Here is a 72,089-nt window from a genome sequence, read left to right as displayed (position 1 = left end):
GGTTATAATTTTTATATTTTCTATAGAATTTCAATGGTATGTCTCTGGGATTTCTCGTAAAAATTTAACTGGTTATAATTTTTATATTTTCTATAGAATTTCAATGGTATGTCTCTGGGATTTCTCGTAAAAATTTAACTGGTTATAATTTTTATATTTTCTATAGAATTTCAATGGTATGTCTCTGGGATTTCTCGTCAAAATTTAACTGGTTATAATTTTTGTATTTTCTATAGAATTTCAATGGTATGTCTCTGGGATTTCTCGTAAAAATTTAACTGGTTATAATTTTCATATTTTCTATAGAATTTCAATGGTATGTCTCTTGGATTTCTCGTCAAAATTTAACTGGTTATAATTTTCATATTTTCTATAGAATTTCAATGGTATGTCTCTGGGATTTCTCGTCAAAATTTAACTGGTTATAATTTTTGTATTTTCTATAGAATTTCAATGGTATGTCTCTGGGATTTCTCGTAAAAATTTAACTGGTTATAATTTTCATATTTTCTATAGAATTTCAATGGTATGTCTCTTGGATTTCTCGTCAAAATTTAACTGGTTATAATTTTTATATTTTCTATAGAATTTCAATGGTATGTCTTTGGGATTTCTCGTCAAAATTTAACTGGTTATAATTTTCATATTTTCTATAGAATTTCAATGGTATGTCTCTGGGATTTCTCGTCAAAATTTAACTGGTTATAATTTTTATATTTTCTATAGAATTTCAATGGTATGTCTCTGGGATTTCTCGTAAAAATTTAACTGGTTATAATTTTTATATTTTCTATAGAATTTCAATGGTATGTCTCTGGGATTTCTCGTAAAAATTTAACTGGTTATAATTTTTGTATTTTCTATAGAATTTCAATGGTATGTCTCTGGGATTTCTCGTAAAAATTTAACTGGTTATAATTTTCATATTTTCTATAGAATTTCAATGGTATGTCTCTTGGATTTCTCGTCAAAATTTAACTGGTTATAATTTTTATATTTTCTATAGAATTTCAATGGTATGTCTCTGGGATTTCTCGTAAAAATTTAACTGGTTATAATTTTTATATTTTCTATAGAATTTCAATGGTATGTCTCTGGGATTTCTCGTCAAAATTTAACTGGTTATAATTTTCATATTTTCTATAGAATTTCAATGGTATGTCTCTGGGATTTCTCGTAAAAATTTAACTGGTTATAATTTTTGTATTTTCTATAGAATTTCAATGGTATGTCTCTGGGATTTCTCGTCAAAATTTAACTGGTTATAATTTTCATATTTTCTATAGAATTTCAATGGTATGTCTCTTGGATTTCTCGTCAAAATTTAACTGGTTATAATTTTTATATTTTCTATAGAATTTCAATGGTATGTCTCTGGGATTTCTCGTAAAAATTTAACTGGTTATAATTTTTATATTTTCTATAGAATTTCAATGGTATGTCTCTGGGATTTCTCGTCAAAATTTAACTGGTTATAATTTTCATATTTTCTATAGAATTTCAATGGTATGTCTCTGGGATTTCTCGTCAAAATTTAACTGGTTATAATTTTCATATTTTCTATAGAATTTCAATGGTATGTCTCTGGGATTTCTCGTAAAAATTTAACTGGTTATAATTTTTGTATTTTCTATAGAATTTCAATGGTATGTCTCTGGGATTTCTCGTCAAAATTTAACTGGTTATAATTTTTATATTTTCTATAGAATTTCAATGGTATGTCTCTGGGATTTCTCGTAAAAATTTAACTGGTTATAATTTTTATATTTTCTATAGAATTTCAATGGTATGTCTCTGGGATTTCTCGTAAAAATTTAACTGGTTATAATTTTTATATTTTCTATAGAATTTCAATGGTATGTCTCTGGGATTTCTCGTCAAAATTTAACTGGTTATAATTTTTATATTTTCTATAGAATTTCAATGGTATGTCTCTGGGATTTCTCGTAAAAATTTAACTGGTTATAATTTTTATATTTTCTATAGAATTTCAATGGTATGTCTCTGGGATTTCTCGTCAAAATTTAACTGGTTATAATTTTTATATTTTCTATAGAATTTCAATGGTATGTCTCTGGGATTTCTCGTCAAAATTTAACTGGTTATAATTTTCATATTTTCTATAGAATTTCAATGGTATGTCTCTGGGATTTCTCGTCAAAATTTAACTGGTTATAATTTTTGTATTTTCTATAGAATTTCAATGGTATGTCTCTGGGATTTCTCGTAAAAATTTAACTGGTTATAATTTTCATATTTTCTATAGAATTTCAATGGTGTGTCTCTTGGATTTCTCGTCAAAATTTAACTGGTTATAATTTTTATATTTTCTATAGAATTTCAATGGTATGTCTCTGGGATTTCTCGTCAAAATTTAACTGGTTATAATTTTCATATTTTCTATAGAATTTCAATGGTATGTCTCTGGGATTTCTCGTCAAAATTTAACTGGTTATAATTTTTATATTTTCTATAGAATTTCAATGGTATGTCTCTGGGATTTCTCGTAAAAATTTAACTGGTTATAATTTTTATATTTTCTATAGAATTTCAATGGTATGTCTCTGGGATTTCTCGTAAAAATTTAACTGGTTATAATTTTTGTATTTTCTATAGAATTTCAATGGTATGTCTCTGGGATTTCTCGTAAAAATTTAACTGGTTATAATTTTCATATTTTCTATAGAATTTCAATGGTATGTCTCTTGGATTTCTCGTCAAAATTTAACTGGTTATAATTTTTATATTTTCTATAGAATTTCAATGGTATGTCTCTGGGATTTCTCGTCAAAATTTAACTGGTTATAATTTTCATATTTTCTATAGAATTTCAATGGTATGTCTCTGGGATTTCTCGTAAAAATTTAACTGGTTATAATTTTTGTATTTTCTATAGAATTTCAATGGTATGTCTCTGGGATTTCTCGTAAAAATTTAACTGGTTATAATTTTTATATTTTTTATAGAATTTCAATGGTATGTCTCTGGGATTTCTCGTCAAAATTTAACTGGTTATAATTTTTATATTTTCTATAGAATTTCAATGGTATGTCTCTGGGATTTCTCGTAAAAATTTAACTGGTTATAATTTTTATATTTTCTATAGAATTTCAATGGTATGTCTCTGGGATTTCTCGTCAAAATTTAACTGGTTATAATTTTCATATTTTCTATAGAATTTCAATGGTATGTCTCTGGGATTTCTCGTATAAATTTAACTGGTTATAATTTTTGTATTTTCTATAGAATTTCAATGGTATGTCTCTGGGATTTCTCGTAAAAATTTAACTGGTCATAATATTTGTATTTTCTATAGAATTTCAATGGTATGTCTCTGGGATTTCTCGTAAAAATTTAACTGGTCATAATATTTGTATTTTCTATAGAATTTCAATGGTATGTCTCTGGGATTTCTCGTAAAAATTTAACTGGTTATAATTTTTGTATTTTCTATAGAATTTCAATGGTATGTCTCTGGGATTTCTCGTAAAAATTTAACTGGTTATAATTTTTATATTTTCTATAGAATTTCAATGGTATGTCTCTGGGATTTCTCGTCAAAATTTAACTGGTTATAATTTTTATATTTTCTATAGAATTTCAATGGTATGTCTCTGGGATTTCTCGTAAAAATTTAACTGGTTATAATTTTTGTATTTTCTATAGAATTTCAATGGTATGTCTCTGGGATTTCTCGTCAAAATTTAACTGGTCATAATATTTGTATTTTCTATAGAATTTCAATGGTATGTCTCTGGGATTTCTCGTCAAAATTTAACTGGTTATAATTTTTATATTTTCTATAGAATTTCAATGGTATGTCTCTGGGATTTCTCGTAAAAATTTAACTGGTTATAATTTTTGTATTTTCTATAGAATTTCAATGGTATGTCTCTGGGATTTCTCGTAAAAATTTAACTGGTTATAATTTTTATATTTTCTATAGAATTTCAATGGTATGTCTCTGGGATTTCTCGTAAAAATTTAACTGGTTATAATTTTTGTATTTTCTATAGAATTTCAATGGTATGTCTCTGGGATTTCTCGTAAAAATTTAACTGGTCATAATATTTGTATTTTCTATAGAATTTCAATGGTATGTCTCTGGGATTTCTCGTCAAAATTTAACTGGTTATAATTTTTATATTTTCTATAGAATTTCAATGGTATGTCTCTGGGATTTCTCGTCAAAATTTAACTGGTTATAATTTTTATATTTTCTATAGAATTTCAATGGTATGTCTCTGGGATTTCTCGTCAAAATTTAACTGGTTATAATTTTTGTATTTTCTATAGAATTTCAATGGTATGTCTCTGGGATTTCTCGTAAAAATTTAACTGGTTATAATTTTTATATTTTCTATAGAATTTCAATGGTATGTCTCTGGGATTTCTCGTAAAAATTTAACTGGTTATAATTTTCATATTTTCTATAGAATTTCAATGGTATGTCTCTGGGATTTCTCGTCAAAATTTAACTGGTTATAATTTTTATATTTTCTATAGAATTTCAATGGTATGTCTCTGGGATTTCTCGTAAAAATTTAACTGGTTATAATTTTTATATTTTCTATAGAATTTCAATGGTATGTCTCTGGGATTTCTCGTAAAAATTTAACTGGTTATAATTTTTATATTTTCTATAGAATTTCAATGGTATGTCTCTGGGATTTCTCGTCAAAATTTAACTGGTTATAATTTTTATATTTTCTATAGAATTTCAATGGTATGTCTCTGGGATTTCTCGTAAAAATTTAACTGGTTATAATTTTTATATTTTCTATAGAATTTCAATGGTATGTCTCTGGGATTTCTCGTCAAAATTTAACTGGTTATAATTTTTATATTTTCTATAGAATTTCAATGGTATGTCTCTGGGATTTCTCGTCAAAATTTAACTGGTTATAATTTTTATATTTTCTATAGAATTTCAATGGTATGTCTCTGGGATTTCTCGTAAAAATTTAACTGGTTATAATTTTTATATTTTCTATAGAATTTCAATGGTATGTCTCTGGGATTTCTCGTCAAAATTTAACTGGTTATAATTTTTATATTTTCTATAGAATTTCAATGGTATGTCTCTGGGATTTCTCGTAAAAATTTAACTGGTTATAATTTTTATATTTTCTATAGAATTTCAATGGTATGTCTCTGGGATTTCTCGTCAAAATTTAACTGGTTATAATTTTTATATTTTCTATAGAATTTCAATGGTATGTCTCTGGGATTTCTCGTCAAAATTTAACTGGTTATAATTTTTATATTTTCTATAGAATTTCAATGGTATGTCTCTGGGATTTCTCGTCAAAATTTAACTGGTTATAATTTTTATATTTTCTATAGAATTTCAATGGTATGTCTCTGGGATTTCTCGTAAAAATTTAACTGGTTATAATTTTTATATTTTCTATAGAATTTCAATGGTATGTCTCTGGGATTTCTCGTAAAAATTTAACTGGTTATAATTTTTATATTTTCTATAGAATTTCAATGGTATGTCTCTGGGATTTCTCGTAAAAATTTAACTGGTTATAATTTTCATATTTTCTATAGAATTTCAATGGTATGTCTCTGGGATTTCTCGTCAAAATTTAACTGGTTATAATTTTTATATTTTCTATAGAATTTCAATGGTATGTCTCTGGGATTTCTCGTAAAAATTTAACTGGTTATAATTTTTATATTTTCTATAGAATTTCAATGGTATGTCTCTGGGATTTCTCGTAAAAATTTAACTGGTTATAATTTTTATATTTTCTATAGAATTTCAATGGTATGTCTCTGGGATTTCTCGTCAAAATTTAACTGGTTATAATTTTTATATTTTCTATAGAATTTCAATGGTATGTCTCTGGGATATCTCGTAAAAATTTAACTGGTTATAATTTTTATATTTTCTATAGAATTTCAATGGTATGTCTCTGGGATTTCTCGTCAAAATTTAACTGGTTATAATTTTTATATTTTCTATAGAATTTCAATGGTATGTCTCTGGGATTTCTCGTAAAAATTTAACTGGTTATAATTTTTATATTTTCTATAGAATTTCAATGGTATGTCTCTGGGATTTCTCGTCAAAATTTAACTGGTTATAATTTTTATATTTTCTATAGAATTTCAATGGTATGTCTCTGGGATTTCTCGTCAAAATTTAACTGGTTATAATTTTTATATTTTCTATAGAATTTCAATGGTATGTCTCTGGGATTTCTCGTCAAAATTTAACTGGTTATAATTTTTATATTTTCTATAGAATTTCAATGGTATGTCTCTGGGATTTCTCGTAAAAATTTAACTGGTTATAATTTTTATATTTTCTATAGAATTTCAATGGTATGTCTCTGGGATTTCTCGTAAAAATTTAACTGGTTATAATTTTTATATTTTCTATAGAATTTCAATGGTATGTCTCTGGGATTTCTCGTCAAAATTTAACTGGTTATAATTTTTATATTTTCTATAGAATTTCAATGGTATGTCTCTGGGATTTCTCGTCAAAATTTAACTGGTTATAATTTTTATATTTTCTATAGAATTTCAATGGTATGTCTCTGGGATTTCTCGTCAAAATTTAACTGGTTATAATTTTTATATTTTCTATAGAATTTCAATGGTATGTCTCTGGGATTTCTCGTCAAAATTTAACTGGTTATAATTTTTATATTTTCTATAGAATTTCAATGGTATGTCTCTGGGATTTCTCGTCAAAATTTAACTGGTTATAATTTTTATATTTTCTATAGAATTTCAATGGTATGTCTCTGGGATTTCTCGTCAAAATTTAACTGGTTATAATTTTTATATTTTCTATAGAATTTCAATGGTATGTCTCTGGGATTTCTCGTAAAAATTTAACTGGTTATAATTTTTATATTTTCTATAGAATTTCAATGGTATGTCTCTGGGATTTCTCGTAAAAATTTAACTGGTTATAATTTTTATATTTTCTATAGAATTTCAATGGTATGTCTCTGGGATTTCTCGTAAAAATTTAACTGGTTATAATTTTTATATTTTCTATAGAATTTCAATGGTATGTCTCTGGGATTTCTCGTAAAAATTTAACTGGTTATAATTTTTATATTTTCTATAGAATTTCAATGGTATGTCTCTGGGATTTCTCGTAAAAATTTAACTGGTTATAATTTTTATATTTTCTATAGAATTTCAATGGTATGTCTCTGGGATTTCTCGCAAAAATTTAACTGGTTATAATTTTTATATTTTCTATAGAATTTCAATGGTATGTCTCTGGGATTTCTCGTAAAAATTTAACTGGTTATAATTTTTATATTTTCTATAGAATTTCAATGGTATGTCTCTGGGATTTCTCGTCAAAATTTAACTGGTTATAATTTTTATATTTTCTATAGAATTTCAATGGTATGTCTCTGGGATTTCTCGTCAAAATTTAACTGGTTATAATTTTTGTATTTTCTATAGAATTTCAATGGTATGTCTCTGGGATTTCTCGTCAAAATTTAACTGGTTATAATTTTTGTATTTTCTATAGAATTTCAATGGTATGTCTCTGGGATTTCTCGTAAAAATTTAACTGGTTATAATTTTTATATTTTCTATAGAATTTCAATGGTATGTCTCTGGGATTTCGCGTAAAAATTTAACTGGTTATAATTTTTGTATTTTCTATAGAATTTCAATGGTATGTCTCTGGGATTTCTCGTAAAAATTTAACTGGTTATAATTTTTATATTTTCTATAGAATTTCAATGGTATGTCTCTGGGATTTCTCGTCAAAATTTAACTGGTTATAATTTTTATATTTTCTATAGAATTTCAATGGTATGTCTCTGGGATTTCTCGTAAAAATTTAACTGGTTATAATTTTTATATTTTCTATAGAATTTCAATGGTATGTCTCTGGGATTTCTCGTCAAAATTTAACTGGTTATAATTTTTATATTTTCTATAGAATTTCAATGGTATGTCTCTGGGATTTCTCGTCAAAATTTAACTGGTTATAATTTTTGTATTTTCTATAGAATTTCAATGGTATGTCTCTGGGATTTCTCGTCAAAATTTAACTGGTTATAATTTTTGTATTTTCTATAGAATTTCAATGGTATGTCTCTGGGATTTCTCGTAAAAATTTAACTGGTTATAATTTTTATATTTTCTATAGAATTTCAATGGTATGTCTCTGGGATTTCTCGTCAAAATTTAACTGGTTATAATTTTTGTATTTTCTATAGAATTTCAATGGTATGTTTCTGGGATTTCTCGTCAAAATTTAACTGGTTATAATTTTTATATTTTCTATAGAATTTCAATGGTATGTCTCTGGGATTTCTCGTCAAAATTTAACTGGTTATAATTTTTGTATTTTCTATAGAATTTCAATGGTATGTTTCTGGGATTTCTCGTAAAAATTTAACTGGTTATAATTTTTATATTTTCTATAGAATTTCAATGGTATGTCTCTGGGATTTCTCGTAAAAATTTAACTGGTTATAATTTTTATATTTTCTATAGAATTTCAATGGTATGTCTCTGGGATTTCTCGTCAAAATTTAACTGGTTATAATTTTTGTATTTTCTATAGAATTTCAATGGTATGTCTCTGGGATTTCTCGTCAAAATTTAACTGGTTATAATTTTTGTATTTTCTATAGAATTTCAATGGTATGTTTCTGGGATTTCTCGTAAAAATTTAACTGGTTATAATTTTTATATTTTCTATAGAATTTCAATGGTATGTCTCTGGGATTTCTCGTAAAAATTTAACTGGTTATAATTTTTATATTTTCTATAGAATTTCAATGGTATATCTCTGGGATTTCTCGTAAAAATTGAACTGGTTATAATTTTTATATTTTCTATTGAATTTCAATGGTATGTCTCTGGGATTTCTCGTAAAAATTTAACTGGTTATAATTTTTGTATTTTCTATAGAATTTCAATGGTATGTCTCTGGGATTTCTCGTAAAAATTTAACTGGTTATAATTTTTATATTTTCTATAGAATTTCAATGGTATGTCTCTGGGATTTCTCGTAAAAATTTAACTGGTTATAATTTTTATATTTTCTATAGAATTTCAATGGTATGTCTCTGGGATTTCTCGTAAAAATTTAACTGGTTATAATTTTTATATTTTCTATAGAATTTCAATGGTATGTCTCTGGGATTTCTCGTAAAAATTTAACTGGTTATAATTTTTGTATTTTCTATAGAATTTCAATGGTATGTCTCTGGGATTTCTCGTAAAAATTTAACTGGTTATAATTTTTATATTTTCTATAGAATTTCAATGGTATGTCTCTGGGATTTCTCGTAAAAATTTAACTGGTTATAATTTTTATATTTTCTATAGAATTTCAATGGTATGTCTCTGGGATTTCTCGTAAAAATTTAACTGGTTATAATTTTTGTATTTTCTATAGAATTTCAATGGTATGTCTCTGGGATTTCTCGTAAAAATTTAACTGGTTATAATTTTTATATTTTCTATAGAATTTCAATGGTATGTCTCTGGGATTTCTCGTAAAAATTTAACTGGTTATAATTTTTGTATTTTCTATAGAATTTCAATGGTATGTCTCTGGGATTTCTCGTAAAAATTTAACTGGTTATAATTTTTATATTTTCTATAGAATTTCAATGGTATGTCTCTGGGATTTCTCGTAAAAATTTAACTGGTTATAATTTTTGTATTTTCTATAGAATTTCAATGGTATGTCTCTGGGATTTCTCGTAAAAATTTAACTGGTTATAATTTTTGTATTTTCTATAGAATTTCAATGGTATGTCTCTGGGATTTCTCGTAAAAATTTAACTGGTTATAATTTTTATATTTTCTATAGAATTTCAATGGTATGTCTCTGGGATTTCTCGTAAAAATTTAACTGGTTATAATTTTTATATTTTCTATAGAATTTCAATGGTATGTCTCTGGGATTTCTCGTAAAAATTGAACTGGTTATAATTTTTATATTTTCTATTGAATTTCAATGGTATGTCTCTGGGATTTCTCGTAAAAATTTAACTGGTTATAATTTTTGTATTTTCTATAGAATTTCAATGGTATGTCTCTGGGATTTCTCGTCAAAATTTAACTGGTTATAATTTTTATATTTTCTATAGAATTTCAATGGTATGTCTCTGGGATTTCTCGTCAAAATTTAACTGGTTATAATTTTTATATTTTCTATAGAATTTCAATGGTATGTCTCTGGGATTTCTCGTAAAAATTTAACTGGTTATAATTTTTATATTTTCTATAGAATTTCAATGGTATGTCTCTGGGATTTCTCGTAAAAATTTAACTGGTTATAATTTTTATATTTTCTATAGAATTTCAATGGTATGTCTCTGGGATTTCTCGTCAAAATTTAACTGGTTATAATTTTTGTATTTTCTATAGAATTTCAATGGTATGTCTCTGGGATTTCTCGTCAAAATTTAACTGGTTATAATTTTCATATTTTCTATAGAATTTCAATGGTATGTCTCTGGGATTTCTCGTAAAAATTTAACTGGTTATAATTTTCATATTTTCTATAGAATTTCAATGGTATGTCTCTGGGATTTCTCGTCAAAATTTAACTGGTTATAATTTTTATATTTTCTATAGAATTTCAATGGTATGTCTCTGGGATTTCTCGTAAAAATTTAACTGGTTATAATTTTTATATTTTCTATAGAATTTCAATGGTATGTCTCTGGGATTTCTCGTAAAAATTTAACTGGTTATAATTTTTATATTTTCTATAGAATTTCAATGGTATGTCTCTGGGATTTCTCGTCAAAATTTAACTGGTTATAATTTTTGTATTTTCTATAGAATTTCAATGGTATGTCTCTGGGATTTCTCGTCAAAATTTAACTGGTTATAATTTTTATATTTTCTATAGAATTTCAATGGTATGTCTCTGGGATTTCTCGTCAAAATTTAACTGGTTATAATTTTTGTATTTTCTATAGAATTTCAATGGTATGTCTCTGGGATTTCTCGTCAAAATTTAACTGGTTATAATTTTCATATTTTCTATAGAATTTCAATGGTATGTCTCTGGGATTTCTCGTCAAAATTTAACTGGTTATAATTTTTGTATTTTCTATAGAATTTCAATGGTATGTCTCTGGGATTTCTCGTCAAAATTTAACTGGTTATAATTTTTGTATTTTCTATAGAATTTCAATGGTATGTCTCTGGGATTTCTCGTAAAAATTTAACTGGTTATAATTTTTGTATTTTCTATAGAATTTCAATGGTATGTCTCTGGGATTCCTCGTAAAAATTTAACTGGTTATAATTTTTATATTTTCTATAGAATTTCAATGGTATGTCTCTGGGATTTCTCGTCAAAATTTAACTGGTTATAATTTTTATATTTTCTATAGAATTTCAATGGTATGTCTCTGGGATTTCTCGTAAAAATTTAACTGGTTATAATTTTTATATTTTCTATAGAATTTCAATGGTATGTCTCTGGGATTTCTCGTCAAAATTTAACTGGTTATAATTTTCATATTTTCTATAGAATTTCAATGGTATGTCTCTGGGATTTCTCGTCAAAATTTAACTGGTTATAATTTTTATATTTTCTATAGAATTTCAATGGTATGTCTCTGGGATTTCTCGTAAAAATTTAACTGGTTATAATTTTTATATTTTCTATAGAATTTCAATGGTATGTCTCTGGGATTTCTCGTCAAAATTTAACTGGTTATAATTTTCATATTTTCTATAGAATTTCAATGGTATGTCTCTGGGATTTCTCGTCAAAATTTAACTGGTTATAATTTTTGTATTTTCTATAGAATTTCAATGGTATGTCTCTGGGATTTCTCGTAAAAATTTAACTGGTTATAATTTTCATATTTTCTATAGAATTTCAATGGTATGTCTCTTGGATTTCTCGTCAAAATTTAACTGGTTATAATTTTCATATTTTCTATAGAATTTCAATGGTATGTCTCTGGGATTTCTCGTCAAAATTTAACTGGTTATAATTTTTATATTTTCTATAGAATTTCAATGGTATGTCTCTGGGATTTCTCGTAAAAATTTAACTGGTTATAATTTTTATATTTTCTATAGAATTTCAATGGTATGTCTCTGGGATTTCTCGTAAAAATTTAACTGGTTATAATTTTTGTATTTTCTATAGAATTTCAATGGTATGTCTCTGGGATTTCTCGTAAAAATTTAACTGGTTATAATTTTCATATTTTCTATAGAATTTCAATGGTATGTCTCTTGGATTTCTCGTCAAAATTTAACTGGTTATAATTTTTATATTTTCTATAGAATTTCAATGGTATGTCTCTGGGATTTCTCGTAAAAATTTAACTGGTTATAATTTTTATATTTTCTATAGAATTTCAATGGTATGTCTCTGGGATTTCTCGTCAAAATTTAACTGGTTATAATTTTTATATTTTCTATAGAATTTCAATGGTATGTCTCTGGGATTTCTCGTCAAAATTTAACTGGTTATAATTTTTATATTTTCTATAGAATTTCAATGGTATGTCTCTGGGATTTCTCGTAAAAATTTAACTGGTTATAATTTTTATATTTTCTATAGAATTTCAATGGTATGTCTCTGGGATTTCTCGTAAAAATTTAACTGGTTCTAATTTTTATATTTTCTATAGAATTTCAATGGTATGTCTCTGGGATTTCTCGTAAAAATTTAACTGGTTATAATTTTCATATTTTCTATAGAATTTCAATGGTATGTCTCTTGGATTTCTCGTCAAAATTTAACTGGTTATAATTTTTATATTTTCTATAGAATTTCAATGGTATGTCTCTGGGATTTCTCGTAAAAATTTAACTGGTTATAATTTTTATATTTTCTATAGAATTTCAATGGTATGTCTCTGGGATTTCTCGTCAAAATTTAACTGGTTATAATTTTCATATTTTCTATAGAATTTCAATGGTATGTCTCTGGGATTTCTCGTAAAAATTTAACTGGTTATAATTTTTGTATTTTCTATAGAATTTCAATGGTATGTCTCTGGGATTTCTCGTAAAAATTTAACTGGTTATAATTTTTATATTTTTTATAGAATTTCAATGGTATGTCTCTGGGATTTCTCGTAAAAATTTAACTGGTTATAATTTTTATATTTTCTATAGAATTTCAATGGTATGTCTCTGGGATTTCTCGTAAAAATTTAACTGGTTATAATTTTTATATTTTCTATAGAATTTCAATGGTATGTCTCTGGGATTTCTCGTCAAAATTTAACTGGTTATAATTTTCATATTTTCTATAGAATTTCAATGGTATGTCTCTGGGATTTCTCGTCAAAATTTAACTGGTTATAATTTTTATATTTTCTATAGAATTTCAATGGTATGTCTCTGGGATTTCTCGTAAAAATTTAACTGGTTATAATTTTTATATTTTCTATAGAATTTCAATGGTATGTCTCTGGGATTTCTCGTAAAAATTTAACTGGTTATAATTTTTATATTTTCTATAGAATTTCAATGGTATGTCTCTGGGATTTCTCGTAAAAATTTAACTGGTTATAATTTTTATATTTTCTATAGAATTTCAATGGTATGTCTCTGGGATTTCTCGTAAAAATTTAACTGGTTATAATTTTTATATTTTCTATAGAATTTCAATGGTATGTCTCTGGGATTTCTCGTCAAAATTTAACTGGTTATAATTTTTATATTTTCTATAGAATTTCAATGGTATGTCTCTGGGATTTCTCGTCAAAATTTAACTGGTTATAATTTTTATATTTTCTATAGAATTTCAATGGTATGTCTCTGGGATTTCTCGTCAAAATTTAACTGGTTATAATTTTCATATTTTCTATAGAATTTCAATGGTATGTCTCTGGGATTTCTCGTCAAAATTTAACTGGTTATAATTTTTGTATTTTCTATAGAATTTCAATGGTATGTCTCTGGGATTTCTCGTAAAAATTTAACTGGTTATAATTTTCATATTTTCTATAGAATTTCAATGGTATGTCTCTTGGATTTCTCGTCAAAATTTAACTGGTTATAATTTTTATATTTTCTATAGAATTTCAATGGTATGTCTCTGGGATTTCTCGTAAAAATTTAACTGGTTATAATTTTCATATTTTCTATAGAATTTCAATGGTATGTCTCTGGGATTTCTCGTAAAAATTTAACTGGTTATAATTTTTGTATTTTCTATAGAATTTCAATGGTATGTCTCTGGGATTTCTCGTAAAAATTTAACTGGTTATAATTTTTATATTTTTTATAGAATTTCAATGGTATGTCTCTGGGATTTCTCGTCAAAATTTAACTGGTTATAATTTTTATATTTTCTATAGAATTTCAATGGTATGTCTCTGGGATTTCTCGTAAAAATTTAACTGGTTATAATTTTTATATTTTTTATAGAATTTCAATGGTATGTCTCTGGGATTTCTCGTCAAAATTTAACTGGTTATAATTTTCATATTTTCTATAGAATTTCAATGGTATGTCTCTTGGATTTCTCGTCAAAATTTAACTGGTTATAATTTTTATATTTTCTATAGAATTTCAATGGTATGTCTCTGGGATTTCTCGTAAAAATTTAACTGGTTATAATTTTCATATTTTCTATAGAATTTCAATGGTATGTCTCTGGGATTTCTCGTAAAAATTTAACTGGTTATAATTTTTGTATTTTCTATAGAATTTCAATGGTATGTCTCTGGGATTTCTCGTAAAAATTTAACTGGTTATAATTTTTATATTTTTTATAGAATTTCAATGGTATGTCTCTGGGATTTCTCGTCAAAATTTAACTGGTTATAATTTTTATATTTTCTATAGAATTTCAATGGTATGTCTCTGGGATTTCTCGTAAAAATTTAACTGGTTATAATTTTTATATTTTCTATAGAATTTCAATGGTATGTCTCTGGGATTTCTCGTCAAAATTTAACTGGTTATAATTTTCATATTTTCTATAGAATTTCAATGGTATGTCTCTGGGATTTCTCGTCAAAATTTAACTGGTTATAATTTTTATATTTTCTATAGAATTTCAATGGTATGTCTCTGGGATTTCTCGTAAAAATTTAACTGGTTATAATTTTTATATTTTCTATAGAATTTCAATGGTATGTCTCTGGGATTTCTCGTAAAAATTTAACTGGTTATAATTTTTATATTTTCTATAGAATTTCAATGGTATGTCTCTGGGATTTCTCGTCAAAATTTAACTGGTTATAATTTTTGTATTTTCTATAGAATTTCAATGGTATGTCTCTGGGATTTCTCGTAAAAATTTAACTGGTTATAATTTTCATATTTTCTATAGAATTTCAATGGTATGTCTCTTGGATTTCTCGTCAAAATTTAACTGGTTATAATTTTCATATTTTCTATAGAATTTCAATGGTATGTCTCTGGGATTTCTCGTCAAAATTTAACTGGTTATAATTTTTGTATTTTCTATAGAATTTCAATGGTATGTCTCTGGGATTTCTCGTAAAAATTTAACTGGTTATAATTTTCATATTTTCTATAGAATTTCAATGGTATGTCTCTTGGATTTCTCGTCAAAATTTAACTGGTTATAATTTTTATATTTTCTATAGAATTTCAATGGTATGTCTTTGGGATTTCTCGTCAAAATTTAACTGGTTATAATTTTCATATTTTCTATAGAATTTCAATGGTATGTCTCTGGGATTTCTCGTCAAAATTTAACTGGTTATAATTTTTATATTTTCTATAGAATTTCAATGGTATGTCTCTGGGATTTCTCGTAAAAATTTAACTGGTTATAATTTTTATATTTTCTATAGAATTTCAATGGTATGTCTCTGGGATTTCTCGTAAAAATTTAACTGGTTATAATTTTTGTATTTTCTATAGAATTTCAATGGTATGTCTCTGGGATTTCTCGTAAAAATTTAACTGGTTATAATTTTCATATTTTCTATAGAATTTCAATGGTATGTCTCTTGGATTTCTCGTCAAAATTTAACTGGTTATAATTTTTATATTTTCTATAGAATTTCAATGGTATGTCTCTGGGATTTCTCGTAAAAATTTAACTGGTTATAATTTTTATATTTTCTATAGAATTTCAATGGTATGTCTCTGGGATTTCTCGTCAAAATTTAACTGGTTATAATTTTCATATTTTCTATAGAATTTCAATGGTATGTCTCTGGGATTTCTCGTAAAAATTTAACTGGTTATAATTTTTGTATTTTCTATAGAATTTCAATGGTATGTCTCTGGGATTTCTCGTCAAAATTTAACTGGTTATAATTTTCATATTTTCTATAGAATTTCAATGGTATGTCTCTTGGATTTCTCGTCAAAATTTAACTGGTTATAATTTTTATATTTTCTATAGAATTTCAATGGTATGTCTCTGGGATTTCTCGTAAAAATTTAACTGGTTATAATTTTTATATTTTCTATAGAATTTCAATGGTATGTCTCTGGGATTTCTCGTCAAAATTTAACTGGTTATAATTTTCATATTTTCTATAGAATTTCAATGGTATGTCTCTGGGATTTCTCGTCAAAATTTAACTGGTTATAATTTTCATATTTTCTATAGAATTTCAATGGTATGTCTCTGGGATTTCTCGTAAAAATTTAACTGGTTATAATTTTTGTATTTTCTATAGAATTTCAATGGTATGTCTCTGGGATTTCTCGTCAAAATTTAACTGGTTATAATTTTTATATTTTCTATAGAATTTCAATGGTATGTCTCTGGGATTTCTCGTAAAAATTTAACTGGTTATAATTTTTATATTTTCTATAGAATTTCAATGGTATGTCTCTGGGATTTCTCGTCAAAATTTAACTGGTTATAATTTTCATATTTTCTATAGAATTTCAATGGTATGTCTCTGGGATTTCTCGTCAAAATTTAACTGGTTATAATTTTTATATTTTCTATAGAATTTCAATGGTATGTCTCTGGGATTTCTCGTAAAAATTTAACTGGTTATAATTTTTATATTTTCTATAGAATTTCAATGGTATGTCTCTGGGATTTCTCGTAAAAATTTAACTGGTTATAATTTTTATATTTTCTATAGAATTTCAATGGTATGTCTCTGGGATTTCTCGTCAAAATTTAACTGGTTATAATTTTTATATTTTCTATAGAATTTCAATGGTATGTCTCTGGGATTTCTCGTAAAAATTTAACTGGTTATAATTTTTATATTTTCTATAGAATTTCAATGGTATGTCTCTGGGATTTCTCGTCAAAATTTAACTGGTTATAATTTTTATATTTTCTATAGAATTTCAATGGTATGTCTCTGGGATTTCTCGTCAAAATTTAACTGGTTATAATTTTCATATTTTCTATAGAATTTCAATGGTATGTCTCTGGGATTTCTCGTCAAAATTTAACTGGTTATAATTTTTGTATTTTCTATAGAATTTCAATGGTATGTCTCTGGGATTTCTCGTAAAAATTTAACTGGTTATAATTTTCATATTTTCTATAGAATTTCAATGGTGTGTCTCTTGGATTTCTCGTCAAAATTTAACTGGTTATAATTTTTATATTTTCTATAGAATTTCAATGGTATGTCTCTGGGATTTCTCGTCAAAATTTAACTGGTTATAATTTTCATATTTTCTATAGAATTTCAATGGTATGTCTCTGGGATTTCTCGTCAAAATTTAACTGGTTATAATTTTTATATTTTCTATAGAATTTCAATGGTATGTCTCTGGGATTTCTCGTAAAAATTTAACTGGTTATAATTTTTATATTTTCTATAGAATTTCAATGGTATGTCTCTGGGATTTCTCGTAAAAATTTAACTGGTTATAATTTTTGTATTTTCTATAGAATTTCAATGGTATGTCTCTGGGATTTCTCGTAAAAATTTAACTGGTTATAATTTTCATATTTTCTATAGAATTTCAATGGTATGTCTCTTGGATTTCTCGTCAAAATTTAACTGGTTATAATTTTTATATTTTCTATAGAATTTCAATGGTATGTCTCTGGGATTTCTCGTCAAAATTTAACTGGTTATAATTTTCATATTTTCTATAGAATTTCAATGGTATGTCTCTGGGATTTCTCGTAAAAATTTAACTGGTTATAATTTTTGTATTTTCTATAGAATTTCAATGGTATGTCTCTGGGATTTCTCGTAAAAATTTAACTGGTTATAATTTTTATATTTTTTATAGAATTTCAATGGTATGTCTCTGGGATTTCTCGTCAAAATTTAACTGGTTATAATTTTTATATTTTCTATAGAATTTCAATGGTATGTCTCTGGGATTTCTCGTAAAAATTTAACTGGTTATAATTTTTATATTTTCTATAGAATTTCAATGGTATGTCTCTGGGATTTCTCGTCAAAATTTAACTGGTTATAATTTTCATATTTTCTATAGAATTTCAATGGTATGTCTCTGGGATTTCTCGTCAAAATTTAACTGGTTATAATTTTTGTATTTTCTATAGAATTTCAATGGTATGTCTCTGGGATTTCTCGTAAAAATTTAACTGGTTATAATTTTCATATTTTCTATAGAATTTCAATGGTGTGTCTCTTGGATTTCTCGTCAAAATTTAACTGGTTATAATTTTTATATTTTCTATAGAATTTCAATGGTATGTCTCTGGGATTTCTCGTCAAAATTTAACTGGTTATAATTTTCATATTTTCTATAGAATTTCAATGGTATGTCTCTGGGATTTCTCGTCAAAATTTAACTGGTTATAATTTTTATATTTTCTATAGAATTTCAATGGTATGTCTCTGGGATTTCTCGTAAAAATTTAACTGGTTATAATTTTTATATTTTCTATAGAATTTCAATGGTATGTCTCTGGGATTTCTCGTAAAAATTTAACTGGTTATAATTTTTGTATTTTCTATAGAATTTCAATGGTATGTCTCTGGGATTTCTCGTAAAAATTTAACTGGTTATAATTTTCATATTTTCTATAGAATTTCAATGGTATGTCTCTTGGATTTCTCGTCAAAATTTAACTGGTTATAATTTTTATATTTTCTATAGAATTTCAATGGTATGTCTCTGGGATTTCTCGTAAAAATTTAACTGGTTATAATTTTTATATTTTCTATAGAATTTCAATGGTATGTCTCTGGGATTTCTCGTCAAAATTTAACTGGTTATAATTTTCATATTTTCTATAGAATTTCAATGGTATGTCTCTGGGATTTCTCGTAAAAATTTAACTGGTTATAATTTTTGTATTTTCTATAGAATTTCAATGGTATGTCTCTGGGATTTCTCGTAAAAATTTAACTGGTTATAATTTTTATATTTTTTATAGAATTTCAATGGTATGTCTCTGGGATTTCTCGTCAAAATTTAACTGGTTATAATTTTTATATTTTCTATAGAATTTCAATGGTATGTCTCTGGGATTTCTCGTAAAAATTTAACTGGTTATAATTTTTATATTTTCTATAGAATTTCAATGGTATGTCTCTGGGATTTCTCGTCAAAATTTAACTGGTTATAATTTTCATATTTTCTATAGAATTTCAATGGTATGTCTCTGGGATTTCTCGTCAAAATTTAACTGGTTATAATTTTTATATTTTCTATAGAATTTCAATGGTATGTCTCTGGGATTTCTCGTAAAAATTTAACTGGTTATAATTTTTATATTTTCTATAGAATTTCAATGGTATGTCTCTGGGATTTCTCGTCAAAATTTAACTGGTTATAATTTTTATATTTTCTATAGAATTTCAATGGTATGTCTCTGGGATTTCTCGTAAAAATTTAACTGGTTATAATTTTTATATTTTCTATAGAATTTCAATGGTATGTCTCTGGGATTTCTCGTCAAAATTTAACTGGTTATAATTTTCATATTTTCTATAGAATTTCAATGGTATGTCTCTGGGATTTCTCGTCAAAATTTAACTGGTTATAATTTTTGTATTTTCTATAGAATTTCAATGGTATGTCTCTGGGATTTCTCGTAAAAATTTAACTGGTTATAATTTTCATATTTTCTATAGAATTTCAATGGTATGTCTCTTGGATTTCTCGTCAAAATTTAACTGGTTATAATTTTTATATTTTCTATAGCATTTCAATGGTATGTCTCTGGGATTTCTCGTCAAAATTTAACTGGTTATAATTTTCATATTTTCTATAGAATTTCAATGGTATGTCTCTGGGATTTCTCGTCAAAATTTAACTGGTTATAATTTTCATATTTTCTATAGAATTTCAATGGTATGTCTCTGGGATTTCTCGTCAAAATTTAACTGGTTATAATTTTTGTATTTTCTATAGAATTTCAATGGTATGTCTCTGGGATTTCTCGTAAAAATTTAACTGGTTATAATTTTTGTATTTTCTATAGAATTTCAATGGTATGTCTCTGGGATTTCTCGTCAAAATTTAACTGGTTATAATTTTCATATTTTCTATAGAATTTCAATGGTATGTCTCTGGGATTTCTCGTCAAAATTTAACTGGTTATAATTTTTGTATTTTCTATAGAATTTCAATGGTATGTCTCTGGGATTTCTCGTCAAAATTTAACTGGTTATAATTTTCATATTTTCTATAGAATTTCAATGGTATGTCTCTTGGATTTCTCGTCAAAATTTAACTGGTTATAATTTTTATATTTTCTATAGAATTTCAATGGTATGTCTCTGGGATTTCTCGTCAAAATTTAACTGGTTATAATTTTCATATTTTCTATAGAATTTCAATGGTATGTCTCTGGGATTTCTCGTCAAAATTTAACTGGTTATAATTTTCATATTTTCTATAGAATTTCAATGGTATGTCTCTGGGATTTCTCGTCAAAATTTAACTGGTTATAATTTTTGTATTTTCTATAGAATTTCAATGGTATGTCTCTGGGATTTCTCGTAAAAATTTAACTGGTTATAATTTTCATATTTTCTATAGAATTTCAATGGTATGTCTCTTGGATTTCTCGTCAAAATTTAACTGGTTATAATTTTTATATTTTCTATAGAATTTCAATGGTATGTCTCTGGGATTTCTCGTAAAAATTTAACTGGTTATAATTTTTGTATTTTCTATAGAATTTCAATGGTATGTCTCTGGGATTTCTCGTCAAAATTTAACTGGTTATAATTTTCATATTTTCTATAGAATTTCAATGGTATGTCTCTGGGATTTCTCGTCAAAATTTAACTGGTTATAATTTTCATATTTTCTATAGAATTTCAATGGTATGTCTCTGGGATTTCTCGTCAAAATTTAACTGGTTATAATTTTTGTATTTTCTATAGAATTTCAATGGTATGTCTCTGGGATTTCTCGTAAAAATTTAACTGGTTATAATTTTCATATTTTCTATAGAATTTCAATGGTATGTCTCTTGGATTTCTCGTCAAAATTTAACTGGTTATAATTTTTATATTTTCTATAGAATTTCAATGGTATGTCTCTGGGATTTCTCGTCAAAATTTAACTGGTTATAATTTTCATATTTTCTATAGAATTTCAATGGTATGTCTCTGGGATTTCTCGTCAAAATTTAACTGGTTATAATTTTTATATTTTCTATAGAATTTCAATGGTATGTCTCTGGGATTTCTCGTAAAAATTTAACTGGTTATAATTTTTATATTTTCTATAGAATTTCAATGGTATGTCTCTGGGATTTCTCGTAAAAATTTAACTGGTTATAATTTTCATATTTTCTATAGAATTTCAATGGTATGTCTCTTGGATTTCTCGTCAAAATTTAACTGGTTATAATTTTTATATTTTCTATAGAATTTCAATGGTATGTCTCTGGGATTTCTCGTCAAAATTTAACTGGTTATAATTTTCATATTTTCTATAGAATTTCAATGGTATGTCTCTGGGATTTCTCGTCAAAATTTAACTGGTTATAATTTTTATATTTTCTATAGAATTTCAATGGTATGTCTCTGGGATTTCTCGTAAAAATTTAACTGGTTATAATTTTTATATTTTCTATAGAATTTCAATGGTATGTCTCTGGGATTTCTCGTAAAAATTTATCTGGTGATAATTCTATTTTTTCTATTCAGATGAGATTATATTGTTTATTAGTATGTGTTAAAAAAATTATGTCACTAATTTTACGATTTTATGTTGAAGCTTAAATAACTATAACTCAACTATTCTTTCTAAACATGAATAAGTGAATATTCACTAATTCTGAGTGCCAACCGAACCACTTTTTGAAATTAGTGGTTCGGTTTGCACTTGGCATTAGTAAATCTTCACTTATTTTCACTTATTCATGATTAGAGAGTTATTAGAACTTAATTATTACTGGCCACAAATAGCACTTCTATCTTAATTCAGTACATTCAATATAATCGTTTCATACAAATTAAACTCGTAAAATTCATATATAATTATTACATTACGAGTCATACAAATTTTTTAAACCCAATCAATCCGCCAAAGCACTCACATGATAATGGTAAATTCATAGGGAAAGTCTGTAATACCGACTGTCAGCAAAGCTTAGAAAATTTTACTAAAATGGTCATTCGTATAAAATGTAATTCTGAAGAATTGGCGTTCGTAGTTTGAATATTTCGGAAGTATTGGATTTCTGAAATATTGTCATTCTAAATATTGTTAATTCTTTATTACGAAAGAATGAATATTGTAAATTCTGAGTATGTGTTGATATAAAGATTAGAGATTCGATGTTTTTGACAAGGTGATAATTTGTCATTCTGAATTATGAACCATCTTTATTTTTTACATTCCTAACTGTGAGTTTCTGAAGTTGGTATACTTCTGAAATTTTTACTTTTGACGGTGTGCCTGCAAGCCCATTTTTCATTAAATTTTCATTGCCGCGAAATTTAAAATTGGAATTGTGGGTTTTTAAAATTTTAAATATTTCGCGGGTATTTTTTTTAGGTACTTCTTTATATTTAATTAGTAATTTGAAAAAAATGATTTTATATCAGAACTTTTCAGTAAAAAAAAAAAAAAAAAAAAAAAATAATAAAAATTTTTCCAGCTTTGTGATGAAATTCCCTGACTTTTTCCTAATTCATCCAGACAAATATAGGAACTATATATAATAATAATAATAATAATAATCATCAATAAGTTCTTATGGATATTTATTTAAACAAATTTTTATTCTAATTTCATTGGCATTTAAATTTAAAATACAGACTTACTTACATTTATTTATTAATTTATTACTAGTTTTATTAATTAGTTGATAAAAAAAAATTCGTGGGCTCTGATAAATTACGAAAAAACATAATAGAAAATAGAGTAGAGAAGTTGATAAATAAAAATACGTATATAAATGTAAAATATATAGTATACATATATTTTATAGTCTTAATAACTAATTCGTTAACAATTAGAGGGCTAGTCTTATTATTACAAATTATGATGATGATGATAGAAAAATATTTTTCTGTACAGAATGAGGGTAAAAAATTAATCCCAGTATTTTATTTTGCCGTCAGAACCGGCGGTGGCGACGCGAGATCGCTCGTGGGGATGCCACAGAGTAGAAACGCAAACTCCGTCGTGAGCTTTCCACTTTTTGTACAGTTTGGTGGTCTTCCAGTCCCAGGCATAGCAGTTGCCGTCGCCGTCTCCTGACACCAAGTAGCTCATGTCCGGAGAAAAGTCTAGTCCGCAGGCGTAACCGGCTACCATGTGGCCGGTAAAAGTTTTCTTGCGGTTCATTTTGAATCTATCTAATGCCGAAAAAATGGTGATGTCATTGTTCATCGACTGGCAGGCGAGCCATTTTTTGTTGGGAGACATAGCAACCGCAGGCATTGAATACATCCCTGGATCCGCAATCATTTTTACATCTATTGGAATGTCCCACTCCCATAGACGAATGGTTTTGTCGTCTGACGTCGTTATAAATTGACGATTATCGTCGACAAATGTAATCGTATTGACTGTACCCAAATGACGATCATACTGCTGTGTAATTTCCCCCGATCTCGTGTCCCAGCAAATGATTTTCTTGTCGCCGGTTCCAGCAACAAACAGATGCTGCTTATCCTGCTCTGGATTAAATTTTACGCAGTAGGGAACTTTATTGTTGGTAAATCGACTGATGCATGCGCCAGTTTCAGTGTCCCAGAGTTTGACATAACGGTCGAATCCAGCAGACAAAAATCGCTTTCCGTCATTATCAAAACTTATGTCACGAACTGATTGCCGGTGTCCATAATAAGTACGTACGCATCTGCGGTCATTGTACACCTCCCAGAGTTTGACCCGACAGTCCATGCTGCAGGACAGCAAAAGATGAGCGGTCTTGGGAAACCATTTTATCTGGGACACTCCTTTAGTGTGACCTTCCCAAGTGTGGACTTGAGATTTAGGGAGGAAACATTTAGCTGGTGGTGAATCTGACCGTAGATTAACACCAACATCTCGAGGAGCATGAAGGAACGAGCGGCCTTGATAATCCACCGGGTCTTTGATGTGCAAAACAGTTTTTTCTTCCAATGGTTTCTCCTCCACCTGCTTGCCTCTCTTGTTTTTACTCTTTCTCTTGGCCAAGATCACTGCCAGCTCTGCCGCCTCTTCTTCCGTAGGTTTTGCGACCTTCTTTTTGTCGACGAACCGACCCCAGGATCCCAGGAAACCCCCAATGTCCTGCGGGTCGTCATTACGGTGTCGTTTCCTCTTGTTCGCTGGTCTCGATATTGTGCGCTCGGATACTGTCTTTGCTCCATTTTTTTCCGCGAGATCTGTTGATCCTATCATCGTTCTTCCTTCCTCTGCGCTGCCATTTATCGTTGGATCCACTGCATAACCTGATGCAATAAATAAATAAATAAATAAACAAATAAATAAATTAGAACAAATTTTTAAATGATCCTGAAGTTAGCGGATAATTAAAAATTTTCGGATTTTCGGTTTTTTTTTTCAACAAATTAATTACAAAAAAATATTAATTAAAAAATGCACTTGTAGAAAATTGTAAAAACTACAGGTGCGATTTTTAAAACTATTTAAACTATTTTGATGTTTTTTTCGGTTTTTATTAAACTAAATAAATTTTTGAAAAGTATGGAATTAATCTCCATTAAATTATCTCCAAAATAGTATGCAACAAATCGTAATTCCGTGAACTAACGAAGATATAATAATTTAAATAGTTGCCGAAGTGAGGCGAAAAAAAATTTTCGATCGTAATATAAAGCACTCTCTGATGCTTCGCATCATGAGTCGTGCAATATTTTAGAAAATTGCACCTACAGTCTTGCTAATTTTTATACGGATTCATATATTATTAGATTTTTTTTTTAGTATTAAATTGTTGAAAAAAAGAAATCCGAAAATTGTTAATTGTCTGCGAACTTCAAGATCATAATTGTTAAAATAATTTTTAATCACTTACCATAACTCGCAAAAGTCCTGCGTTGATTCTCGAACTCAAACTCGTTGATTTGTGCCGTCTCCACATACCCCGATAAAATATTCTTCGTGGCACGTTGCTGCTCCGTTTTGAAAGGATTGACTGGTCCGACTTCTGGTGCAAATAATTCCTCATACCTCGGATTGTAATGCAGAACACTCATCGTCGAATCTATATATCTGCCGCAGAGTCCAGTGTCCTGTAAATAAATAAAATATTTATAATTTTATAACATGAACTATTGGGTCAATAAAAATAATAAATTTAAAAAAAATACTTACAGTCGGCACAACTTCTGGGGCTGGATTGATTTTCATCATAGCCATTACAATTAACAATTAAAACTGATTAGCTACAAACACTAATTAATAATCTTTCTACAAAAATCTACAATGATTTAGTTCCAGTGACTGACCAAAAGTATACGTCGATAAACGTAGTACTTGTTCTCGTAAAAACTCGATGGCAAATAGTTTTGTACACAAAACGTGGTCAGGAAAAACTCACGTTAAAAATTCAACAAGAATTAAAAAGAGAATTAATAACTTCTGTATCTTGTAAAAGCGAAGCACGTGTTAAGAATGAGCGGAAATCACTGAACGTTCTAGTCACACAACAAGTCAGATTGCTGTTCGGCACGAAACTGATTCAAATTGAAACTGATTGTCGGCCTCTGGCACTCGTAGTATTGAGGCGGAACGAACTGCGCAGACGCAAAAGACCCAAGTTGATTGGTTCAACCCGAAGTAGTTGTGCCGGAGCTAATGTACCTGGGTCCTTAATGACTTCAGGTGCCTTCACCTGTTAATTAATTAGTGAGCTTGAAATACATAAATAGGCGCGCGTTTAACTTCCATTTGAAATTTATGAGTGTGAATGTTGCAGACATCAGACAAATTTAAAATTATAAATAAATAGAGGAGAGTTAAAAAAATAATATTTCGAAAAAATGTGCTTTTTAATTTAAAAATTTTTTAAACGCGCATTTTTTAAAATTTTATTTTAATAATTACTTACTCTATTTATTAATAAGTTTAAATTTGTCTGATGTCTGCTACATTCTCGGTCATTTGAAATTTACATATTAAGATCTTACTACATTTATTGTATCTATCTTATCAATAATTAGTCGATAATTTAAATAATAAATGAAAACTTTTTTTCGGGAATCGACATACTTGTTTTTTAAAAGTATAGTAGAAAAAAAAAAAAATTTTAGAAAGTTTAATTTTTTTCATATGTAAAAAAAAACTTTTTTAAGTTTGACAAGAAATGAAATTTGGAAAAAGTTTTTCTCTGGACTGATGATAAAAAAAATTGAATTTTTTAAAATAATTTAATAAATTCAAATATTTTATATCCTGATACCTTTATAGTATTAATAATAATTTGGTGAATAGAGACAGTCTCTATTCTCCATATATGATAAATCGTGAAATTTAAAAAATCATTTACATTATTCGAAAGAATCACAAATCATTAAAATATTATTGATTTTTAATGTGACGGTATTTTGTTGAATCAGGGCCATTAAGACTAATTGTGAATCCAGCATTTAAACAAATTCGGGTCTTTGAAATTATAATTATCTTACAGGGCTCCCAGTTCAAAATTCTCACCTTTTAAACGATAAGATCTAACTTAGTCATTAAGAAATACTTTCGACTACTTTTTGTAATGATACTTAAACGAAATTTAAATTGTAATTAAGTAAAATATTGTGACCAAGGGTAGGTAAAGTTTGTAAAGTTATAATATGTGAAAACAGAAAAGGGATTACGAAGAATGATGATAACTACTGGGTTTTTCCTAAGCAATTAGAGTTCACATTTGCACCTACTTTACAATACAATAAAATAAATCCTATTGTATCGTTGAAGGTCTAGACTTCGGGATAATTACCTTAGGTGCCAATGCGCCTAATGTTGTAACTTATTTTTATTGAAAAGGTTTACAAAAAAATGCTACCCTTTATTTTGCGATGTAAAGAGGCTGATTTTTTCCGACAAATATCATTACTAATGTCCAGCCAAAAGTTAACATTTTTTGTATTTTTAAAAGATAACTTTATGGTAACAACTTGTCAACATTTTGGTAACTTTTTGATAATACTTTGTCACATTTTGTTGACAAATAGCAATTAGATTTTTGATACCAAAAAGACAACTTTTTTCTGCTGACATAAGATTCAAAATGTTATCTTTATGTTAACATTTTAAATATTTTTATATTGATGTGATGCTATAGCAAATTGTTAAGAATTTTTGAGAAGTTATTGATAGAACGAATGGTGGTTAAATAAAAAGTACATATATAAACAAAAACAAAGTACTCAGCATATTTTATTGTAAACTTAAAAAAATTACTTCTTTGGTTTAATTTTTTTTAATAAATCAAACAAGCAAAAACGATTTCTCACTTTACAATAAGATATGGAAATGAGATATGAGAAACACACCAGTGTTTCATTTATCTACTAGCTCTTAATTGTCCACTATCGGTTTATACAAATATATACATTAGGGTGTGTCATTTGAAGGCTATATTTTTTTTTTTACTGCTATACCCGAAAATCTGGTAGTATATACAAAATAAAAAATTATGCCGCTGGGCTAAAGGGTTTAAGTCCAATAGCGGCTTAGCTCATCAAAAAATTCGATTTCCCATTTAAATAACACGGGAAATTTTTTTTTTTAACTTTGAGTATTTTTAACTCGTGAACAAATTAATAGATCGAATTGACTAATACATATTTTTGTAGGAAATTAAACGCTCTGCAAAAAAGGTCTCTTATCATTTTTTGATAAATCTATCTATTCTAAAATTATTGGAGCTCGAAGTCAAGTTATAGTAAATTTCGAGATCTTTTTACTTTTTCGGCAAAACTATCAGACTTATCATAAAATGTTTTACGGTCTTTTTTATTGAAAATTTTATTCTCTACAAATTATTATCAGTAAAGGTTTTTCAAATTCCACATTGTTTTCTAGTTATTTTCATTTCAATGTCGAGCTCTTGAAATTGATCAGAACACTACTTTTTTAAGAGCTTAAAATTAAAATTAAAATAACTAGAAAACATTGCGAAATTCGAAAAAACTTTACTGATAATAATTTGTAGGAAATAAAATTGTCTACAAAAAAGAATCTGTGATATTTTGTGATAAGTCTGATAGTTTTGCCGGAAAAGAGGAAAGATATCGAAATTCACTATAACTTGACTTCGAGCTCCAATAACTTCAGAACAGATGGATTGATCGAAAAATGATAAGATACCTTTTTTGTAGAGCGTTCAATTTCCTACAAAAGTGTGTATTAGTCAATTCGATCTATTAATTTTTTCACGAGTTAAAAATACTCAAAGTTGAAAAAAAAAAATTTCCCGTGTTGTTTAGATGGGAAATCGAATTTTTTGATGTTCTAAGCCGCTATTGGACTTAAACCCTTTAACCCAGCGGCATAATTTTTTATTTTCTATATACTACCAGATTTTTTGGTCTAACAGTAAAAAAAAAAATATAGCCTTCAAATGACACACCCTAATATACATTATATAATTCTAATATTTAAATTTATTTTTAATGATTTACACTGAGAGAAAATTTATCTTCGGACAATTAAATTGGTTTTGTTAAATTCTGTTAAACTAAAATTTATTTGGGACAATTATATTTTATTATGTTAACATAATCTATTTTGTCATTTTTAGTAAAATAATTTAATAGACTCTATTTGGTTGACGTTAATATATCTCTCCCTAAGATGATAAAATCATTTGGTAAAGTTAAGAAAATATTTATTTGATAGACAACTTAATTATTTGAGTGCCAACAAACCCAAATATTAAAGCAAAGTTTCATTGTATTAACTCTAATAAATATAACTTAAAACACAAAAAATATATTCATTTACAATAAATATTTATATTTGTTCGAAGTTAATAAATTTTTACCATCAGAAAAAGCAGTTGTCACTATGCTAGCCTAGAGCTACGGGTGTAGTTCAGTGCTCGCCACTAGATCGCGCCCACCACTTGTAGTGTCCCTGGTAAGAAACTCATTTCAGAGGTATTATATTCCGAACTTGAAGCATCTATTGGATTTTAAATTTGATACTTGATGTATAATTATCCTTTCCTAAATCTTCTATAGTTTCTATTTTCTAAAACTTTGTTTTGTTGATGGATTATGAAATATTTTGTTAAAACAACCAAATATATGATTGGCAACGGACAATCAAATAATTACGTTGTCATAACTAAAATTTAGTTGTCAGAAGAAAATTTTTTTCTCAGGGCGTCTCCTGACACCAAGTAGCTCATGTCTGGAGAAAAGTCTAGTCCGCAGGCGTATTTGTCTACATTATGGCCGGTAAAACTTTTTCTATGATTCATTTTGAATCGATGGTTTGAAAATACATTGGAACTGTTGTTCTCTATAGACTGGCACGCGAGTCATTATTTTTGTTCTGGTGCCCGAGAAACCGCAGTCATTGAGTAAAGGCCTTCTCTTGAAGTTTTCTCGATTTTCCGTGGGATCCCCTACTGCCATAGATGAACGGTGTTCATCACACGTAGTTATAAATCTGCGATTTTCTTGAGTAAACGTAATAGCTCGACTTTTTTGGCTTAAATGCTGTTTAGGCTCCTTTTTTTTCCTCAGATCTGTTGATTCAACTCCTTTTCTACAATATCTATGTTATTTTTCGATTTTTGTTAAGAAGTCGTTTCCGTATTTTCGCTGGTCTCGACTTTTTTGGCCTAGATGCTGTTGTTTTTTTTTCCCCGAGATCTGTTGACTAAACTATCTTCTGTTTCTAATATGTCTATGTTATTTTTCGATTTTTATTATTTCGATACATCATTCGACAGATGTTCGATGCAAAATTTCCAACTCTCGACATCAGAATGTAAAAAAAGCCGAGTATGTAACTTGAATTCAATTTGGCTACAAGTTACTGTCAGACAATGACGTTAAGTTGATTTAAATTTTCACTTTAAATTGACGGCAAGTTTTTCTGTCAAATTCAAATTACATTCAGATGTCGGCAGTAGAAAACCAAAACTAACTTCTTCGTGCTCTGGTATATCTGCTGTTGTTCAGTCGCGAAGGAGAGCTACGCATACTCAGTAGTCAGAGCATAGTCCACAAGGTCAAACAATACGCGCTCATATTTAAAAATTAAACCTCAAATATTAAAATAGAAAAAAATTTATTGTTTATGAATACAACAGCTGAATAAAAAGTAAATGACTATTTATTTATAACTTTAAATTTGTCTGATGTCTGCTACATTCACACCCTGGTGAAAATTTCTCGGACTTCTGTCTGAAAAACTCAGTCATAGAGTTCTAAAGACTTTTTCGGACAAAAGTCTAAAAAATTTTCACCAGGGCACTCATTAAAAACTATACACTCATTAAAAAATAACTGAGTCCGCGGATTTTTATTAAATTTTTATTGCCGCGAAATTTAAAATTGGAATTGTGGTTTTTAATTTTTCAAATATTTCGCGGGTATTTTTTTTTTATTTTCAATAATTAGTAATTAAAAAAAATGATTTTATAGATGAGAAACACAAAAAATATACAGAAAAAAAATGGAGTCCACCATTTTTTATTAAATTTTCATTGCCGCGAAATTTAAAAGTGGAATTGTGGGTTTTCGAAATTTTAAATATTTCGCGGGTATTTTTTTTAGGTACTTCTTTATATTTAATTAGTAATTTGAAAAAAATGATTTTATATCGGAACTTTTCAGTAAAAAAAAAAAAAAAAAAAAAATAATAAAAATTTTTCCAGCTTTGTGACGAAATTCCCTGACTTTTTCCTAATTCATCCAGTACATATCCGAACTTTTCGAGGTTTTTCAAAAATGTGACCACCATGTTTAAGATAAAAATAATCGTCGCACACATTTAAATAAAAGGACAAATATAGGAACTATTAATAATAATAATAATAATAATCAATAAGTTCTTATGGATAGTTATTTAAACAAATTTTTATTTTAATTTCATTGGCATTTAAATTTAAAATACAGACTTACTTACATTTATTTATTAATTTATTACTAGTTTTATTAATTAGTTGATAAAAAAAAATTCGTGGGCTCTGATAAATTACGAAAAAACATAATAGAGAATAGAGTAGAGAAGCTGATAAATAAAAATACGTATATAAATGTAAAATATATAGTATACATATATTTTATAGTCTTAATAACTAATTCGTTAACAATTAGAGGGCTAGTCTTATTATTACAAATTATGATGATGATGATAGAAAAATATTTTTCTGTACAGAATGAGGGTAAAAAATTAATCCCAGTATTTTATTTTTCCGTCTGAACCGGCGGTGGCGACGCGAGATCGCTCGTGGGGATGCCACAGAGTAGAAACGCAAACTCCGTCGTGAGCTTTCCACTTTTTGTACAATTTAGTGGTCTTCCAGTCCCAGGTATAGCAGTTGCCGTCGCCGTCTCCTGACACCAAGTAGCTCATGTCCGGAGAAAAGTCTAGTCCGCAGGCGTAACCAGCTACCATGTGGCCGGTAAAAGTTTTCTTACGGTTCATTTTGAATCTATCTAATGCCGAAAAAATAGTGATGTCATTGTTCATCGACTGGCAGGCGAGCCACTTTTTGTTGGGAGACATAGCAACCGCAGGCATTGAATACATCCCTGGATCCGCAATCATTTTTACATCTATTGGGATGTCCCACTCCCATAGACGAATGGTTTTGTCGTCTGACGTCGTTATAAATTGACGATTATCGTCGACAAATGTAATCGTATTGACTGTACCCAAATGACGATCATACTGCTGTGTAATTTCCCCCGATCTCGTGTCCCAGCAAATGATTTTCTTGTCGTTGGTTCCAGCAACAAACAGATGCTGCTTATCCTGCTCTGGATTAAATTTCACGCAGTAGGGAACTTTATTGTTGGTAAATCGACTGATGCATGCGCCAGTTTCAGTGTCCCAGAGTTTGACATAACGGTCGAATCCAGCAGACAAAAATCGCTTTCCGTCATTATCAAAACTTATGTCACGAACTGATTGCCGGTGTCCATAATAAGTACGTACGCATCTGCGGTCATTGTACACCTCCCAGAGTTTGACGCGACAGTCCACGCTGCAGGACAGCAAAAGATGAGCGGTCTTGGGAAACCATTTTATCTGGGACACTCCTTTAGTGTGACCTTCCCAAGTGTGGACTTGAGATTTAGGGAGGAAACATTTGTCCGGTGGTGAATCTGACCGTAGATTAACACCAACATCTCGAGGAGCATGAAGGAACGAGCGGCCTTGATAATCCACCGGGTCTTTGATGTGCAAAACAGTTTTTTCTTCCAATGGTTTCTCCTCCACCTGCTTGCCTCTCTTGTTTTTACTCTTTCTCTTGGCCAAGATCACTGCCAGCACTGCCGCCTCTTCTTCCGTAGGTTTTGCGACCTTCTTTTCGTCGACGAACCGACCCCAGGGTCCCAGGAAACCCCCAATGTCCTGCGGGTCGTCATTACGGTGTCGTTTCCTCTTGTTCGCTGGTCTCGATATTGTGCGCTCGAATACTGTCTTTACTCCATTTTTTTCCGCGAGATCTGTTGATCCTATTATCGTTCTTCCTTCCTCTGCGCTGCCGTTTATCGATGGATCCACTGCATAACCTGATGCAATAAATAAATAAATAAATAAACAAATAAATAAATTAGAACAAATTTTTAAATGATCCTGAAGTTAGCAGATAATTAAAAATTTTCGGATTTTCGGTTTTTTTTATCAACAAATTAATTACAAAAAAATATTAATTAAAAAATGCACTTGTAGAAAATTGTAAAAACTACAGGTGCGATTTTTAAAACTATTTAAACTATTTTGATGTTTTTTTCGGTTTTTATTAAACTAAATAAATTTTTGAAAAGTATGGAATTAATCTCCATTAAATTATCTTCAAAATGGTGTGCAACAAATCTTAATTCCGTGAACTAACGAAGGTATAATAATTGAAATAGTTGCCGAAGTGAGGCGAAAAAAAATTTTCGATCGTAATATAAAGCACTCTCTGATGCTTCGCATCATGAGTCGTGCAATATTTTAGAAAATTGCACCTACAGTCTTGCTAATTTTTCTACGGATTCATATATTATTAGATTTTTTTTTTTAATATCAAATTGTTGAAAAAAAAAATCCGAAAATTGTTAATTGTCTGCGAACTTCAAGATCATAATTATTAAAATAATTTTCAATCACTTACCATAACTCGCAAAAGTCCTGCGTTGATTCTCGAACTCAAACTCGTTGATTTGTGCCGTCTCCACATACCCCGATAAAATATTCTTCGTGGCACGTTGCTGCTCCGTTTTGAAAGGGTTGACTGGTCCGACTTCTGGTGCAAATAATTCCTCATACCTCGGATTGTACTGCAGAACACTCATCGTCGAATCTATATATCTGCCGCAGAGTCCAGTGTCCTGTAAATAAATAAAATATTTATAATTTTATAACATGAACTATTGGGTCAATAAAAATAATAAATTTAAAAAAAATACTTACAGTCGGCACAACTTCTGGGGCTGGATTGATTTTCATCATAGCCATCACAATTAACAATCAAAATTGATTAGCTACAAACACTAATTAATAATCTTTCTACAAAAATCTACAATGATTTAGTTTCAGTGACTGACCAAAAGTATACGTCGATAAACGTAGTACTTGTTCTCGTAGAAACTCGATGGCAAATAGTTTTGTACACGAAACGTGGACAGGAAAAACTCACGTTAAAAATTCAACAAGAATTAAAAAGAGAATTAATAACTTCTGTATCTTGTAAAAGCGAAGCACGTGTTAAGAATGAGCGGAAATCACTGAACGTTCTAGTCACAGAACAAGTCAGATTGCTGTTCAGCACGAAACTGATTCAAATTGAAACTGATTGTCGGCCTCTGGCACTCGTAGTATTGAGGCGGAACGAACTGCGCAGACGCAAAAGGCCCGAAGTTGATTGGTTCAACCCGAAGTAGTTTGTGTCTGAGCTAATGTACCTGGGTCCTTAATGACTTCAGGTGCCTTCACCTGTTAATTAATTAGTGAGCTTGAAATACATAAATAGGCGCGCGTTTAACTTCCATTTGAAATTTATGAGCGTGAGTGTTGCAGACATCAGACAAATTTAATATTATAAATAAATAGAGGAGAGTTAAAAAAATAATATTTCGAAAAAATGTGCTTTTTAATTTAAAAATTTTTTAAACGCGCATTTTTTAAAATTTTATTTTAATAATTACTTACTCTATTTATTAATAAGTTTAAATTTGTCTGATGTCTGCTACATTCTCGGTCATTTGAAATTTACATATTAAGATCTTAAAACATTTATTGTACCTATCTTATCAATAATTAGTCGATAATTTAAATAATAAATGAAAACTTTTTTTCGGGAATCGACATAATTGTGTTTTAAAAGTATAGTAGTAAAAAAAAAAAAATTTTCAAAAGTTCAATTTTTTTCATACGTAAAAAAAACTTTTTCAAGTTTGACAAGAAATGAAATTTGAAAAAAATTTTTCTCTTGACTGATGATAAAAAAAATTGAATTTTTTAAAATAATAAATTTATATATTTTATATACTGACACTTTTACAGTATTAATAATAATTTGGTGAATAAAGACAGTCTCTATTCTCCATATGATAAATCGTGAAATTTAAAAAATCATTTACATTATTCGGAAGAATAAAAAATTATTAAAATATTATTGATTTTAAATGCGACAGTATTTTGTTGAATCAGGGCCATTAAGACTAATTGTGAATCCAGCATTTAAACAAATTCGGGTCTTTGAAATTATAATTATCTTACCGGGCTCCCAGTTCAAAATTCTCACCTTTTATACGATAAGATCTAACTTAGTCATTAAGACATACTTTCGAGAACTTTTTGTAATGATACTTAAACGAAATTTAAATTGTAATTAAGTAAAATATTGTGACCAAGGGTAGGTAAAGTTTGTAAAGTTATAATATGTGAAAACAGAAGAGGGATTACGAAGAATGATGATTACTGGGTTTTTCCTAAGCAATTAGAATCCACATTTGCACCTACTTTACAATACAATAAAATAAATCCTATTGTATCGTTGAAGGTCTAGACTTCGGGATAATTACCTTAGGTGCCAATGCGCCTAATGTTGTAACTTATTTTTATTGAAAAGGTTTACAAAAAAATGCTACCCTTTATTTTGCGATGTAAAGAGGCTGATTTTTTCCAACAAATATCATGACTAATGTCCAGCCAAAAGTTAACATTTTTTTTATTTTTAAAATATAACTTTATGGTAACAACTTGTCAACATTTTGGTAACTTTTTGATAATACTTTGTCACATTTTGTTGACAAATAGCAATTAGATTTTTGATACCAAAAAGACAACTTGTTTATGCTGACATAAGGTTCAGAATGTTATCGTTATGTTAACATTTTAAATATTTTTATATTGACGTGATGCTACAGCAAATTGTTAAGAATTTTTGAGAAGTTATTGATAGAACGAATGGTGGTTAAATAAAAAGTACATATATAAACAAAAACAAAGTACTCAGCATATTTAATTGTAAACTTAAAAAAATTACTTCTTTGGTTTAATTTTTTTTAATAAATCAAACAAGCAAAAACGATTTCTCACTTTACAATAAGATATGGAAATGAGATATGAGAAACACACCAGTGTTTCATTTATCTACTAGCTCTTAATTGTCCACTATCGGTTTATACAAATATATACATTAGGGTGTGTCATTTGAAGGCTATATTTTTTTTTTTACTGCTATACCCGAAAATCTGGTAGTATATAGAAAATAAAAAATTAAGCCGCTGGGTTAAAGGGTTTAAGTCCAATAGCGGCTTAGCTCATCAAAAAATTCGATTTCCCATTTAAATAACACGGGAAATTTTTTTTTTTAACTTTGAGTATTTTTAACTCGTGAACAAATTAATAGATCGAATTGACTAATACATATTTTTGTAGGAAATTAAACGCTCTGCAAAAAAGGTCTCTTATCATTTTTTGATAAATCTATCTATTCTAAAATTATTGGAGCTCGAAGTCAAGTTATAGTAAATTTCGAGATCTTTTTACTTTTTCGGCAAAACTATCAGACTTATCATAAAATGTTTCAGGGTCTTTTTTATTGAAAATTTTATTCTCTACAAATTATTATCAGTAAAGGTTTTTCAAATTCCACATTGTTTTCTAGTTATTTTCATTTCAATGTCGAGCTCTTGAAATTGATCAGAACACTACTTTTTTAAGAGCTTAAAATTAAAATTAAAATAACTAGAAAACATTGCGAAATTCGAAAAAACTTTACTGATAATAATTTGTAGGAAATAAAATTGTCTACAAAAAAGAATCTGTGATATTTTGTGATAAGTCTGATAGTTTTGCCGGAAAAGAGGAAAGATATCGAAATTCACTATAACTTGACTTCGAGCTCCAATAACTTCAGAACAGATGGATTGATCGAAAAATGATAAGATACCTTTTTTGTAGAGCGTTCAATTTCCTACAAAAGTGTGTATTAGTCAATTCGATCTGTTAATTTTTTCACGAGTTAAAAATACTCAAAGTTGAAAAAAAAAAATTTCCCGTGTTATTTAGATGGGAAATCGAATTTTTTGATGAGCTAAGCCGCTATTGGACTTAAACCCTTTAACCCAGCGGCATAATTTTTTATTTTCTATATACTACCAGATTTTTTGGTATAACAGTAAAAAAAAAAATATAGCCTTCAAATGACACACCCTAATATACATTATATAATTCTAATATTTAAATTTATTTTTAATGATTTACACTGAGAAAAAATTTATCTTCGGACAATTAAATTGGTTTTGTTAAATTCTGTTAAACTAAAATTTATTTGGGACAATTATATTTTATTATGTTAACATAATCTATTTTGTCATTTTTAGTAAAATAATTTAATAGACTCTATTTGGTTGACGTTAATATTTCTCTCCCTAAGATGATAAAATCATTTGGTAAAGTTAAGAAAATATTTATTTGATAGACAACTAAATTATTTGAGTGCCAACAAACCCAAATATTAAAGCAAAGTTTCATTGTATTAACTCTAATAAATATAACTTAGATACAAAAAAAATATATTCATTTACAATAAATATTTATATTTGTTCGAAGCTAATAAATTTTTACCATCAGAAAAAGCAGTTGTCACTATGCTAGCCAACAGCAACGGGTGTAGTTCAGTGTTCGCCACTAGATCGCGCCCACCAGTTGTAGTGTCCCTGGTAAGTAACTCATTTCAGAGGTATTATATTCCGAACTTGAAGCAGCTATGTGACGAGTTTTTCTCTGGCTATTCGCAGAGAGCTATTACATTTCGACATTTAAAAATTAAAGACTGTGTTCCTCTGATCAATTTATGTCATAGTACAAAAAAAAGAACATAGCAAGAAAATAAATTATCTTTCTAAATTCATAAAAATCATTTCTCTAAAATTATAAAATATTCAGTTGAAATAACCAAATATATGATTGGCAATGGGCAATCAAATCATTTTGTTGTCATAACTAAAATTTAGTTGTCAGAAGACAATTTTTTTCTTAGTGTATATACGAAAGTTATTTCCGCCACCTGCCTTCGACACTTTTTCTTTGCTTCTTTTTTGGCATTGAAGATTTCTAGTTCTTTTGCCTCTTCTGCCGTCGGTTTTGCAGGCTCTCTTTCTTTCATGGCCCAGGGTTCTAGAAATCCATCCACATCTGATGGGTCATTGGCATTTAAATTTAAAAAACAGACAATCGTTTTCCACGTTTTTTCAATTTCTGTCGTCTTCCAGCCCCAGGCATAACAGTTTCCGTCGGAGTATCTTGACACCAATTATTCCATGATCCGCAATCATTTTTACATCTACAGGAATGTCCCACTCCCATAGACGAATGGTTTTGTCGTCTGACGTCGTTATAAATTGACGATTATCGTCGACAAATGTAATTGTATTGACTGTACCCAAATGGCGATCGTACTCCTGTGTAATTTCCCCCGATCTCGTGTCCCAGCAAATGATCGTACTGCTTTTTTAATTCATTTTGAATTGATGGGTTGAAAGAAATTGGAAATGTTGTGTTCCATAGCCTCTTCTTTCGTCGGTTCTGAGATTTTTACCTGATCTACGTACCCGGCCCAGGGTCCTAGACATCCATCCACATCTGATGGGTCATCGTTGCGACGTCGTTTTCGATGATTTGCTGTTTTTGATTCTGAACGCTCGAATTAGAGATGTTCAACCCTTCTTCTTTTTCTAAAATATCTATGTTATTTTTCGATTTTTATTATTTCGATACATCATTCGATAGATGTTCGATGCAAAATTTCCAACTATCGACATCAGAATGTAAAAAAAGCCGAGTATGTAATTTATATTCAATTTGTATACAAGTTACTGTCAGACGATGACGTTAAGTTAATTTAAATTTTCACTTTAAATTGACGGCAAGTTTTTCTGTCAAATTCAAATTACATTCAGATGTCGGCAGTAGAAAACCAAAACTTCTTCATGCTCTGGTATATCTGCTGTTGCTCAGTCGCGAGGGAGAGCTACGCACACTCAGTAGCCAGAGCATAGTCCACAAGGTCAAACAATACGCGCTTATATTTAAAAATTAAACCTCAAATATAAAAATACAAATAAAATTTAGTGTTTATAAATACAACAGCTGAATAAAAAGTAAATGATTAAAAAATTCTCGCGTTACAAAGAGACAATAGTAGCGATAAAGGAATAAAACCCACACCAGCTGATAATGCAAGAGTTGAGGTCAATGATGACAATAAATTAATAAGTAGCAAAAATAGTATCGCGATGTCTATGAAAATTTGTGCGGCCCCAGAAGTTGTGCCGACTAAGTGTTTTTAAATTTATTATTAATATTATTTATGAATCCAATGACTCATGTTATAAAATTATAAATATTTTATTTATTTACAGGACACTGGACTCTGCGACAGACATGTAGAAGTAGGACCAATCAACCCTCCACATAACATTCTTAAAAAATCTTTTGTCGGATTTTGTGGAGACGGTGAACATCAGCGACTTGGATTTCGAAAATCAGCGGAGAACTTTTGCTTATGGCAAAAAATTTAAAAATTATTTTGATAATTATGATCCTGAAGTTCGCAGGCAATTAACAATTTTCGGTTTTTTTTTTTTTTTCAATCATTTAATATAAAAAAAATCTAATATATGGACAGGTGGAAGATTAGAAAAATTAGGTGTAATCATGGGGGCCACATTTCTGGAAAACCTGAAAGTGTCAGGGAATTATAAATATACTGGAAAAGTCAGGGAAATGTCAGGGAATTTCGTCACAAAGCTGGACAAAATTTTCACTTTCTTTCTTTTGACTGAAAAAATCCAACAAATTTAATTTTCTGTCGAAACTGTTCAAAAAGTGACGTGGCGCAAATGCAGTTGTAAAACCATGTGGAAAAAAAGTTAGTAGAAATTGATTCCAATAGCAAAAAAATGAAGCAGTTTGAATTATCAAGGCTGTTAGAAAAAAAAAGTCTTAGTAGAAACCAATCGCTGGGATCTTCAAGCTATTAACATCCATATTGACAAGTTAAAAAACTAAAAACATTAAATGTATACATAAGTAATGAACTAATAAGTTTCACTATATTTATTATTCGCGTACTTCATTAATACTTTATTAATATTCTATGAAATATTATTATTTATGAAATTTATTCTAGTGAAAATGAAAAATTTATTTATATTTTATTATAGAGTAAGTTATATAAAAACATGGATTTCAAATCAAAAATAAAAAATTATTCATTTAATAAATAAAAAAAAAACAATGAACATTGACAAATAATAAAAAAAAGTTTCATTTAACGACAATGATTAATTATTGATTAAACTGACATACCATTTTATTTTAAATTAATCAAATATTTCCAATGATTTAATATTACTACATATAGTCAGGGAATTTTGTGAAAATTTCAGTGAAAATGAGAAATTTATTTATATTTCATAATAGAGTAAGTTATATAAAAACATGAATTTCAAATAAAAAATAAATAAAATACTGGGACTAATTTTTCACCCTCATTCTGTGCAGAAAATTATTTTTTTATCATCATCATAATTTGTAATAATAAGACTAATCCTCCAATTGTTAACAAATTAGTTATTAAGACTATAAAATATATGTATACTATATGTTTTACATTTATATACGTATTTTTATTTACCACCCTCGTAACAAAAAAATCAATAATTGTTTATCAGTTTCCCTACGAGGGCGCTTATCTACGCTACTATTTACTCTAGTCTCTGTTATGTTTTTTCGTAATTTATCAGAGCTCACAATTTTTTTTTTATTAACTAATTAATAGAACTAATAATAAATTAATAAATAAATGTAAGTACGATTGTCTATTTTTTAAATTAAAATGTCACTTTAAGCGAAATAAAAATACAAATTTTTTAAAATAATGTCTAGAATTTATCGAATATCAAAATGGATAGTGGACTAGGATATTCGTATCATCTGCCTTCAGGTGGATGGAGTTCGAAGATTCGTAACACGTTGACTCAATTTAGCGATTTGTTTAGCGAATTTAATAAATATATTGCACCTGCCTATCATCATGATCGATGTGAAAGGTAATTAATTAGTTAATTAATTGAATTGATTAATTATTGGAGTATTCATTTGTTTATTATCGCAGATCAGTACCAATGCGCCTTTACTCGATGCACAAACGCGAGTTCGTTATGGTGTTTGTTGCATTTTTCGCGTGTTTTGGTCTCGCGGTTTTCATAGGACTCGCTGGACCACCGATCACTTCGACAGTCGAAGAAAAAGCTAAATTAAATGCCACAGATATGGCGACTGGGCCATTTATTATGAAGACGCCAGCTCTGTCAACTTATAGCCAGCAGTTGTGGGTAATTGCCAAGTTCTCGACGTCAAATACTGATGGTTTGAATTTTTTTATATTAATAAAATAATTTTTTCAGTGTCAGCAGCCAAGCGAAACAAGCGAATTTCAGTCCAATGCCGCGAATTAATATCAGCAGACGCGTAAATTGCGAATGCCGTCAGCGGCAGAAACAAACTTGTTTCAGCCGAGGGAATAAACAAATAATGTCTCTGCCCGGTGTCTGAAGGCCTTCGCAATTTAAACTCTGATACTTGTAATTTGTTTAATAGTCAATTCAGAGCATTAATTTTATTTACGTAAATGACAGTTCTGACTGTGATTAAGTTTTATAAAAATTACTGTCAATAATAAATAGTATTTATAGTTTCTGCTTAATTATTAATTTAAAATGACAATTTACGCTTACGCTAATAGTTGATCGCACCATTGCTCGAAAATTAACTTGTTTCTGACTGGCTGCTGACACTGAAACTTTAAGTTCCGATGCAGGTGATCATGAAAAATATAGGCCGTGTTCAGAAAAACACTCTGGAGATTGATAAATATTTATCCAGGCAGTTAGTAAGTGGAAACTCACGCGGTTTAATTAAAACCAGAGGAACGAAAGAATACCTGACACCTCATTTACCTTCTCCGGAAAATTTATCAACGCATTGCGGCAGCCGAATTGTCCCTCTGGTTCAACCAGATAATATTTTTCAGCGCAGAAGCTGCATCTTTATCTTCCGAGTGAATTTCTGAACATCCCTAGTGTGTAACTCTGAATGAAACACGATTTCAGACGGGCGATGTCAGCCTTCACCCTGGTCTGAATCCTTTTGTTTCATTCCTTGTCGCACAGTACTATTTATTTTAATGCTTGAAGTTCGAGGTAATTGACTGATTGATTGGTTGGTTGGTTGGTTGGTTTCTAGATGAGAGATATGACAAGAGTTTTCAAGTGAGTGTTAAAATAGACGGAATAAATGAAGATGACAAGCTGGTTTCGGTGCTGGAAAGCGAAACTGCACATCGCAATAGGACGAGACATTTAAAATGTGAGAGACAAGTGTGCGAGGAATTAATTGTCGCACATTTGGGATCTCTTGATTACACGCATTATATATTGACAGTGAGATTTTATGGCCTCGAGGGCTTCCATCAGCGGTATTTAATACGAGACTTAAGTTTTTATGTACGTAAATAATATTTTTATTTTTATTTTTGACCCGGAAATGGTACAAAAAATTTTTTATTTGTAAATTAATATCTCGTAATTTTATTAATTGATTCAATTTTTTTTTCAAATCAAAAAAATTTTTGAAAATTAAAATTTCAAGTTATATATTTTTTATCGACTATTATTATTATTATATTTTTAAAAAAAATTACTTGGATTTAAAAATATAATTATTTATTAAAAAAAAAAATTTATTATTCAAAACAGTTCAAAAATTACAATCCAGCGTTCACGCAAATTGAAATATGGTTCAGATTAATATTTCTACTCGCCACTTTTATAATTACGGTAACTATTAATCAATTAATTGATCAATTAATCACCTAATTAATCAATAACTTTATAAAATAATTAATCAAAATCCTCTAGTGTTGGTTCGGCCACTCACTGAAAAAATACCCAATGAACGATTGGTCAATTGAACAAAAATGGGTGTCAGTATTACTTCCACTACTTATTCTTTACAATAGTAAGTCCAAACAGTCAAATCTATAAGTAAACTCCTTCTTAATTACCAGTAATTAATTAAATAATCATTACAGATCCATTTTTTCCAATGATATTTCTTATAAATTCATGGGTACCAGGAATGCTGGACGCAGTCATGCAGACAACTTTCCTCTGTGCTATTTTAATGTTCTGGCTCTGTGTTTATCACGGCCTGAGACAAGTAATTAATAATTAAACTTATTAATTAATTAATTAATAATAATGACAAATTTACAGTTCTGCTATTAGCGACTCTACCAAAAATAAAACTCTACCCATTTATTGAGTAAGACCCAGACTCAATGGAAGTGATTTTTTGGTAGATTTTGTGACAGACTTTGACAGGGTACCTATCAAAAAAATCCACATGGGAATCCAGCCTAGATTCTTATGGGAATTCCCACATGACGTTTTCGGATGGATTTCCATATAGTTTCCTGTAGGAATCCAGCAGATTCATAGTCTCGTATCAATAGACGATAGACATAGAAATCCAGATACCCCTGATTCTATAGAAACCCAAATTCCTATATGATTTTCCTACAAAGAAATCCATATATCAAAATTTCTGTATGGGAATCCAGGTACCAACAGTTTTCTACATGGATTCCCATATAGTTTCCTATAGGAATCAAGCATAGATTCTCATATGAGTTCCTATAGGAATCCACACCATGTCAAATCCATATGGGAATCTAGTATAGATTTCTACCTCGATTTTCCATGGGAACCTACACCAGGTAATGGAAATCCAAGTACCCACAGTTTCCTATGTGGATTTCCCATATGGGAGTCCAGATACCCATGGATTATCATATAAATCCATACACTCCTTTATTGGATTCTTACATAAATTCATATTTTCCTACATGGATTCTTATTAATTTCCATGCAATTCCACATGGATTTTTTTCTAGGGGATAGGCATAGAAATCCAGATACCCTGTATGAATTTCTAACAAATATCCAAGTTCCTATACAGGAATCCAGGTACCCAGTTTCCTATGTAAAGTTCCTACATGGGAATCCAAGTATCCACAGTTTCCTATGTGGATTTCCCATATAAAAATCCAAATACCCATGGATTCTTATATAAATCCATACTTTTCTGTATGAATGCCTCTGGGTTTCCATACAACCCATAGATTTTGATAGGGTAGAGTTTTATGTTTCATAGAGCCGCTGATAGCAGAGTTTTGAATTCGCGATAATACTAAATTATCATATACTTTAGAATGATAGAAGACTACTAACATTTTATTTACCAAAATTGTTGGTAATCGGATCCCTTTGGTGTTCATCACTTACTCTAGCCACGTGGTTAAGATGGACAGAGCTTGAAGATCCGACTTATGATTACGCACTCGATACATCAAATTATTATGTAATTTTTCATTAAGTATTTTAATAATAATTAAATTTAATTAAATTAATGAATGAATTAATTGATTAATTATTTTTTTCTAGGGATTCAAAGTCTTCTTTTTTACTGTTGGAATTATTTACATTGCGTATTTATTATTACTGATGCTGAAAGCCTACAGTGAATTGCGCGCGATGCCATATTTTGGTAAGTTAATTAATTAAGTAATTAATTAATTATTCATTTAATTAATTTTCATCTTTTTTTTAAGATTTAAGATTAAGATTTCTGACATTACTGGCAGTAATCGTAGCAGCGGTATGTGGAATAGTGACATCCAGACATTTTGGTGCTGGAGTACTAGAAGACAGTTTTGCGTCACGTTTATCAACTTACTATCGTACAAGTGCACAATTTATGGCACTTTATGGTTTATTAAATTTTTATTTATATACTATGGCATACGTATATTCACCAGGTTTACAACAAATTTACGGCCAACGTAATTATTTATACTATCAATTATATCAAATATCTCGCGTGAATGATTCCAAAAAGACTCATACTTAACACGGAAAAAAGAAAACAGGAATAATTGCTGTTCGAACGAGCATTTATTTTCAAATACATTTTACATTTACATTTTCAAATAGTAACGCAGCGCTTTATAAATGAAACTATAAAAGTTACAGTTTGGCGCCGCGCTGCAAGTTTTACATTTTAAGTATGAAATATTACAGTTTGAAAATTTATTAAGTTTACTTTCTCACACTGTAATATTTGATGAAAATTATCAAAGTATCATTCGATAAGCTTTAAAAATTACATTTTTTCTCAGCAAGTTTTACGTTAAAATTTTTAAAACTTGTTTCTCAAAATAACGATATCTCCACTATAAACTGTAAATTTTAAATTTTCAGTAAGTGATACTTGAGTTCATTCTTTTCAATAATCTAGTTTAAATAGTGATAGAATCCACTACGAAATGTAAATATTTTTTTCATTTCGAGAAAATTATTCAAGCAAACATTAATATTTTATATGAAAGTCATGATTTACTATAGGATATTCTCTAGTATAATCCAAAAAGGTACTTGTCGCTCTGTCAAATGACACAGGAACAAGTTTGTACAGAAATTTGGAATATAACACTTCTATAATATCTTTCTTACCAGGGACACTACAAGTGGTAGGCGCGATCTCGTGGCGAGCACCGAACTACTCCCGCTGTTGCTGCCTACTAAAATTTATTCTACAGTTCTATTGCTTACGTAAATATTAAATACGTAATTTAATTGCAGTTCTATTGCCTACAGAAAAATAATTCATGATGTTCAATTGATTGCTATTTAATTGTGAACCCAAATCAAAGAAATACCTGATTAATGTAGACAAGCTCCTGATTTTGCTGAGAAAATCTTGTACTTGTTGAGGAGAAATGACCAACGTTCAAGACCGATCACTTGATAAAAAAAAGACGATTGATCTGTAAAATATCAGAACCGCGGTAGTCTTGACAAAAGTATAACTCGCCATGTCCATAATAAGACACTGGGTTGAATCTCATAGTCGACGCAGGGAATCACCTGATCAGGTCACTAATTTCTGATAGAAAACTCTGTCAAGTTTTCCAGTTGCTATTGTGAAGACTACCGAGGTTCTGATATTTTTCAGACCAGCTGCAGCTTTTTTTTTATCAAGTGATCGGTCTTGAAGGTTGGTCATTTCTCGTCAACAAGTACAAGATTTTCTCAGCAAATAAATCAGAAGCTTGTCTACATTAATCAGGAATTTCTTTGATTGGGTACACAATTAAATAGCAATCAATTGAACATCATGAATTATTTTTCTGTAGGCAATAGAACTGCAATTATTTTTTTATACAATTAAATTACATATTTTATATTTCCGTAAGCAATAGAACCGTAGAATAAATTTTAGAAGCCAACAGTAAAAAATTCAGCAGTAAATATTCATAATATAGACAAGTGATGTCTTCCCACAGAATAATTAAAATACAAATTTAATTTAAAAAAATAAATACGACCATCTTTTTCCCGCGTAATTCAAATGTAATTTAAAAAATACAGATAAATTTATTCATCCCAATACTTGGCAATAAAAAAAGACTTGAAGCCATGAAAAGGTACAAATTCAAGTCAATAATTTTTCAACGCCACCAAATTTAATTACCAACTAATTCTGGAAAATCACGTGGCTGGAAAATCCATGATAGTAAAGTTGCCGGGCAAGGGAACAGTGCAATTATTTTTTTATGCAATTAAATTACATATTTTATATTTCCGTAGACAATAGAACCGTAGAATAAATTTTAGTACCCAACTGAGTAAGAATTTCCAATGTACGAAAAAATATTGCAGGCAACTGATGCCTTCCCAAATATGAGTCCTTTTATAATCAGCGACGCGATATATTTAATTTAATTATTCATATCAATTAATTATTTAATTATTTGACTTCTAGATTCATCGATTACAAAAGATAATCCAACATTTTCCATGATTAACGATTCCGACGAAGATGTTCTCTATGGTTCCGACGAAGACAGCAGAAGACCACTGACACGTGCGACCAGAAATACCGACGATAGTGATTAAAATAAATAATTAATTAATTAATTAAAAAATTTATACAAAATTCTCAGTCAGTAAATGACTATAAATATAAATGATAATTGATAATAATAATAATCGTTATTTAAATATAATTATTAATTTTTATAAACTTTTTTTTAACGCTGAGCAAATTGATAAAAATTTAAAAGTCAAATTTTTTTTATCAATCTGCCGGCATAGAAAAATTAAATTGTAAAAAAGGGGGGAAATGGACTCCGTTAATTAATTAGTACGAAAATTGACAATATTACAAAACAGCGAATAATAAATCGCAAAATTTTTATTTACACGTAAAATAAATTAATAGACATGGAAAAAAATTTTTTGTAAAAAAATTATAATTCAAAACTATAAATATTTTTATGTAAATATTTATCTTATATTGTTATATTTATTCAATATATTGATGTTTGATAATTATAAATATATATAAATAATAAATAAAATAACAAATTACAATTGTTTTTAATACCGTAATATATATAAATTATTTTATTCATTTTAAAACTCCCGCGAAAATTCAAATCCTTATAATTGGCCGACTTTTTCGCGGCTTTTTATTTCCCGGCCAATAGAAAAATTTACTAACCGTCATTTTGTTGATATATATATTTATATATATACATTACAGTTTTTCATACATATATGTATATATGTATATATAAATATATATGTTGCCACACATTCAATTGCAGACAATCGTAAGTACAAGTAAGAAATTCCTTTGTCTTCATTCTTATCTTCAAACTTAAAATTTATACTTTATGTTAATTTATGTCTATAGATTAATATCTAATCACTTAAAACCTCGATATATTTCTACAACCGCTTCATTCTGTAAGTTAATTAAAGAATTAAATATAAAAGTATGTGATAAAAAGTACAGACGCTTTTTTTTGCCGGCAAAAATTAATTATTTAAATTTTATTTATTTATTTATTAATAAATAATTTTTTTTTATAAATATATTTCACTTATACATTTAGTATATGTATATGTATGTGTATGTGTAAAAGTATATAAAAAAAAAAGAATGCAAATTTTAACCTTAAAATATTTTTTTATTTCAGTCAACCCAAATAAATATCAAGATCTTTGGAAAGAGGAATTAGATTCGATTTACAAGATGCCGAAATCTAAAGAGTATCTTTCTAGTGATGATTCTAGTGGATCTAGTCACTCTGAAGTAATTATATTTATTAATTAGTCATTTTTTAAAATTCTTATTACTTTTTTTTTAATTGCCAATGAATATTTTATTGATACTGAAGTTAGCGGATGTCTAATAATTTTTGGATTTTATTTTAGACGGTAAATTATAAAAAAAAAAATATTTAAAAAAATTGCACCTGTAGTTTTTTAAATTTTCTACATGTGGATTTTTTTAGTTTTTTTTTTTTTTTGTAATTTATTTGTTGAAAAAAAATCCGACAATTTTAAATTGTCTGCTGACTTTATGATACTGAAGTTAGCAAACGTCTAATAATTTTTGGATTTTATTTTAGACGGTAAATTATTAAAAAAAAAAAAATTTCATAAATTGCACTTGAAGTTTATGATCCTGAAGTTAGCAGACAATTCAAAATTTTTGGATTTTTTTTTGAACAATTAAATTTGAAGAAAAAAAAAACTAAAAATATGCACATGTAGAAAATTTAAAAAACTATATATGTAATTTTTTGAAATATTTTTTTTCTTCTGGTTTATCGTCTAAAAAAAAAATCCAAAAATTATTAGACGTCTGCTAACTTCAGTATTGAAAATTTTTGAATTTTTTTTCAACCAATTAAAGCATAAAAAAAAAAAATCTAAAAATATGCACATGCAGAAAATTAAAAGAACAACAGACGCGATTTTCTGAAATATTTTTATTTTTATAATTAATGATTTTTAAATAAATTCAAAAACTATTAGACGTCTGCTAAATTCAGTATCATGCTAATTTCAAAATCATTATTTTATTCAGGTCAAACAATAAATTACCCAAGTGCTTTAATTTTTGAATTGTTAAAAAAATTTAAAAACAAACTAAAAATATGCACATGTAGAAAATTTTAAAAACTACAGGTGCAATTTTTTAAAATATTTTTTTTTTTATAATTTATCGTTTAAAAAAAAATTCAAAAAATTATCAGACGTCAGCTAAGTTCAGAATCATCAATTTTTTATGATAAAATTTTTTTCTTCTGCTAATTTGCTAAATAAATTTTGTGTACAAAAAGTTTCATAAAATCGATATCTATTTTTCTGGCTGATGATGCATAGATCAAAAAATTTTCCAGTTTAACTAAAATTTTAATTTTTTGTTTGCTGATTAATTAATTTTTTTACATCAAAATCTTATTATTCTGAAGTTAGCGGACGTCTAATAATTTTTGGATTTTTTTTAAAATAATAAACTATAAGTAAAAAAAAAATATTTAAAAAATTGCACCTTTAGTTTTTTAAATTTTCTACATGCGCATATTTTTAGTTTTTTTTTTTTTTCGATATTGGTTTGGTAAAAAAGAAAATCCAAAAATTGTTAATTGTCTGCTACCTTCAGGATCATGAAATCTTTAATCTCAATTATTTTTATTTATTAAATATTTATTTCAATTACAAAAAAAGAAAAAATCCACATGTAGGAAATTAAAAAAACTACAGGTGCAATTTTTCAAATATTTTTTTTTGTAATTCTTTCTGTCAAAAATCTTTAAATAATTAGACATTTAACTTCGGTATCATTCTTTTTTTTCCGATTCAAAATAATAAACGAATTTTTTTTTTTCTTTAGGAAGAAAAGCCAAAAAAGAAGAAGCCAAAGCGTGAAGAAAAAAAAGAAAAGAATGCAAAAGAAGAAAAGCCATCAAAAAAGGCATCTTCCAGTAAACTTGATGAAGAAGAACCAACATGGGAAATTGGTAACAAGAAACACGTGACTGTTCGTAAGTGGAAAGGCAAATTGTACATCGACATCCGTGAAATGTATCTTGATAATGAAGGTTCTCTTAAACCTGGACGTAAAGGTATTTTCAAAAAAAAATAACATTCATCTTTATCTCTAATTATCAATTTATGACACTGAAGTTATCCGACGTCTAACAATTTATGACTGAATGTAGCAGCCATCAGACAAATTTAAAACTATAAATAAATAGAGTAAATAATTACAAAAATAAAATTAAAAAAAAATGCACTTATTAATTTGAAAATTTTCTAAGAGCGCATTTTTTTCAAATTTCATTTTTTTAATTATTTACTCTATTAATTAATAATTTTAAATTCGTCTGACGTCTGCTGTATTCACTCATTAACATTTTTTTTAAACATCATCGTTTTTAAACGATAAATTCAAAAAAAAAAAAATTCAAAAAATTGCACCTGTAGCTTTTTAAATTTTCTACTTGTGCATTTTTTTCAATTTTTTTTTTCTTTAATTAAACTGTCAAAAAAAAAATTCAAAAAATTGCACCTGTAGCTTTTCAAATTTTCTACATGTGCATTTTTTTTCTTTAATTAAATTGTCAAAAAAAAATTCAAAAATTGTTAATTGTCTGCTGACTTCAGGCATAAATTTTATTAAATTAATTGATTGATTAATAAATTAATTAAATTACAGGAATTTCATTAACTCCCGAGAACTACATGAAACTTAAAGACATCATGGGAGAAGTAGATGAAGCCGTCAAACTCAAGGCATAATTTCCTCCCTCTTATCACAATTAATAATTAAAAATTATTATTAATTACTTCCGTTATAATAAATCTAATAATTAATGTCTACAGTACAATTATAATTACCTTGAATAATTTATTCAGTATTTATTGCGGTCAATCTGAATGATTATTTTATCAATAAAAACTACAAATGAAAAACAATTTTCTCAATTTTATTTTTATATCAAAAAATTTTCACGTAAAAAATAATTAAACAAAAAAAAACTAGATGCACTTTAACAATAATTAAATATCAAATTTAATTTACTGTACTAAAAAATAACTACTTATGTCTAAGGTCATTATTTTATAAACTATTACACATATTTACAACTTATAATTATTTAATTGTTTTTTTTTTTAATTAGGAAACTGACAATAGATTTTAATTGTTAGTCAAACTTAACAGTTAACATTTTTAATGTAATGCTCAGCATTGAAACCTTTTTTTTGAATATCGAGTTGCGCGCCAATTTTTAAAATAAAATATTCCTACTCTGGCCCATGGACTGTCGTAAGTAATTTGTCGATATTTAATTGACTTAATAATAACTTCGGGTCTCTTAATTTATCAATCTGAAAAATATAATAATTATGACAGTTAATTAATAAAATCAATCAGTAGTTGGTCAGTAAGACCGCGAAGTTGAAGAAAAACTTCGCGGTCTTGGTATAAAAAATTAATGATCCTGAAGTTAGGAGACAATTGAAAATTTTTGGAGTTTCTTTTCAAAAAAATGCACATGTAGAAAATTTAAAAAACTACAGGTGCAATTTTTTTTTAAATTTATCGTTTTGAAAAAAATCCAAAAATTACAAAACGTCGACTAATTTTAGCATCAAAAATACGATTCTGAATTTAGTAGACAACTAAAAATTTTCGGAGTTTCTTTTCAAAAAATAAAAAAATTACACATGTAAGAAATTTAAAAAACTACAGGTGCAATTTTTTTTTTAAATTTATCGTTTTGAAAAAAGTCCAAAAATTACAAGACGTCGATTAACTTCAGTATCAAAAATACGATCCTGAATTTAGTAGACAACCAAAAATTTCCATATTTTTTTTTAGCAATTTAATTAAAAAAAAAAATGCACATGTAGGAAATTCAAAAAACTACAGCTGCGATTTTTTTTTAAATTTATCGTTTTGAAAAAAATCCAAAAATTACAAGACGTCGATTAATTTCAGTATCATAAAAATGTGATCCTGAATTTAGTAGACAGCTCAAAATTTTAAGATTTTTTTTCAAAAAATCGATTATGAAAAATTTAAAAAGTGCACATGTAGGAAATATAAAAAACTACAGGTGCAATTTTTCAAAATACTTTTTTTGTATAATTTATCGTTCAAAAAAAAATCCAAAAATTACAAGACGTCGGCTAACTCCAGTATCATAAAAAATCCTAAAAAAAAATTCTTACAGTATCTTTAGCCTCTGGATTTTTTTTCCGGTTTGCTTTTTCTGTAACAATAATTATTACCTGATAATTAACAATAACAACATAAATTAAAAAATAAAATCTCACCTTCTTTATTAGTTCCATCATTTTTGTGAACATCAGCCTTGACTAATTTCGTCGCTCCCGGCTGTTCAACATTAGGAGAAGAAGTAGCCAACGGCAAAGAGTTAATAGATGTTACGACAGACCTACTGTCTTTCAATTGAACCTTCCGCTTGTATTTAACCGGCTCCAGTTTAGGCGGCTCCGGTTTCTTGGTAATTTTCTTGACCTTCGCCGGCTGAAGACTGAACAACTCCTCGTACGGAACCGCCGACAAAGTTATCGTAATTTCCCCATCGTCTGTCGGAATCGTCATCGAAATGTCGTCAATAGTCAACTTCCGGTACCTCTTCTTCGAATTAACGTTATCGTCATGCACGAAATTAATCTCGCAGTGAGTGAACGTCACGTCAGCCTCCATCTCGACTTCATTCCCAGAATTTTTAGCCGCCGGCACCAGCTTCAGTGACTCTAGTACAGACAATTCCTTATCCGGTACATTGTCATCATTGACATTAATGTCGATCTCCATCTGCTCGCCAGAAGTCCCCGGTTCGGAAATTTCAGGGTCGCTGGTATGCAACTGTCTCATTAATTCCTCGACCTGACTAGACGTTATTTTCTTTTCTTCGTTGACGTCGCTCATCTCATCTCCGCTAAACAAATCCCGTTTTACCATTTCGACCTTCAATTTATCCTTGTCCTTATTATCCCTACTAGTTTTCTTCTTAACCTCTTCGCTTATAACCCCCGGGTCATCTCGCCCGCCATCTTTCGTATTCCTACTAGCGTTTTCCAAAAGCAGCCGATTCAGAAGAATACTTTCCAGTTCCTTGCCGTCCTTAAATCCCGGCTTGTCTTTATTATTAATCTTCACTTTTTCTTTTTCCTTTTCTTTATCTTTGTCCTTCTTATCCTCAGCCCTGGATTTCTTCTTGTCCTTACTACTGTCCCGCTTATTCTTATCGTCACTCGACTCACTTTTAGCCGTACGCGCAGCATAACGCGCAGATTTCCTAACCGCTGAGACAACAGGAATTTTTTCTTTGTCTTCTTTCTTAGTGTCAGGTTTTGTTCCTTGATCCTTAACTTTTTCATCCTTTCTATCTTTTACTTCACTGTTACTTCCGTGACCTTTAACCTTTTCGTCCTTTTTGTCCTTAACCTCAGAACTGGTCTTTTGACTCTTAACCTTGTCGTCTTTTTTGTCCTTAACCTCAGAGCTGACCCTTTGACTCCTAACCTTATCATCCTTTTTATCCTTAACCTCAAAACTACTCCCCTGACTTCTGACCTTTTCATCCTTTTTCTCATAATTAGTCCCCTGACTTCGAACCTTATCGTCCTTTTTGTCCTTAACTTCATAATGAGTCCCCTGACCTTTCGCTCTATCGTCTTTTTTATCCTTAACCTCATAATTATTCCCCTGACTCCTGACCTTTTCGTCCTTTTTATCCTTAACCTCAGAACCACTCCCCTGACTTCTGACCTTTTCGTCCTTTTTCTCATAATTATTCCCCTGACTTCTAACCTTTTCGTCCTTTTTATCCTTAACCTCATAATGAGACCCCTGACTTCTAACCCTATCATCTTTTTTATCCTTAACCTCATAATTGTTCCCCTGACCTTTGTCCCTAACCTCAATCTTCCCTCGACTTTTAGGTTTGTCTTCTTTCTTATCCTTTCCTTTGCTTCCTGCATATAAAGGCTTAGCAGTGATATTATTTTTCTTTGGCTTCAGTTTGTCGATCATTCGCAACCGCTTTTCATCCAACTCTCTCCTGAGGATTTCCTGCCGATCCTCGGTACTCTTCGGCACCAGGTAACTGGGACCCGGGTTGTCTTCCCTGAGATTGGTCACCAGAGATTTTATTTTCCCGTCATCTTGATTCCAAGGAGAACTCGTGTTAATTAATTTACTTATCTTGCTGGTTAAATTCGTCGTCATCGTCTCGGCACCGCTTTTAGACCCACTAGGAGTCTCAGATATGTCAGCTTCGTCTAGTAAATCATCATTTTTAGCCGGGGTTTCTATGTCTGCTGCTGCTAAGGCTTCGTCTGACTTTATTAATGGAAATACTTTTTTTGGTGATGCTTCAAATATTTCTCCGTCTTCTAACTCATCATCGTCTTCTTCTAGGTCATCTTTATCTTCATTTAATTTTTTATCTTCAATGACTTCTTCACGTACATCATCTATTTTTTTATTTACATCATCAGGTTCTTTATTTTTATCATCACATTTTTTATCTTCACTCTGTTTATCATCTTCTTTATTTTCTTCATCATCTTTTTGAATTTTCCCGCCATTATCTTTTTGAATTTCCCCGCCATCTATTAAAATTTGCCCGCCATCTGCTAGAATTTGCCCGCCATCTACTGGAACCTGTCCGCCATCTTCGAGATTTTTTCCGCCATCTTGTTCTTCATCTTTATCATCAACTTTAATAATCGAATCACTTAAATCGAGCCCCAGATTATCACTTTTCTTTGAAATATTTCCGCTTCTCCGACTCACTGATAACCTGGACCTCGATTTCGACTGATCGTCACTAAAGTAAGAAGACGACGAACTAGAACTCGAAGACGAGGTATCGCTGTCTGAGTCCGAGTCATCACTCCTGCTATTGTCCAAACTTTTTTCCGAATCTTTGCTTCTACTCAGGACCAAATCAACATTTGAAATTCTCAATTCCTTGCTGCTGTCATCTTTTGGTAAATTTTCCTTTATAACTTCAAACTGCGTTATCTCCAACTTGGGATCCATGGCATTCAACTCTGACTCAGTCGAGGCTGATGTAGAAGCAGAAGTAGAAGTAGAACCAGAAGTTGAAGCAGAAGCAGCAGTAGGATTTGATTTGCTGTCATCAGTTTGAATTTTAACAGCAGGTTTTTCGTATTCTCCCGGTTGGTAGTAAGGCGCGAAGTCTTTTTTCAACGAATCCACGGTATTGTCGGAATGTTTCGGTGTGATGTTGATACAAGGAGTCACCGGAAACTCTGGGGTTGTTATGAACCCACCGACTTTTGTTTCATCAGCATGCGTTTGAATAAAAGACGTTGGGTTGCTGGAAGGACTCAGCACCCGCGGAGTCGGTGGTATTCCAAAGTCGTCAAACTTACGAGGTGTCTCTAGACTCCCAATATTTACCAGACGGTTTTCTTTATCAGATCTGCTGGTGTCCAGGCTGGTACTCAACGAATCAGTGGACATGGAGGCCTTCGTAGCGAGAGTTTGTAATTTTACATATTTTTTGGTGACTCCCTTGGCGGTGACGACCGTCGACTGCGTGACTTTGACACTTGATTTTATTTCTACAGTCACTTGTTTGCTGTCTCCAGCAGATTCATCAACACTGGAGCTGACAGGATCACTAGCTGGCTCTTTGACAGCCGAGTCTTTGTCATTTTTCGTGGATTTATTCGAATTTCTACGTGACTTCACCGGCTTATCTTCCTCGGGAATAATTATCGCCTGTCGCAAATCCGAATCCCAGGACTTGCGAACGCCAGCTTCTGGAGCTTCTATAGCCTGGATTTTTTTCGGAGGCGAAACGCAAGAGTCTGATTGCGAGTCGTAGCCAATTATGGTGTCAACACCAGACACTTTGTTCCAGTTCCCTTTGAGCGTCGGCGCGGGACTTCTGGTAGCGATCGGCACCTCCATGGGGTTGAGGCTCTTACTGGGTGTCTTGCTGGCCATCTTCTTCTTGGGAGAGGCCGCAAGATTTTTAATTACCGGGGAATTGAATAAACTCGTCCGGCAAATGGATTTATTCATAGACCGCGAAGGCGACGGACGCGCGCTGGTGACTGAGTACCGGCGACTGGAGTTGAGTGTCGGGGTGTTGAAGTCCAGGGCTCGCACGTGGCTGCTACGGCGCCTGGGTGTCGATAAACTGAGCCGGTAATTTTTGGCCCGACTCTTCATCAGCGACTTGGGTGTGCGTTTTATTATCTCGTGAGTTGATGCTTCTAGAGGAACGTTTGCGTCCACTGTGAGATCTATCGTCGGAAGTGGATCTGATGCCACCGAGGGTACGGTCTCTGGCACTGCTGGCACTGGTGCTAAAGCTGCTGCAACTGGTGATGGTCTTGCTGGTGGTGCTGCAGGTTCTGGTGACCGCTTACGTTTGTTGAGTTTTAAAAATGGGGACAAACCAGTACCTGAATGTGAAGTTGACTCATCGAGATTCAACGCTGGCATGTCTGAGATCTCATCTAGACAATTATTTTCATAAGCAGTCACTGGTTCTTCTTTTTCTTTCGTTACTTGTGGCTTAGGTAGCAGAAATTTTTTTTTCGAAGGCTCGAATTTAACTACAGGCTGAAAAGTACTGGGCGCTGGGGCCACCACAGGCGGATTCATCTTCGGCACTTGGACTGTACGTAAAAAAAGTGTCTCAGTAGAAGGCCTTGGCGCGATCGATGGATACTTCGACGTAGAGGTTGGCATTAACTGAGGTCCTGGTCCCGATATATATTTAGTCAGTTCATTCTGCGAGCAAACGACCAGTGTTGGCAATGTGACGACATTTTCTTCTTGAATTATCACAGGCTTGGGTTTCTGCCGGCGTGTTCTTCTGACTTTCGTAGCTGGTAGTTTCACGTCCGCTGGATTTCCACAGACTTCTGATACCGGAGCGAGAATTGAACCTGGAGCTTCAGCTTGAGAATCTGGAGAAACTGATGGCGAATTCGGGATCCCGATGGACAGCGCGCTGGTGACACTTCTCGGAGGACTGAGTAATTGAGTGATTCCAGTTGATGGTCCATCAGTTTTGGTACTGGGCTTGGATACGTCAGTAGGAAGACTCGGCTCTGAGTTCTCTACCGGTCTAGTGTCAACTGAATCACTGGAATTATTTTGCTGGGTTATTTTGTTGGCATTGATGATACTTTGGATAGCAGCAGCATTCAAATCATCAAGAGTGTCGTGTTCTGTTGCTCCATTTAGTTCACTAGATGCACTGTGTCTTTTAATTGGGTCTTCAATGCCGTCTGCTGGTACTGAATTCTGACCTTCATTGAACCTGAGTCGATAAATAAATAAATTAATAAGTAAATAAATAAAAAAAAAGGATGAGTCGATGCAAAAATACCTGTCAGCAGAATTTAAATTGCTCGGACTGTCGTTAGGAGATGAATCATCAACATTGGTACCGATTATCTCATCTAGAAACTGCTCGAACATTGGGTCAGTTTCCGTTTTACTGACGATTGTCTTGATGGCATTATTTAGCTCTGTCATTATCGATGTATTTCCCTCGGGATTGTCAGCGGGGATGGTTTCTTTTATCAGTGAGGACAAGTCAACAGGTTGAAGAGCTTTGTTTATATTCTCGGCTATTCTTTCTTGGATTTCTGTACGATTTAGCATTTCTTTTGTCAAAAGCTGGAATTTCAAATGAATTTATTTTTTTACTTTATAGATCTTCAGTTAATTCAGTCTCCAAAAAAATTAAATTTGTAAATTATGAGACACAAATTAAACTGGAGTTTTTCAATTGAATGTCAAGTCTGAGAATCAGGAATTAGGAACTTGTAAGTATATAGTATAGAGGAGTATACTGTGTGACAAGGGATGAAACAAAAGGATTCAGACCAGGGTGAAGGCTGACATCGCCCGTCTGAAATCGTGTTTCATTCAGAGTTACACACTAGGGATGTTCAGAAATTCACTCGGAAGATAAAGATGCAGCTTCTGCGCTGAAAAATATTATCTGGTTGAACCAGAGAAACAATTCGACTGCCGCAATGCGTTGATAAATTTTCCGGAGAAGGTAAATGAGGTGTCAGGTATTCTTTCGTTCCTCTGGTTTTAATTAAACCGCGTGAGTTTCCACTTACTAACCGCCTGGATAAATATTTATCAATCTCCAGAGTGTTTTTCTGAACACGGCCTATATTTTTCATGATCACCTGCATCGGAACTTAAAGTTTCAGTGTCAGCAGCCAGTCAGAAACAAGTTAATTTTCGAGCAATGGTGCGATCAACTATTAGCGTAAGCGTAAATTGTCATTTTAAATTAATAATTAAGCAGAAACTATAAATACTATTTATTATTGACAGTAATTTTTATAAAACTTAATCACAGTCAGAACTGTCATTTACGTAAATAAAATTAATGCTCTGAATTGACTATTAAACAAATTACAAGTATCAGAGTTTAAATTGCGAAGGCCTTCAGACACCGGGCAGAGACATTATTTGTTTATTCCCTCGGCTGAAACAAGTTTGTTTCTGCCGCTGACGGCATTCGCAATTTACGCGTCTGCTGATATTAATTCGCGGCATTGGACTGAAATTCGCTTGTTTCTCTTGGCTGTTGACACTGAAACTTAAAGTTCCAATGCTGGCATCCTAAAAAATTAACAAAAAAAATAATTACACTAAGATTTCCAATGGGCGTGTCAGGTTCTAGTTCCCCATCGCTTTCAATATCCAGAGTCTGAACTTCAGCTGTCGAAAAATGCATCAGTTCCTCAGTGTCAGTGGCCGTAGAATTTTTCATCGGCACCAGTTGTTTTTTATCATCACCACCCACCATCTTCTCCTTCATTTCCGTGGCCGCGGACCCTGGCGCCGACTTACTCGATTTAAATACCGACTCTTTTAAATTCTTAATCACCCTCTCTTTAGCCTCCGAGTTACCAGGCAACTGGTCCAGCTGCGTGGCATCAGTATTCAAAGCAGGCAGATCATTATTGACATTTAATTTGAACTGACGTTTACACTTTTCGCGGTCTTGAGTCCCGCTGTGCTTGCGCTTCCGCATGCTGCTCGACAAAATCGGCGAGCCGCCTTGAGCCTGGGGTACGTTGATGTTGACAAAAAAACGCTGGCCCCTAGATGACCCGTCAATGAGTAATTTTATTTGCTCTTCCAGGTCATCAGTATGCAGGCACTGCTTCAGCATATCACAGTCATCAACCCTAGACAATTTATCTTTAACGAACCCCATAACTGACCAGTACTTTTCCATGATATAAGTCAGCGTAAAATTGTTAACTTTGGTACTGAATTTTTTTCCTCTTTGCAAAACATCGCGGCACTCTTGGAGATGCGGCGACGTGGTTAGAAAACTAGCAGCGGCTTCCGTGCACTCGTTTTCTTCTAAATAACCTGAGTTATAAAATATAAATGTCATTAATTTTTTGATATATTTTATATTTATTTAAATAAAATATATAGCTAAGGTTAGCGTCGTTAAATTGTCAACTTACCTAATACTAGTCGTGCAATTTCTGAAGGTAAAATTCCTTCCATTATAAAAAATAAATTTAAAAATAACCACTTAGCTAATTCATAAGTTAATTAAATAAATTATCAACACTTAGGGACAGTGGTTTTAATTGTTTTGTAATAATGGTAAAAAAAAAACAAAAAAAAAACACAAAACTTAACTGAGCATCTCTGATTGTTTTGATTATTTTTTTTTTAACTCTGTCTTTTACTAACGACCGCGTTCTTTGTCGGTGTGCGCGCGAAATCGCGGCATTTTTGATGCCAAATAAAATAATTTTGTTTTGTTTGAATGGTGGCGCTGCTTTAGTTTTTTAATTTGAATTGCGCGCGTGCTGGAGGAGACGCGCGCGCGCCTAGCGGCTGTCAGTTGACTTCAGTGTTCTCGGGGATCAGTGACTTGTGATTTATTTTTTATAATTATTGGAGTAATTAACGGAATTAATTAATTGTGGTTGTGGTTTAAGTGTATGATTAATTTTTAATTAATTATTTGTGAGTAATTAAAGTGGATTTTTTGGCGCGTTGTGATTTTTTGTGTCATTCTGGAAAGGCGTCGGTTTTTTTTTATTTTATCAGGTAAATTTAATATTTTTTTGTATTTAATATTTTATCAGACGCATGAAAATTTTAAAATTATAAATAATTATTTTAATGAGTGCGAATGTAATGATACTGAAATTTACATGATCCTGAATGATCCTGAAGTTAGCAGACATTTGAAAATTTTTGAATTTTCGTATTACAACAAATCAATTGCGAAAATATCAAATAAAAATATACACATGTAGAAAATTTGAAAAACTACAGGTGCAATTTTTTGAAATATTTTTTTTTTGAATATTTTACTGTCTAATATAAAATCCAAAAATTATAAGACGCCGGCTAACTTCAGTATCATGTTTACCGACATCAATAATTTTGAATTTTTTTAAAAACGATAAATTATAAAAAAAATATTGCACCTGTAGTTTTTTCAATTTTCTACAAGTGTATGATTTTTTTTTTTAAATTAAACTGTTGAAAAAAAATTCAAAAATTGTTGATTGTCTGCTAACTTCAAGATCATCGAATATAACAGGCATGAGACAATTTATAAATTCAAAATAAATAAATTAAAAGAATAAAATTTAAAAAAATGCGCGTACAGATTTTTCATTTTTCTAAGTACGCATTTTTTAATTTTTACTCTGATTTATTTTAAAACATGAGTACAAAAAAAATCATTTTTCTCAATTTTTCAAATTTTTAATTTTTAGTCAAAATTTTATTTTTATTTTTTAACCAAATCTCCAATATTTATTTATTTAAAATAATTATCGCGGTGTAATTATAAATTTAATTATTTTTCAAAAATTATTTAACTGTCCCAATTATTAAAGTTAACATAATTATTAATTATCATTTATTTATCAATATACAAAAATTATTTATCATTAACTTCAGTGGTTTAAACTATTTATACATCATTAAATTTATTTAATTAATCAATTAAGAAAATTTATGAGTAAAGTATATCAATTATAATTTAGTGAAACTAATTTTAGTCAATGTTTATTGCAATTTTTTTTTAGTCGATGTATGAAATTAATTTGCTTATAATATTTTTCAATAATTTTTCTGTTATATTCAAATGTTAATTTTTCATTTAAAGTTTTTGAGTAGATTATGATGATTATGGATTTGGCTGGGGTTGCACATTTAATGTCGCATTTTATGGAGGGATTGAACCTGATGTAGTGTTTATTGTTCCAGTAGATGCTAAAGTTGTTGTAGGTGTTGAATGTGTTGAAGGTGTTGAAGATTTTGAAGGTGGTGGAGATGTTGGAGATGTTGGAGTTGTATCAAAACTGATAGGCCATTCTTTCCACGATTCTTTAATTTTTTTATTCCACTCCGGTTTTTTAGAAAGTACAAATACAAATAAAACAACTAATCCAATTCCAATAATGATACCCAGCAACAATGCTGATGCTACTTTTGCTCCACGCATCTTGATTAATTATTTATTTTAATTAAACAATATTTTTCTTTTACTAATATAACGTTAAAAAAATTGAAAAAATTTTCTTATCACTTTTAATTGATTATAAAATTTAATCACTCATTATTTTTTGTTATTCAAAATTTCAAATTATCATTCATTTTCATTATTAACGATCGCTAAGCATATCGATAACTATTTTATCAACGTCTAGTAAAAAAATTTCATTTAAAAAATTTTTTATTTAAATTCAAATATTGATTTAAATTTAATTGTATATTAATTTATATATATATATATATATAGATTTTTTTTTATTTTGATTTAAAACATACATTTTTTTTATGAGTGTGAATTTAGCAGACATCAAATTTAAAACTATAAATAAGTAGAGTAAAAAATTAATAAAATAAAATTTAAAAAAAATGCACATTTAGAAAATTTTGAAATGATTAAGTACATTTTTTGAAAATATTTTTTTTTAATTATTTACTCTATTTATTTATAGTTTTAAATTTGATGTCTGCTACATTCATGACACTGACTTTAGCAGACATTTATAAATTTTCGGATTTTTTTTTAACAAATAAATTACAAAAAAAAAAAAAAACTAAAAATATCCACATGTAGAAAATTTAATAAACTATAGGTGCAATTTTTCAAAATATTTTTTTTTACACTTAATCATTTTTTAAAAATTCAAAAACTTTCAGACGTCTGCTAACTTCAGTATCATTTTTTTTTACTCCCAAGCGACAAAAAAAATTGATTTTTTTTTTTAATTTAAATTAAAAATTAATTACATGATGGAAAATTGTTCCCTTACATTTTACAAAAAAATCAACAATTTTTTTTTTTTGTACCTTAGGATTCAAAATTCAAATTTTATTTTAAATCAATTCAAATTATTTTTTAATAAATCACAATTTTTTTTTTTTATTAAACAATTATATAGATAGATAATATGCGGGCATATATATATATATATATATATATATATATATATATAACCCGGGAAGTTTGAAATGGCAGTGGGTGGGAGTCATAAGAGAAGTCTAAGTAAGAGTCAGTACATAGTATTTCACTCAGTCTGTCCGCGACCGTCCGTCAAGTTAAATCACACATCAGCTTAATTATATATAGTATTAAGTCGTGTGTTGATAATACCCCTAAGTCACTTAATTAACAAAAAAATAATAAATAATAAAATCAAATGAAATTATTATAAAATTTCCAGTGATTGTTAGTTAGTGCAAAGTGTTAATAATTCAAAAATTTAAATAAATAAAAATGCGTGAAATTTTGTGTTTTCGCGGTATTTTTATATCTATTATTTTAGTGAGTTATAGTTTATTAATATGGAATACAAATGCATTTAATATTGAAACAAGACACTATACTACGTATCAAAAAGAATCTAAATCAATGTTTGGTTTTTCTGTCGCTGAATATCGTGACCACAGCAAACGTGGATGGTAATTTTTTTTCAAATAAATTAATTTAAATAATTGAGTATTTTTTGTACTTAAGTTGCTCATAGTAATGACAGTAAAATCCAATTATTGTATTAAATGATTCATAAAAATGAAATCCGTAACGTAAAGAAGTTCATTCATAATTTCAGATAATTAAGTCATTAATTTATTTTATTTCCCTCAATATCTATGAAGATAAAAAAATATATATATGTATATTTTATTTGACTATTTACCCGTTTATTTTTATTTAATGCTCAATTAATGACGAATAAATTTATCGGTATTTCATATATGTATTAAATGGTATCGAATTAATGCGTGGTTGTGACCTCGTATAACATTTAGGATTTTTATTTTTTTTTAAAATCATTATTCATTTACTATCTCCATTAGTGTATCCAATCTCTCTTTTAGAGTTTTATATGAATGAAATCGTGTTTATATGTAATATAAACTTATTGCGACATGTAGTTTATTTCATTTTATATGACGTTGTCGATTTTTAACGAGAATACCAAATTTAGATTTGACCTCCTATTTTAATTTCTTATATTTATATATATATATATGTAGGTGTAATCCAACTATTTATTATTATTTTTTATTAGTACAATAAAATCTTGTTTTCTTCAATTACATTTTTTTTTATTCAAAAAAATTTATGACTGAAAGTGACAAAAATTTTTTGAATTTTTTTTTAACAATTAATTATTAAAAAAAAAATAAAATAAAAAAATGCACATTTAGAGAATTAAAAAAACTATAGGTGCAATTTTTTCAAATATTTTTTTTTTTATTATTTATCGTGAGAAAAATTATTGAACTTCAGCCCTTCAGTATCATAAATTTCCGATCCTGAAAGTGACAGACAAAAATTTTTTGATTTTTATTTTTACCATTTAGTTATTAAAAAAAAAATAAAATAAAAAAATGCACATTTAGAGAATTAAAAAAACTATAGGTGCAATTTTTCAAATATTTTTTTTTTTATTATTTATCGTGAGAAAAATTATTGAACTTCAGCTCACTTCAGTATCATAAATTTCCGATCCTAAAACTGACAGACAATCAAAAATTTTTTGATTTTTCTTTTTACCAATTAATTATTAAAAAAAAAACTAAAAAAATGCACATTTAGAGAATTCAAAAAACTATAAGTGCAATTTTTTCAAATATTTTTTTTTTTATAATTTATCTTGAGAAAAATAATCGAAAAATTATTGAAACCTCAGCTCACTTCCGTATCATAAAAATTTTTAGATTAGAAGATTTTTGATCGTAAAAATTTTATTTATTTACCGGAAAATTTAAAAATAAATATCAGAACTCAATAAAACAATTTTTATATTAGTTAACATTCAAATTCATAATTTGAATTTTTCGCGCCTTTTTATATTTTCATTTCGAAAAAAATTTTATCAAAAAAACGCTCCAAAAAAAATTTTTTTTTGACAATCAGTTAAGAAAAAAAAAAAAAAATTGCTAAATATTTAAAATAAATGAAATATTTTTTATTACATTAGACGGTTTGCAACTTCCGTTACGATATATTACAGTGTGATTTCCGTCCGGTTTTATAAAGCGCGCCTAAGCATTAAAATTAATTTTCATGCCTCATACACACACGGTTTGATGCAAAAATATATATATAGAAAATATGAATCATCATAAGAATTTATATCTATCTATATATATATATATATATATATATATGTTATTTTTTATTTACTATCATTATCACTTATCGTATTAAAATATCATTAAATATTATTTTCACAGTAATTTGTCTTTATAATAGTAATAAAATAAGTTAACCACTTTTGTATGTTAAAGATCAAGTATATCGTGGGTAAAATATAAGGCGCGATAAAGAGTCGCGAGTAATCGAGAATATAACAACCGAAGACCCGTGGAAAGGATAATGAGGATCGCGTGAGGCACGTGCCTCAAGTCGCTCAGACTCTTTCAATATACTGTAATCATCCTAAAGAGTAGTTTCTTTCAATCTTTCGTGTATCCAAACTCACTTTTACACCTTTTTTTATTTCAATATATTTTACTTTAAAAAATATACTACAGAACACAATAAAATTATTCATTTTTCTTGATAAAAAGAGCGTGGAAAATTTTCTACACTAAAAAATTAGATTTCTTGACGCAAAAAATTTTTCTTAGGGCAAGAAATTTTTTCTAGACCTAAGAAAATTTTTTTTTTTATTTCATAATGAGAAATTTTTAATTTACGATTTAAAAAAAAAAAATACTGGGGTGAAAAAAAATTTTCTGGAGACGAGAAGAAATTTTCTTGTGCTCAGAAATTTTTTCTAGGCCTAAGAAATTTTTTTTTTTATTTCATAATGAAAAATTTTTCATTTACGATCGAAAAAAAAATTACTGGAGTAAAAAAAATTTTCTGGAGACGAGAAGAAATTTTCTTGAGCTCAGAAATTTTTTCTAGACCTGAGAAAATTTTTTTTTCATTTTGTAATGAAAAATTTTTACTTTATGATTTTAAAAAAATTTTCTGGAGACACGAAAAATTTTTTATGGGGTAAGAAATCATTTTTTTCTGTATATGACTGGATTGCTTACTGTCTTGTCTTTTTATAAAAATATGATCTACATATATTACGTCAAGATAATTAATAGATACAAAAAAATTTTAATTATCTAGTCGCGTGTAAAATTTTTTCCATTTTCTTCGAAGATGGAAATATTTATGATCCTTTTCGTCCTTCCGGATGTCCAGTTTATTTGTATGTATATGTATAAAAATATGTATATATATATATAGTAAAGTAGTAGTATCTTTATAAACGTGTGCACCATATGGTGAAAGCCGAAACAAACTCATTCCTCGTGTCCTTCTGGTGTTTGTCAAAAAATATATTGTGAGCTCATGCGCACCTCCGGCAAAAGCATATGTTGACCTGATGCTGTTTTAAATCTTTAATCTTCACTATCTGTTGTAATACTTTTGTTACTGATTTATTATTATTTATTTTACCGCATCTGCACACCTCAAAAAATATCTTCCATCCTGAAGCTCAAAACTTCCTAAAGAAAATAAAAAAATTTAATCATTTAATTGATTGAATTGCGTAATTTTATTAAACTCAAATTGGGTCATCGAGCATCGCAAGTTAATTTGATGTAACGTAATATAATCTGTTAATTAATATCATTATTTGCAATTGATTCACTTGCTCCAGATCTTTCGCTTTTCATCATCAATTATTTGTTTTTATATGATTCTAAAGTTAGCCGTCTAATAATTTTTTGATTCATTTCAAAACAATAAATTATTAAAAAAAAAAAATTTTTTTTAATTGCACCTATAGATTTTTTAATTTTCTACATGTGCATTTTTTTAGTTTTTTTTTTTTTTGTAGTTGACGTTGAAAAAAAAATCCGAAAGTTCTTAATTGTCTTCTAACTTATGATACTGAAATTAGCCGTCTAATTTTTTGATTTTATTTTAAACAGTGAATTATTAAAAAAAAAATATTTTGAAAAATTACACCTATAGATTTTTTAATTTTCTACATGTGCATTTTTTTAGTTTTTTTTTTTTTTTTGTAATTGACGTTGAAAAAAAAAATCCGAAAATTCTCAATTGTCTACTAACTTATGATACTGAATTTAGCTGACGTCTAATAAATTTTTGATTTTATTTTAGACAGTAAATTATCAAAAAAAAAATATTTTAAAAAATTGCACCTATAGATTTTTTAATTTTCTACATGTGCATTTTTTCAGTTTATTTTTTTCTTCAAATTTAATTGTTCAAAATAAAATCCAAAAATTCTTAATTGTCTACTGACTTCTAATACTGAAATTAGCCTTCTAATAATTTTTTGATTTTATATTAGACAGTAAATTATCAAAAAAAAAATATTTTGAAAAATTGCACCTATAGATTTTTCAATTTTCTACGTGTGCATTTTTTCAGTTTATTTTTTTTTCAAATTTAACTGCTCAAAATAAAATCCTAAATTTCTAATTGTCTTCCGACCAGGATCACGTTCTTATTAATTCCAATTTCTAATTAATATATTCACATATACATACATATCGACTAATACATTTTCCTAAATTATAGTCAACTTATTCACTAAAAAAAAAAATATCAAACAGGTTTAAACGCCTCCTCAATATTTTCGATTTCTAGTTTAAAAATTACCCGTTTAAATTTTCGCCCACGTGGTCAAGATTTTTATGAAATTGCCTGTAATAAAAATTGAAAAAACTTCTAAGTAAAATAAATTTTTGACATTGAATAAAAATAAAAGTGAAAGCAAAATAAGTTATTAAATTATCAGTAGGAGTTTTGTCAGTAGGGATACTCCATACTCCTTATAAAGCTTGAGCTCGATACATACCAAGACTTAAACTACGGGACCGACGTCTACGCCTCCGTTTGCGTGTACGTTGCGTCATCGACTTAACTGACATGGGTCTTGAAGCCCGCACACCAGTACCCTATACATTTACCCATATATATCTACATACATATATATATATATCAAATGAATTGAATGATCCTCATTCTTATGTCCACCCTCGATGTTTATATGCTGGTTAACAATATTACATACATTTATATACGTGCACAATATAAACGCACACCATGCACACCATCAGACATTGTACCAGTACAGGACATTATTTTATTCTGACTCGCGTTCCAATGATCGACGTGGCCAGACGAACATCCTGTTTTTCGGCTCTTCTTTCTCACGCGTCTGACCTTGACGTGTCCAAGCCAATAATTTATAATAATGATAATAATGATGATGACAATAGATCGCGGGAGACTATGGGGGTTTTTATGGTAAATAGTTTAGCCAATGATGGCAATGGCGACAATAAATATTAGACTGATTCAAAAAAATCGACTAATTTTTTTTCTTCATTATGTCGAAAATATTGTTGGAAATGACGAAAAAAAAAATACTGTGAAAGTTTGAGCTCTTAATATTAATATTAACAACTGCCGCATCGCAATTTTCTATTTCCCGTTTAAATAACATGGGAAAATTTATTTTTTAAGCTTTGGAATTTTATAGCTCCCGGTGGGACCAATACTTGTGAATGTTCAAGACTTATTCTTATGGGAAATTTGACGCTCTACAAAAAAGGTCTCCTATAATTTTTCGATATTTTTATTTCTTCAAAAGTAATTCGAAGTCAAAATTAGATTGACGATAAATTTTTACATTTTTTTAATTTTTTGACGCAACCATCAACTTTATCCGGAAATTTTAGAGGACATTTTTTGTAGAGCATTTTATTTCCTACAACTTATCTTAGAGAAAATTTTCGATATTCCTCATAAGTCGTAAGTTATTCGCAATTAATTGAACTTTCAACAAAATTAATTTTGAGCAACAAAATTTAGATTATTTAAGAAAATTTTCAGTTAATTGCAAATAACTTACGACTTATGAAAAATATCGAAAATTTTCTTTGAGATAAGTTGTAGGAAATAAAATGCTCTACAAAAAATGTCCTCTAAAATTTTCGGATAAAGTTGATGGTTGCGTCAAAAAATTTAAAAAATGTGAAAATTTATCGTCAATCTAATTTTAACTTCGAATTACTTTTGAAGAAATAAAAATATCGAAAAATTATAAGAGACCTTTTTTGTAGAGCATTTCATTTCCTACAACTTATCTCAGAGAAAATTTTCGATATTTCTCATAAGTCGTAAGTTATTCGCAATTAACTGAAAATTCAATATAATTAATTTTGAGCAACAAAATTTAGATGATTTAAGAAAATTTTCAGTTAATTGCAAATAACATCTAACTTATGAGAAATATCGAAAATTTTCTTTGAGATAAGTTGTAGGAAATAAAATGCTCTACAAAAAATGTCCTCTAAAATTTTCGGATAAAGTTGATGGTTGAGTCAAAAAATTTAAAAAATGTAAAAATTTATCGTCAATCTAACTTTAACTTCGAATTACTTTTGAAGAAATAAAAATATCGAAAAATTATAAGAGACCTTTTTTGTAGAGCGTCAAATTTCCCATAAGATTATGTCTTGAACATTCAAAAGTATTGGTCCCACCGAGAGCTACAAAATTCCAAAGCTTAAAAAATAAATTTTCCCATGTTATTTAAACGGGAAATAGAAAATCGCGATGCGGCAGATGTTAATATTAATATTAAGAGCTCAAACTTTCACAGTATTTTTTTTTCGTCATTTCCAAAAATATTTTCGATATAATGAAGAAAAAAAAAATTAGTCGATTTTTTTGAATCAGTCTAATAAATATATAGACAGCTTTTATTATGGATATTTTTAATTCATTTTTATTTTCGGACCCACGTGTATGGGCCACTGGCTGTTATCTTGATAAATCCTGGCAGGGGATAAAAGATTATGCGTATTCACGTGTCCGATGTACTAATAAATCTAATACACAGTTTCCTCATGCTCAGTGTCGGACAATTTATACGGATTTAAAAATAAATAAAAAGGGTTTAGTTTAGACAGCGGACATCCTTAGATTTAACACGTGAATAAAATTCAGTGACAGAGTGATTTCTGTTGGCGGTTTTAGTTTTTTTTAAAATATTCATACGATTCAGAATTGCTAGAGACTTTTTTATATTTTTTTTATACTCAGAGTTGTAAAGATTGAATTTAAAGATTGCATTGGCTGTATCACCGACGTATTTAAACTTTTAGTCCGTGAGTTAAAGAATTGTACGGGAATTGCATTGAGCAATTCGCCAAGTACGGTGTCACGATGGAGCTGTTCGATTTTTCCAAATATGGGATTATAAATTCATGGTTGGAATTACGAGTGATGTGAGTCAATGGTCATTTTAAAAAACCATTTTCTACTTTTACTTTTAAGTGTTTTCCCAATCGTTAGTTAATTTAGTAATTACGCGGTAATTGATAATAAATTTGACAGTTGTCCTGTTTTTGGCTGAGTCAAAATTACCTAAATTTTTGTATTATTGTATTACGAATGGTATATGAGTAATAAAATGACGTTTTCCCATTTAAGGAATGGGTATAACACTGAAATAAACGATGACGAAGACGGTGATGTGTCGGTTGTCATTTAAAACCAGACACGCGGGTAATTTTAGTGTTAAACATTGCAATGATACTTGACGTTTGCTGTTCGAAACCGGCTACCGATAGTATAACGGTATAAATCGCCAAGGTTCATATATATAGAAGATAATCTAGAGTATTTCTTCGTATTTACGGAATCCGTGCGTGTGGTTAACCGTGGGAAATGATTCATTGAATGATAGTTGGGTTTATTGATTTGTTTATTCTCCATACCATTAAAGGAATACAATAATATCAAAATGCTGATGACAAATTAAGCTGGATATCTGATTACTGATGACATTACAATTGAAATTAAGATTTATAGTTGACTGTAAAAAAGCGGTGTTGAAATGGAATTGTTTTAAGTATGGTGTTAAAATAAACTGACCAATAGTGACCCTTCTTACACAGTTTAAAAATTTGTGTTAAATTTACACTCGATGGTGTCAAATAATTGACACAAAATTTTTAACCATTTAATTTTTATACACAAGAACACAAAATTTTATTTAAACCTGTGTCGGTGTAATCTGACTGGTGTTAAAACGGTGTAGGTAAGGAGTAAATTGACTTCGAATTAATAAGAGGGTGGGGGTGTGAGTGTTTTAAGATTTGAAAAATTATCGATAATTGAGAAAAAAAAATTTATTGCCTATAAATTAAGAAATGACACTTTTATTAAACTGAAAAAATTTCTGAAATTTTTGATCACTTGTTAAATTAAATATTTAAGGGCGATTGAATAATTGATTTTATTATGCAGTTTAAAAAAAAGGTGTAAGTTCATTGTATCTAGGTGTCAAGGTTGTCGATGTTGAATTACTCTCTAAACATGAATAAGTGAAATAAGTTAATATTCACTAATTCTAAAACCACTTTTTGAAATTGGTGGTTCGGTTTGCACTTGGAATTAGTGAATATTCACTTATTTTCACTAATTCATGTTTAGAGAGTGAGGTTCTATAGATAATGAACTTCAGAAATTTGAACTTTTACACTTTGAACTTGGAAATTTGAACTTTGGCAATTTGAATAATTTAGTATTTCTTCATCAAAAATAATTTTTCGTAATTCATAAAAGTTTAAATTTACCAAAGTTCAAGTTGCTAAAGTTCAAATTTTACCAAAGTTTAAACTGCGAAAGTTCGAATTGTCAAGTTCAAGTTGCCAAAGTTCAAATTTTACCAAAGTTCAAACGGCGAAAGTTCAAATTTTACCAAAGTTCAAACTGCGGAAGTTCGAATTGTCAAGTTCAAATTTACCAAAGTTCAAATTTTACCAAAGTTCAAATTTACCAAAGTTAAAACTGCGAAAGTTCAAATTTTCAAGTTCAAATTTACCAAAGTTCAAGTTGCCAAAGTTCAAATTTTACCAAAGTTCAAACTGCGAAAGTTCAAATTGTCAAGTTCAAATTGGTAAAGCTAAATTTTCAAAGTTCATTAGGTCGGTCACCTAAATTAAACCCCAAAAATGATGTTAAAAAAAAGTAGTTTTATTTTTCACCCCTGATAAAAAAAAATGATTAAAAAGTATTTAAAATGATTTGTTTTTTAATCATTTTAAATACTTCTTAATCCTTCAAATCATTTCTAATCCTGTCTCTTATGGTCATTTAACGTGTGAAATCATTTTTAATCATTTTTTTTAATCAGGGACGTATCAGAAGTCGAATTAGATTTCAAATACAAAAAACATTTTTATTGTTTCAAAAATTAATGATACGACAGATTTATTAATTTATGGAGAAATCAAAAGAACATTTGCCCACAATTACATGTCAATGTTATTGTATAAAATATGGGAAGTAAATTTTTATGTTTCGCAGTCTTTGCAAACTAAATCAGCGGGAAAAATAAAAATAAAATTATCAATGATTAATTTATCATCTTTAAATCAGTCATTACCTCATGCGTCACAGTAAAAATAATTATAAAAGTGACATTTCTTCACTATCATTATTTTTTTCTGTTTTATAAATCTTAAAACACTTATATATATCCCCCCACCCTCATACTCGATCGGATTAAATTTACTCATATGTACACCATTTT

General features: G+C 29.1%; 6 protein-coding genes across 8 annotated transcripts in view; 3 read left to right on the top strand and 3 right to left on the bottom strand.

Annotated features, from left to right (window-relative positions):
- Positions 1-23,400: 23,400 nt before the first annotated feature.
- On the bottom strand, positions 23,401-25,680 carry LOC130674975 (pre-mRNA-processing factor 17-like). The gene is made up of 3 exons (XM_057480428.1): positions 25,636-25,680; positions 25,337-25,553; positions 23,401-24,749 (listed from the first exon to the last, which is right to left on the bottom strand). The coding sequence occupies exons 1-3, from the start codon at positions 25,678-25,680 to the stop codon at positions 23,401-23,403; spliced, it is 1,611 nt and encodes a 536-aa protein (XP_057336411.1).
- Positions 25,681-31,388: 5,708 nt separating this feature from the next.
- Positions 31,389-34,065, bottom strand: LOC130674504 (pre-mRNA-processing factor 17-like). Its single transcript, XM_057479848.1, has 3 exons — positions 33,907-34,065; positions 33,608-33,824; positions 31,389-33,020 (listed from the first exon to the last, which is right to left on the bottom strand). The coding sequence occupies exons 1-3, from the start codon at positions 33,949-33,951 to the stop codon at positions 31,672-31,674; spliced, it is 1,611 nt and encodes a 536-aa protein (XP_057335831.1). The 5' UTR covers positions 33,952-34,065; the 3' UTR covers positions 31,389-31,671.
- Positions 34,066-40,684: 6,619 nt separating this feature from the next.
- LOC130674834 (transmembrane protein 181) lies at positions 40,685-47,514 on the top strand. The gene is made up of 11 exons (XM_057480256.1): positions 40,685-40,812; positions 40,894-41,057; positions 41,123-41,376; positions 42,253-42,512; positions 42,765-42,845; positions 42,927-43,026; positions 43,100-43,227; positions 44,281-44,430; positions 44,514-44,616; positions 44,681-44,911; positions 46,894-47,514. The coding sequence occupies exons 2-11, from the start codon at positions 40,912-40,914 to the stop codon at positions 47,025-47,027; spliced, it is 1,587 nt and encodes a 528-aa protein (XP_057336239.1). The 5' UTR covers positions 40,685-40,812; positions 40,894-40,911; the 3' UTR covers positions 47,028-47,514.
- A 183-nt stretch (positions 47,515-47,697) lies between these two features.
- LOC130674542 (activated RNA polymerase II transcriptional coactivator p15-like) lies at positions 47,698-50,906 on the top strand. The gene is made up of 5 exons (XM_057479894.1): positions 47,698-47,756; positions 47,830-47,882; positions 48,116-48,231; positions 49,822-50,053; positions 50,647-50,906. The coding sequence occupies exons 3-5, from the start codon at positions 48,172-48,174 to the stop codon at positions 50,727-50,729; spliced, it is 375 nt and encodes a 124-aa protein (XP_057335877.1). The 5' UTR covers positions 47,698-47,756; positions 47,830-47,882; positions 48,116-48,171; the 3' UTR covers positions 50,730-50,906.
- Positions 50,900-59,679, bottom strand: LOC130674541 (uncharacterized). Of its 2 annotated transcripts, none has more exons than XM_057479893.1 (6): positions 59,475-59,679; positions 58,640-59,373; positions 57,350-57,642; positions 52,272-57,280; positions 52,167-52,226; positions 50,900-51,320 (listed from the first exon to the last, which is right to left on the bottom strand). In XM_057479893.1, exons 1-5 carry the CDS (start codon positions 59,515-59,517, stop codon positions 52,174-52,176), a joined length of 6,132 nt encoding a protein of 2,043 aa, XP_057335876.1. In that variant the 5' UTR covers positions 59,518-59,679; the 3' UTR covers positions 50,900-51,320; positions 52,167-52,173. The 2 variants fall into 2 exon arrangements, with proteins under 2 accessions (XP_057335876.1, XP_057335875.1); XM_057479892.1 differs by having other exon boundaries at positions 52,167-52,207; positions 59,475-59,678.
- Positions 59,680-62,566: 2,887 nt separating this feature from the next.
- LOC130674261 (integrin alpha-PS2) overlaps positions 62,567-72,089 on the top strand; it is a 52,726-nt gene continuing 43,203 nt past the window's right edge. For both annotated transcript variants that reach the window (XM_057479530.1, XM_057479529.1), the window contains exon 1: positions 62,567-62,952. In XM_057479530.1, the coding sequence (XP_057335513.1) occupies positions 62,768-62,952 (185 nt within the window). In that variant the 5' untranslated portion in view covers positions 62,567-62,767. The remainder of the gene's footprint in view (positions 62,953-72,089) is intronic.

The sequence above is a fragment of the Microplitis mediator genome, chromosome 9 (assembly GCF_029852145.1).
Source record: "Microplitis mediator isolate UGA2020A chromosome 9, iyMicMedi2.1, whole genome shotgun sequence".
Taxonomy (NCBI): domain Eukaryota; kingdom Metazoa; phylum Arthropoda; class Insecta; order Hymenoptera; family Braconidae; genus Microplitis; species Microplitis mediator.
Note: the sequence above shows the minus strand (reverse complement) of the source record. Positions and strands in the feature narration are given on the sequence as shown.

Excerpts from the sequence above, each read along its gene's own strand:
- LOC130674975 (XM_057480428.1), bottom strand. The coding sequence starts at position 25,680 with ATGGCTATGATGAAAATCAATCCAGCCCCAGAAGTTGTGCCGACT. Across the intron at positions 25,554-25,635 it reads CCCCAGAAGTTGTGCCGACT|GACACTGGACTCTGCGGCAG; the intron begins GTAAGTATTTTT and ends ATTTATTTACAG. Across the intron at positions 24,750-25,336 it reads CAGGACTTTTGCGAGTTATG|GTTATGCAGTGGATCCAACG; the intron begins GTAAGTGATTAA and ends TTATTGCATCAG.
- LOC130674504 (XM_057479848.1), bottom strand. The coding sequence starts at position 33,951 with ATGGCTATGATGAAAATCAATCCAGCCCCAGAAGTTGTGCCGACT. Across the intron at positions 33,825-33,906 it reads CCCCAGAAGTTGTGCCGACT|GACACTGGACTCTGCGGCAG; the intron begins GTAAGTATTTTT and ends ATTTATTTACAG. Across the intron at positions 33,021-33,607 it reads CAGGACTTTTGCGAGTTATG|GTTATGCAGTGGATCCATCG; the intron begins GTAAGTGATTGA and ends TTATTGCATCAG.
- LOC130674834 (XM_057480256.1), top strand. The coding sequence starts at position 40,912 with ATGGATAGTGGACTAGGATATTCGTATCATCTGCCTTCAGGTGGATGG. Across the intron at positions 43,027-43,099 it reads ACTACTTATTCTTTACAATA|ATCCATTTTTTCCAATGATA; the intron begins GTAAGTCCAAAC and ends TAATCATTACAG. Across the intron at positions 44,912-46,893 it reads ACAACAAATTTACGGCCAAC|ATTCATCGATTACAAAAGAT; the intron begins GTAATTATTTAT and ends TTTGACTTCTAG.
- LOC130674542 (XM_057479894.1), top strand. The coding sequence starts at position 48,172 with ATGCCGAAATCTAAAGAGTATCTTTCTAGTGATGATTCTAGTGGATCT. Across the intron at positions 48,232-49,821 it reads GTGGATCTAGTCACTCTGAA|GAAGAAAAGCCAAAAAAGAA; the intron begins GTAATTATATTT and ends TTTTTTCTTTAG. Across the intron at positions 50,054-50,646 it reads TCTTAAACCTGGACGTAAAG|GAATTTCATTAACTCCCGAG; the intron begins GTATTTTCAAAA and ends ATTAAATTACAG.
- LOC130674541 (XM_057479892.1), bottom strand. The coding sequence starts at position 59,517 with ATGGAAGGAATTTTACCTTCAGAAATTGCACGACTAGTATTAG. Across the intron at positions 52,208-52,271 it reads TGATGGAACTAATAAAGAAG|AAAAAGCAAACCGGAAAAAA; the intron begins GTGAGATTTTAT and ends TTATTGTTACAG. Across the intron at positions 51,321-52,166 it reads ATCCAGAGGCTAAAGATACT|ATTGATAAATTAAGAGACCC; the intron begins GTAAGAATTTTT and ends TATATTTTTCAG.